The following is a 72,089-nucleotide window of genomic DNA, read 5'->3' on the forward strand; positions in this document are numbered from 1 at the left end:
CGTCGCTTCGCCTCGCTTTTCGTTGTGTCCGGCGTCCCCGATGCGTCCCCTGTGGGGCGGGATGGGCTCGGGCGCCGGACGTCGTGTCGGGGCGCGCCGGACAAAAAAACGGATTTGGGGAACGCGGCTGAAAGCCTTTTTTTGTCCAGCGCGCCCTAAATAGATTTGGAGGACGCTTTAGGGACGCGACTGGAGGTGCTCTAAACTTTCGGTGCCACCACATCCCTGGATCTATGGGAAGATCTTTGGATGTTGGTTGATCGTACTCCACCGTACCCTAGGCTCCCGATTAGGCTAGTAGGTCCGATCACCTCACTCACTGTCTGAAAAATTTGGAATGAGCACAATGCCAAGCTTTTCAGAATGACCTCGCTCATGCCTCCCCACATTGTCATGGACATAAAGAAAGAGGTAAGGCTTTGGATAATTGTCAATGCTAAATGCTTGGCGGTTTTCATCCTGGGAGTAGCTCTTTTTGTTCATTTGGTCTGCGTGAGCTATTTTAGCGGAGTTTTTTTTACCTCGGGCCTTGTGCTGAACCATTGCTCTCTATCCTTAATTAATAAAATGATAAGTCTTTTGCTTGTTCTTTTAAAGGATTCTAAATAGATTTACTTTTTGAAACGGAGGAAGTACGTAGTCTTTGCATCGAAAAGATGCATACGCCTTCTTTTATCGATTTTGTTATGGATGTGATGTATACATACAATGGACTTGATGTATAGGACGAATCAGAAGAAGGCAAGGAACAACTTGTTACATCATCGCGCCGCTGCGCACACGCTACCACTATATATGTACGTGCCATGTTTGACCGGTCTGCTCTTGCTCTGACGCACAGGCACATGCATGTGTTTTGCTTTTCGGCATGGCAGTTTGACAGGGGAGGCCACTTGTAAAGCTGCGCCCTTTTGCAAGTTTGCATACACAGCTGAACTGCATGATCAGGTCATCAAAGAATATGTGCGGCGGGCCACGAGTATCAACCAGTCAAGCTACCCCACCTTGTACATATCCAGATTCATTGTGGGTTTGCAAATAATACAGTAAAAATAAACATGTGTAGCCGTTTATATGGTTTGCTGCTGCTGCTGGTAGTGCTCTTGATATAGCTGACGCTAATTATTACTACCTCCGTCCCAAGGAATAAGGCGCACGCGTATTCTAAGATGAACTTTGACCATAAAAATTGAGCAACAAAATCTTGGTTATATTATATGTAATTAGTATCGTTGGATTCGTATTAAAAACACTTTCTAATGATATTAATTTTATACAAATAATTTTTATATATTTGAAATAATACTTAGTCAAACGAAAAACACGTAAAACGAGGGCGCCTTATTACTTGAATCGGAGGTAGTACAGCGAAAGAAATACTCCTATGTGAGGAACAGTGTGATGCGGGTTCCTGAGGGCATCTCCAACCGCGCGACCCAAACGGACGCGCTGGGCCGTCCGTTTTGGGCCGTTTGGGTGGCCGAACGGACAGCGGCCCGCGTCCGCGTGTCCGTTTGGGTCGCACGCTGCGCCCAACGCGCGGACGCACCGCATATGTAATTAAAATAACAAAAATAAAAATAAAAAAGGAAAACAACCAAAAATAACATTGAAGTAGTGGTTAATTAAACTTAGCCCTATTTTGGGCAATTTTTACACAAACGAAAGCCCTATATGGGCTTTAAACTAAAAAAAAACTAGACGAGGGTTTGCGAGCACGGTGGCCGCCGGCGATACTACTCCCGGTAGTACTCGTCATCGTCGGCGTTGATGACGACGACGCCCCGGCGGCGACGCGGCTGTTCCGGCTCGACACGCCGGAGGGCACCGGGACTCCGGCCGGGGCTCCCACTGCGCCCTTTCCCGGGCGGACTGCGGGTTCGGCGGGCTCGCCGGCTCGCGCAACCGTGCCCTCCGCGCGGACTCTCGCCGGAGCTGCCTGCTCCGCTGCGGCCTGCAGCTCCGCCTCGTAGCCGGAGCGTGGCCGAGCGCTCCTCCTCCGCCGGGCGCGCGGCCCGGCGCTCCTCCTCCCGGAGCGCCGCCCGACGCGTAGCCTCCTCCCGACGGCGCGCCGGCTCGAGGAAGGCCCACGCCTCCGCCCGGGCGTCCTCCACGGGCCTTCCTGGCCGCCTCCTCCGCGGCGCGGAGGCGCGCGGCGTCTCGGCGAGGTGCGGCCATTTGGCCGGCTCGTCGAGGTCGCCCCGCTCGCGGGACGCCGCGAGCGCCGCCTGCAGCTCCGGGTCGTCCTCCTCCTCCACGGGGCCGGGGCTGCGGGCGTGGCTGCGGCTGTGGGCCGGGGCCGGGGCGCGGGCTCGTTGATGTAGAGGCCGGCCGGGCGGCGGCCGGCCCGCCTAGCGGGTGTGCGCGGCGCGCGCGCGAGGCCGCGCCATCGCGGATGTGAAGCACGTGCGCCGGCGCGCATCGTGCTCCACCTCGAACCACAAGTCCCGGTTGGGACTTGCGTCGCCGTACGCGGGGTCTCGCTGGAGGTCCGCCGGCGGCGAGCGCGGCGCCTCCGGATCTCGACGTAGCGGTCGCGGCCGGAGCCGGGATGGGCGGCACCGGAACCCGATCCGGGCTCGGGTGCCGGCCGTGGGGAGGTGCACGTCCCCCACGGCATTGGGACGCCGGCGTCCCGGAACATCTGCGCCACCGCTACGGTGACGTAGATCCGGTCGCGTTCGGGCGTCGCCGCGGCCCCATGGCGAACGGCGCCGGCGCGGCTGGCCGGCTGCTGCCGGCCTCGTGGTCGTTGGCGGATGGCGAGAACTCGTGCTCCGGGGCCATGGCGGCGCGGAAGCTTCGAGCTCGCGCGTGCGGCCGGAGTGGAAAGTGGGGACTGGATAGGGACGGTCCCCTTCCCCAGTCCACATTTAATAGGACTGGGGCACCGACAGGTGGGCCAGCCACGCAGACAGGCGGACACGCGAGGACGCCGCGTGCCATCCGTGGCCACGCAAACCCGGCCAAGATTTGAGCTGGGTTTGCGTCGTTCCGGACACCGTGGCCGTCCGCTTTTGCGGTGCGTCCCCTCGTTGGGCCGGGTTTTTGTCCGGCTGGACCCATCCGGACGCGGGATGGGTCGCCCGGTTGGAGATGCTCTGACTCTCTCAAGTCTCAACCATTTGGCATGACATGTGAGATGATGAACTGTGTGTGAAGTGGGTTGTGAATCAGGCATTCAGTCACAGCCAATATAGATCAGGGAGCAGTTGCAGGACTGCAGTGCAGGGGCCATGTGTATGAGGTAAGCGCGAACGTGCTTGTGCAGCGTGTTCTCCGATCTCCGAGCATATCACTCCGATCGACATCGTTTCAAGAAAGGCTGGGCCCAGGAACTGAGGTCCAGTGGATAGGAGCGTTGGACGTAAACATTTTCTCGGTTCTGGTGTGCGCAAGATACCAGCGCTATATCTAGAGAGGAGACATGGGCTCATACGATTCCATCCCAGCAAGTTGGCAACAACTGTCCAATGATTTTTAAACTTTATCCTAAAATAACTGTCGCCGTTCCATCACAAGGTGGTGAGTGGCAAAACTGACAAGCGGCCCGCGCAAGGGCCAGATGCTGCCGCCGGCGACATAGTCCTCTCTCGGCGGTGTTGAAGCGGGTGTCACTGACCCAAATCTCGGTGGCGTGGCAACGAGTGAGGGGCTAGTTCCAGTGACGCGATATCTTTGCGGCGGCACGGCGTGAGGCTTGCACCCTCTTTTTGTTGCCCTTCCACCCTGCCGCTGCCACAAGAGACCGTTGATGGGGCTACCTCCAATAAAGGGATGGCCTAATATGATTTGCCTCCATCACGTCTATCCTCAACCAGTGGCGTTGAACTGTGGGTGACCTTGGTGCAGTCGTCATGCACCTCTTACCAAAACTTCCTGGCGCCAATTGGTTGACATCAGGCCCTTGCGACCTACTCTGGTCGGAGAAAGCGCACATTAAGTCGCCCACGAGGCGTTTGTGCGTGGCTAGATCTTCATGTGGCAGAGACTTCTGTGGTTGGAAGCGCGTTGGGCTCTTCGCCTGCTTTGTCCCCACCACGGGAGTGCGGCTTGACGTGAAGATCGTTTTCCTATATGGCCACTCGCGACCTCCAGCTGTTGGATATGTGCCCTAGAGGTAAATAATAAAGATGTTTTATTGTCATATCTCTAATGTTTATAATGAGTTTTATGACATGCTATAACTGTATTACGCGAAAACATTAGTACACGTGTGGTATGTAAACAAATCAAGTGCCTAGTCAACTAGTCCATTGGTTAACAGATGATCGAGGTTTTCTGATCATGGACATTTATGTCGATTAACAATGGAGTCATGTCATTTGATGATTGATATGATGGACACACAGCCAACATAAGTATTGCAATGAGATACCGAAGATCAGATCTCGGAAAAATCAAGTATCATGAGACAAAGGTAATAGGACTCGACGTTTAAGGTTCAATCAATAAGATTATTTTTCGTGAAAAGCATAGGGATCATCATGGGTTTCTAGATCCCGATGTTGGTCATTGATCGGAGAGATGTCTTGATCATGTTTACGCATTCCCGAACCATAAGGTGGCACGCTTATGGGTTTTCGACACTTAGGGATTGATTCGGGATCATCGAAAAAATAAGAGAGAACTCTAAAATTATTCCGGGGAGGTATCAAAAAAGTCCCAGAGTCGATGAATTGTTCGGAGACTTAAATAACATGTTTTAGTATTTAATTAAATGAATTATATATTAAAAAATAAATTTAAATTAGGCTAACTCCTAATGGGTCACCTTCCGGCGGCCCATGCAGGTACCACCTCCACCAAACCCTAGGTGGGGCAGCAGCCCAAGGGGGCGCATGTGGTGGATGCGCCACCTCCCACAAGGCCTATATAAGGAGCGGAGCCCCCTCTCCTCATTCATCTTCTTGGATTTTGCCTTAACTCCCTTTGTCTTCTTCACGCATGGTTCCGAAATATTGGAACGTGCATACGGAGTTTGAGATTTTCACCATACGCATGCCATCGTGCTGCCGGATCCTTGGTCCGGGTCTTTCTTCTTCCGCTGCTTCGATAGATTGGAGCCCGAGGGACGTCGTCTACACCTTATGTGTGTAGAACAACATAAGTGGTGCTAGTTGTAGCACTCCACCGCTTGTATGTCTGCATGATCTTTTGGTTGGCGTCGCTGTATGGCTACATCAACAACGTTCATGAGAACATAATGCTTTCAGTCTTCAAGGGTATGAACACCAAAACTCCTTCGTTACCTTATATATGCATAGTATAGATCTTGGCTATTTCGTTCTCGTTGGTAGGAATATTTTTGTTTTCTGTTATGAAACCCTTCACCATTTACCTCCGGCCAGCCTTGGCATCTCCATTGTCGCGATTAGATATCTAAGTGTTGACGAGGGGATCATGACGGTCGTTTTTAAAGAAGACCAGATAGGTTGTAGAGGTTCCATCTCTCATGCTCCTGTTGAGTGAAGAAGACTCCAGGGAGTACTTGCAACGGATGTGGAGAAGTATGTGTGTCGGATGATTAGTGTTTTGCAGCCGTATTCTCAACGAGTGGGGTGGTGGCATCGGCAGATTTTGTTCTTGGTGGTTGTCATAGTTTCCAGGGTGAAAATCCTAGGCCTGATCCTCGGTGGCTCCGTAGTCATTTCCTTGTTGAAGGAATTGCCTAGAGATCAGACCTTCTCAAGTGTGAAACCCCTGATCTGACTGGTTAGACCGGATGGGACGCTGTGGTGCATTGTTACCTTCTATTTTTTTTTACTGCTGCTACGAGCCTCGAATTATATCGATGGGATATTTGTTTTTTCTTCTTCTATTTTTGGTTGTGTGCTTACTTGATGTCTAGACGTGCTCTACACATTCGTATTTTTGTTACTGCGGAGTCAAGAATTATAATCAACGCCTCATTATCATAATTGATGATTTATAGCAATGTTCTGGGGGAACTTATGATGATACTAAGATAAAATTTATGTTTGGTAACATCAGACACTTCTTGTCTTGTGGGAACTTCTAAGTCAAGCTAGATGAAAATAAGCGAGTCAAGCCTGTAAAACCAAATGCAATTTTTAAATGAACACTCATTTGGGTACCAACTACATAAACTAGATTTTGTTACAATGGATTGCACTAGCATTTTTTTTAGTTTGGACTTTTGATTGTGTTGGCTAGTGAGTGAAGCTTGATATGATAGCAGATACAGTTAATGTCTCGAGTTCGAGTACTGTGTGGGGCAATTTATTTAAAACAAACTCCTGGTAGCCCCCTTCGTGTCACGTATAGGTTTGCTTGACAGATTCAAATTTTGACTCACTCTTTTAATCCAGATTGCTTAACATAAAATAGTTTCTATATCGGTCTTGGTGGCAAGAAGCATATTGTTTTGTTTGCTCAGTAACTTGAGATCCTTCTAGTTTCATGCTCCACGCCACTTGGTTAGTTACTGTTTATAAGAAAACTTCTTACGAGTTATTAAACATAACTTGTAGTTTTTGTTGAATATATTAGCAATTTTCTCCATGATTTAATTAAATAAAATAGTAGATAAAACATGACTAAAAAGTTTGAGATTAAACTAGTCATGTAAATCACCATAGAGTAAAGGAGAAACATGTCTAAACTGATTGAGAAGAGCAATATGTTTGCTGACAATGAGCCTGAACTTGTTGCTAGGAGAAGAAAGAGGGTAATGATCTCACAAAAGGAAGGCAAGAACACATACGGTCCAGAAGAGGAACCAGCATTGACGTTGTCGCTGTTGAGAGCCATGTCGCTGAAGAGGTTGCTGATGTCGGGGAAGAAGTCGTCGTTGGGGAAGTAGTCGTCGGCCTCCGTGTCGATGTTGAAGCCAGCAATCGCGGTAGAACGCTCCCCAAAAACCTTATCGCCTCTCTCCCGTACAGGATCACAAGAGACGGGGTTCCGGAGGCCTGCTGTCCCGTCCAGCGGTGCACGCCGATAGACGGGATGGAGAAGTCTTGAGCGGCGGCGCAAAGCTCTGGAACCGAGTGGTAGGCGCATATGGTGTTGTGTCTCGTCGTGTGTCTCTGGAGAGGAGCGACCTCTTTTATAGACACAGAGAGACGAGCCGAACAGGTCACGCGAGGAGATGAAATGAAGGGTTAGGGAGGTGAACCGAACAGGAAGCAGTCGAAGCAGAACAACCTACGTATTCAAAACCCACTGAAAAACGTTTCAATTTCCAGCGTCTGTTCATATACCCGTTCATGAGTGGCAAAAAGAAAGAGAGAGAGGCTCTCGACCCGAGGCATTCCCGCAAACCGCGGCGCGACGTGTCGTGTCATGTCGTGGTGAGGCGAGCGAGCGGCGGCGTCGGAGGAGGAGGAGCGCGCGTGTGGTCAGCTCCTATTTCCTCCTATTATTTCTCTCTTACAAAAGGTATGAAGAGCTCCCCTTATAAGCTGCTCCAACTCTTCTTCAACTAGCAATGTGGGACTAAACATTTGTCCCACCCCTGCCATGCATGAATGGGCCATGTGGGCCTCTAGGATTTATTAGGAATTTCTGGAATATTTATTGTGTTGGTCCAATATGTGCCAAAATTCCAACAATCCCCCACCAGATCCTAGAGGCACATAGAATTTGCCTTTGGTTCCAAAACATTGTTTTATATACCGATACTATAGCGAGGACTGTTAAGTTGAACTTTCACCAGAACTCTATGCTACACTAGACTGCTATTTGAACAGTGGACTAAGCCTTGAACTGCAAGTTTTCTGCTAATCTAGCTTCACAAAGAGCCTTGACCGGTACTAGGCCGTCGCAGGGCTTCCCCGCGGGTGGAGCTTATGCGTCATACTCCATGGCCTTTCATGAGTTTATTAGAAAGCACCCAACTCTCATAGGTTGCGACGTTTTAACAACCAAACTCATATAGGTGTGTTCTTCAACGGATGTTCTGCAGGACAACATCTGTGCTTAAATAAGCAACTTAGAACACATTAAGATAAATCAGCCTACCGTGCAGATTAGGAAAGTATTGCATCTTTTACGGAGTGGTATCATACAAGGAGTAAGGATACTTTCCTCTCAGTTGACATACAGCTTGTCTCCCAGTTCTAATTCACGGGATCTCCGATCACATAGAATGGGTTACCACTGTGGACAACTTAAATGGTGGGTCTCATACCCATCTCCTTTGATGCATTATCTATCACGTTACGTGATAGACCCTTTGTGAAGGGGTACTGCGATTTCTACACGTATGGATATAATCCAATGCAATAACTCCGGAGTTTCTCATTTTTCTGACAGATTTTAATCTCCTCTTCACATGCCTTGATGACTTCATATTATCCTTAGAACTGTTAACCTTGATGATGACAGTTTGATTATCACAGTTCATTGGGATAGCGGGTATTGGTTTCTCAACCACGGGTAAGTTCATCAAGAGTTCACGGAGCCACTCTGCTTCAACAGTGGCCGTGTCTAATGCTGTGAGTTCTGCTTCCATTGTTGACCTCGTTAAGATGGTCTGCTTGCAAGACTTCCAAGAAACAGCGCCACCACCAAGTGTAAATACATATCCACTAGTGGCCTTAATCTCATCGACATCAGAAATCCAGTTTGAGTCACTATAGCCCTCTAGTACCCTCGGATACCCAGTATAGTGAATGCCATAACTCGCAGTGCCTTTTAGATAGTGCATCACTCTTTCAAGAGCATGCCAGAGGATCATCGACATGATTTGATACAAATCGACTAAGTTTGCTCACAACAAAGGCGATGTCAGGCCTCGTAGCGCTAGCCAAATACATAAGTGAGCCAATAATCTGAGAATATCTCAGTTGATCTCTAGCAGTCACTTTATTCTTTCTAAGCAGCACACTAGGATCATAAGGCGTTGGACAGGACTTGCAATCGCTATACCCAAAAAGACTCAAGATCTTTTCCACATAGTGAGATTGAAGCAGTGTAATCCCACCATTTTCATCCTTCAACAGCTTGATGTTTAAGATTACATCAGCTACCCCAAGATTCTTCATCTCAAAGCAGCGAGATAAGAAATCCTTGGTCTTCTTGATGATATTCAGGTTGGTTCCGAAAATCAGTATATCATCGACGTACAAGCAAAGAATGACTCCTTCGCTCCCACCATGGCGATAGTACACACATTTATCAACTTCATTTACAACAAAGCCTTCAACAGTTAAAGTTCTTTCGAACTTCTCATGCCACTGCTTAGGTGCTTGCTTAAGACCATATAGAGACTTCAACAATTTGCACACCTTTCCTTCTTGACCATTTACTACAAATCCATCTGGCTGGTCCATGTAAATTTCCTCATCCAACTCTCCATTTAGGAAAGTTGTCTTAACATCCATTTGATGAATGAGAAGACCGTATGAGGGAGCCAGTGATAGTAGTACTCTAATGGTAGTCAATCTAGCTACATGTGAGTAAGTATCAAAGAAGTCTTCACCTTCCTTTTGTGTATAACCCTTGGCCACAAGCCGTGCCTTGTACTTTTCAATTGTACCATCAGGCCTAAGCTTCTTCTTAAACACCCATTTACATCCTACGGGTTTACACCCATAAGGACGATCAGTAATCTCCCAAGTTCCATTAGCCAAAATGGAGTCCATATCACTTCGGACAACTTCCTTCCAGTAGTCATCATCTGGAGATGCATAGGCTTCTGAAATAGAAGTGGGAGTGTCATCCACGAGATACACAATGAAATCATTACCAAAGAACTTCGCAGTCCTCTGTCTCTTACTCCTTTTAGGAGCTTCATTGTTATCCTCCTCCAGATTCTCAAGGTGTTCTATCGGAATGGTGGATTCGGGAATTGTAGCGAATTCCTCGATAGATGTACTAGGCATCCCCTGATCCGATGAGCTAGGCATATCCTTCATGGGAAATATATCCTCAAAGAAAGTCGCATCATTCGACTCCATGATTGTACCAACATGCATGTCGGATACCTCATACTTTACTATCAAGAATCTATAGCCAATGCTATGAAAAGCATAGCCCAGAAAAACACAATCAACAGTTTTTAGTCCAAGCTTTCGCTTCTTGGGAATTGGCACATTGACTTTGGCCAAACATCCCCAAGTCCGTAGGTAAGAGAGTTTCAATCTTTTCTTCTCCCATTCCTCGAATGGAGTTATCTCCTTATTCTTTGTGGGAACTCGGTTTATAACATAACACATAATTAATATTGCCTCCCCCACCATGCCTTGGAGAGACCTGGTGTCTCTAACATGGTGTTAACCAAATTAGTTAGAGTACGATTCTTCCTTTCGGCTACCCCATTTGGCTGGGGTGAGTAGGGAGGCGTCCTCTCATGGATTATACCATGCTCCGCACAAAATGAGTCAAACTCATTGGAGAAATACTCTCCACCACGATCAGACCTAAGTCGCTTGATCTTTCGTTCAACTTGATTTTCTGTTTCAGCTTTATAGATTTTGAAGAAACTTAACGCTTCATCCTTCGATTTCAGAAGATACACATAACAATATCTAGTTGAGTCATCAATCAACGTCACGAAGTATTTCTTTCCACCTTTTGTCAACACACCATTCATCTCGCAAATATCTGAATGTATGAGTTCTAGAGGTGCCAAATTTCTTACCTCCGCAGTCGTATGCGACTTGCGAGGTTGCTTAGCTTGAACACACACTTGACACTTAGAACCCTTTACATTAGTGAAACTTGGGATTAAATTCAGTTTAGCTAGCCGCGTCATACAACCAAAATTAACATGACAAAGACGTGAATGCCAAACATTTGTCTCAATGTTGGTGCAAATATGATTAACAATTTTATTACAAACGTCTAACAGGGATAGGCGGAACAAACCTCTGCACTCATAGCCTTTACCAACAAAGGTTCCAAATTTTGACACAACAAATTTATTGGACTCAAACACAATCTTGTAGCCATCACGACACAGAAGCGATCCGCTAACAAGATTTATATTGATAGAAGGGACATGATGCACGTTCACGATCTTCCCCGAAGTGAACTTCAGATCGACCGTACCAACACCACGAACAGTAGCATGCGAGCCATTGCCCATCAACACGAAGGAAGTCCCTGCGACCTGATAAGAAGAAAACATGGAGATATCAACACAAACGTGTACATTGGCACCTGTGTCAATCCACCATTCAGGAGAATGACATATTGAAAGGACAGTAGGAAATATACCATACCCAGCATCCTTCATCGCAGTGTCTCCAATGACAACATTGGTTGTCTTGCCGCTCTTTCCTTGCTGACGCTTGTCAAAGCGGTTTGGGCAATTGGGAGCCCAATGATCAGGATCACCACAGACGTGGCATACTCCTTTCTTCTTATCGGTCTTCCTTTTGAAATTGGTAGACTGTGAGGCCTTGTTCTTCCCATCAAATTTTCCTTTGCCATCATACTTGTTCTTGTTCTTGGACTTGTAGGATTGGAAGTTCTTCTTCTGTACCAAGTTGGCACTAGAACCTCCCTCAACACCTCGAGCACGTGTGTCTTTTGCCCTTGCATTTTCTTCCACGTCAAGAGACCCAATGAGATCCGTAGTGGAGAACTCTTGTCTCTTGTGCTTCAGAGAAGTAGCAAAACTCCTCCATGAAGGAGGAAGCTTGGCAATGATACCTCCGGCAATAAACTTGTCCGGCAACACACAAGTGAACTGCTCAAGTTCCTTAGCAATGGATCGTATCTCATGAGCCTGCTCAACGATGGAGCGCTCATTAGTCATCTTGAAGTCATAAAATTGTTCCATGACATACAGTTCACTGCCCACATCCGAGACCCCAAACTTGGCCTCGATTGCGTCCCACATATCCTTGCCCGTAGAGATGGACAAATACGAGTCAACAATATTCTCGCCAAGAACGCTGATGATAGCACCCCTCAGAAGGGTGTCGGCATCCTCAAAGGCTTTCTCCTCGAGGGGAGTAAGCTCTCCTTCAGGCTTGCCCTTAGTGGCGTCAAAGCATCTCATGGTTGTAAGCCAGAGAATAGCTCTCGCACGCCACCTCTTGTAATTCACGCCCTCGAAAAGAGGAGGCTTAAGAGATGAAGCAAAGCTAACCGGGGAATAATGCCTATAAGGTTTTTGAATTGTTGAATATATTAGCAATTTTCCCCATGATTTAATCAAATAAAACAGTAGATAAAACATGACTAAAAAGTTTGAGATTAAACTAGTCATGCAAATCACCATAGAGTAAAGGAGAAACATGTCTAAACTGATTGAGAAGAGCAATATGTTTGCTGACAATGAGCCTGAACTTGTTGCTAGGAGAAAGGCAAGAACACATACGGTCCAGAAGAGGAACCAGCGTTGACGTTGTCGCTGTTGAGAGCCATGTCGCTGAAGAGGTTGCTGATGTCGGGGAAGAAGTCGTCGTTGGAGAAGTAGTCGTCGGCCTCCGTGTCGATGTTGAAGCCAGCAGTCGCGGTAGAACGCTCCCCAAAAACCTTATCGCCTCTCTCCCGTACAGGATCACAAGAGACGGGGTTCCGGAGGCCTGCTGTCCCGTCCAGCGGTGCACGCCGATAGGCGGGATGGAGAAGTCTTGAGCGGCGGCGCAAAGCTCTGAAACCGAGTGGTAGGCGCATATGGTGTTGTGTCTCGTCGTGTGTCTCTAGAGAGGAGCGACCTCTTTTATAGACACAGAGAGAGGAGCCGAACAGGTCACGCGAGGAGATGAAATGAAGGGTCAGGGAGGTGAACCGAACATGCAGCAGTCGAAGCTGAACAGCCTACGTATTCAAAACCCACTGAAAAACGTTTCAGTTTCCAGCGTCTGTTCATATACCCGTTCATGAGAGGCTCTCGGCTCGAGGCATTCCCGCAAACCGCGGCGCGGCGTGGCGAGGCAAGCGGCGGCGTCGTCGGAGGAGGAGCGCGCGTGTGGTCAGCTCCTATTTCCTCCTATTATTTCTCTCTTACAAAAGGTATGAAGAGCTCCCCTTATAAGCTGCTCCAACTCTTCTTCAACTAGCAATGTGGGACTAAACATTTGTCCCACCCCTGCCATGCATTAATGGGCCATGTGGACCTCTAGGATTTATTAGGAATTTCTGGAATATTTATTGTGTTGGTCCAATATGGGCCAAAATTCCAACAGTTTTTTCTTTCTGTAATTAATTTCTTAATAAATTTAATTTGTGTGCTTGGTTTGACAGAGAATTTTTTAAATGCCTAATATTATAGTCTCTCTGTTGCAGTGAGTGGTAGTTAAGATTCCAATCTTATTTGTAATGGGGATAGCAACAACCCTTTATGCACTAAGGAACATGCTATCAACAGAAGCTCTTCAACAATTAGATCCCTGTCAGCTCACCATGGGGCCTCCCTCTGATAAAATGAAAGCACTTGTTGAGGCCATCATTGTTGAACCATGTGCAGGTTTCTGCATAAGTCACGAAGTTAGGGTCTTCCTCAGAAATTATATTTCAGACACAATGGGACAATAACAACTTTTATTAATGCTCTCAAGATTAGTGTTTCACTTAAGCTGTATTCAACTTGGAAAAATCATTGGATAGGTTTTGTCCATTTTTCATGGAAAGACTGATCAAATTTTACATAGCTTGCATGCAGTAAGCACTTCTCTGAACCTTTAAGCTTCTTGTGCATTGGAATGCTTGACGAGGATTGCGAGGTTGATGTTATAGTACGCTTTAGTTTCCCATGAATTTTAATTTTTTATATAATATATCTGTATTTGAGTTGCTTTTGATGCCTCAAGCAATGCAGAAACAAGTTTGTTTTTACCCTCATGCACAAGGTATATGACTTGTCGACAATGATTTCTCCCATAACATAGTTTTAAAGCTTTATATGGCAGGGAAAGTAACTTGATCAAGACTGGCAATAATTTGGCAGAAGGATTGTCTGAGCTGATGAAGTTGCAAAGGGATTGGAATTCTGTTCTCTCGGTAGGCTCGTGGTGCTACCCAAAATTGGCTGTTTCTTAGGCAACAACGCATTTCCATCCTTCTATAAAAATGAAATATGTGCTAAACGCTTCAGATTTTGCAGGTTTACATGTCTAACTTCATGTGAAGGATGCTTAAAAGCTAATGAAAATCCTTAATTACTGTGTATATTTTATGATATAAAAAACATCTGCCCAGTTTGAAATTACAAAAGCGTATTTAGTTGCTCAATTGGAAATGTACTAGGTCCATAATACTTAATATGTATCTTCTACAACAATATGATTATCCAGTGCTTGTATGAAGCTATAAGACATGGCAAAGTGCAACTTCTAGATATTTTCTGTGAGAAAATCGTCCCAGATCTGTTTACTCGGAAGTATTCAAATATTGAACTGCTTATGCCTAAAATGACAAGTTGGAATCTGTCTAGTGGAAACTCGGGTACTGGCAGAACATTTATAGCTCAGGCATTGGATACAGTATGGTATGGTGATAGAAATTGCTTTCAGAATTTTGGATGGACAAAGTCTCTATTTCATTACAATTTATGGGAGCTTCAGAATACCTATTGGAATTACTACTAGGTCATGGTTATTGTATTGTGATACAGACAATTTTTTTGTGGCAGTTAGCAGTACAGGTTTCGTTTCATTGCATTGCCCTTTTCTGTAGCTTTTTATTACCTAAAATGTCTTCATATTTGGAAAAAACGAGCGTATAAATTATTGAACTTGATCTTTTGGATCAGATACATGCCGATGGAAACATTACTTCGTGTTCTTGAAGTTTGGAGCATCCATTTAGAAGGAATGAATGAGGTATTGTCACTGCTGATTCTGTGATGGCAAAGAGTTTGGTGAAAGAATTACAAGTCATGAACGCCAAAAAAAGAATTACAAGTCATGTACCGAAAAATTATACTGTGTCTCATCAACTCACTTTGGTCAGGTTTATTTACTTTCTAAATATTGGGTTCCAGATCACCAGTTTTCATTTTCTTGGTTGTTTGTATGGAATCAGAATAAATACTCTGAAAATGGGACATGTTATTTGGTTCGCTTATCAATGCTTTTTGTGATTAAATTAGCGGAAAGTCCTTTTGACTCCCAAGCTCCAGTGCTCCCTACATATTTAAAAATTCGAAAATGCTTGACATTGCTGATGATTGTTTTTTGACAAACTAAAGTAGAAATTCGTCAGATTTACAACCTAGGCTTGTAGAAGACAATTAAATACAATAAATGTAATATTTGTATTGACTGCACTAGGTGGTAGTTATGAATTTTTGTCTCATTATTTTATAGGTTAATGACAAGGTGAAAGAGCTCCAGTCAGCTACAACCAGTGAGGATTGCGTGAGGAGCATAAAGGAAAAGTGGCCTAGGTTCAAGCCTGCTTTAGTACATCTGTCATGTGAAATCCATTGATCAAACAAATATTAAAAACGCGAAATAACCATGCAGTTATTGTTGTTTATAAATTATAATTAATGGTTATACAAGACTTGTGATACCAAATCATGAACACGATCTTAGAGCATCTTCAACAGAGGCTCTAAAATTTGGCGCTATAAAAGTCGTTTGCAGCGCGCTTGAGCTGGATACAGCGCGCAGCACCGACGCAAGCTTTATCAGAGGCTCTATTTTACAGCGCAATCAAGAAGCTAAAAATAAGCCTTCACCAGAGCTGTAAAATAGAGCTCCATAAACAAGTTTTTTTAACATACATACAACAAACAAGATCAAACACCCATAAATAAATCTGAAAAAATTAACTAAATTACTGTGCATCATCCAAGTAGCTAGAAATTGATCTAGCTAGCAAGCTAGCAATCGAATCCCCATGCGCGGCCGGCCGAAATCAGTTCGTGCGTGCATGCGCGGCCACAGCAATCGAGTCCGCGCGCGGCCGAACCGAGTCTAGCTAGCCACAGCAATCGAAATCGAGTCCGTGCCTGCGTGCGCGGCCGGCGGAGCTCGCAGCACGGCGGCTGATGGAGCTCGCAGCGCGGTGGCCGGCGGAGCTCGCAGCACGGTGGTCGACGGAGCTTGCAGGGCGGCGGCCGGCGGAGCTCGCAGGGAGGCGGCCGGCGAAGCTCGCAGGGCGGCCGACGGAGCTCGCAGCACGGCGGCCGGTGGAGCTCGCAGGGAGGCGGCCGACGGAGCTCGCGGGGTGGCGGCCGGCGGAGCTCGCAGGGAGGCAGCCGGCGAAGCTCGCAGCACCGCGGCCGGTGGAGCTCGCGATGCGGCGGCCGGCAGAGCAGAGCAGTTTCTTTTTCGCGTGAGCTGTCCCAGCTTACAGCGCGCGCTAGCCGGGGCAGCAGATATACCGTTTTCGATAGCGCAAGCACCGCGCACACTAAAATATTTGCAGCGCGGTCTATTTACAGCATATGCTGGAGGACGAAAAATGCATCTGACAATGTATATTAACGGTTATTTTAGGGCAACGCTATTTTAGAACCTATGTTGGAGATGCTCTTAATACAGAATCTTCATTAGCAGGGATGTTTCATTCTGACACACGACACACACATGCTCTGCAGTAATTTTATTTCAATGCTGCAGTGGCAACTGGCAAGATAGGACTGAGTTTCTTACGGTTCAAACTTTAATACAAAAATAACAGTTTTTACTATAGCTTCTCAAACTGGCTGACCATCACTTCATGATGTATCAGGGAGTCAACAAATAGTACTACCTTCATACTGGATTAATGGCAATTACGCACTTCGAGAATAAATTTGACTATTAATTTGGTCAATAAAATATAAGATATATATCACAAAAATTATATTATTGAAAATATTTTTTGAATACAAATCCAATGGTATAATTTTTGTGGCATATATCTCATATTTTGTTGACCAAATTAGTAGTCAAACTTATTTCTCGAAATGCGTAATTGCCCATTAATCCGGTATGGAGGTAGTATTGAAAATGGAGCAGTACCATTAAATGATAAAGCTACCATGCATTGGGATGATATTACAAGGTAAAAGTTATAATGGGATATCTTTGGCAAAACAGATTAATGTCAGATAACAATTTTGTTATCCAGTGTTTGTTCCCTCACATTTCATCTCAGTTTGGAATATGGCTGTTGGACCAAATGCCCCAATTTTTATTAATAAGTGGCTGGACTATGAATTAACGATAATCCACCACAGTACCAGATGGGCCTAATGTACTATACATAAGACCTCTTAGGAATAAGTGTGATACACAATGAGATTCAGTAATTTCCTGATACGACAGATTGTTAAGTAAATGCTGTGAACTGATAAATCATCTATTTTCTCTATCTATTGTACACTTTTTTGTTTGTTTTTTAGTCACTTAAAGTTTCAGTATCTAATGTCTAGATATTCAACGGGAAATTGTTGGTGCCGGTTGAGTGTTTACCTTTTCATGAAATTATTGGCTTAAAGAATGCTGGTGTTCTTCATTCTGTAAGTGAACTGTTCTTGTTGGTCTAAGTCTAACACATATCCTAAAGTGGAACCGTCGCAGGCTAGGGTTAGCGATGCTCTTGATAATTTGGCAAGGCTAGAGAGACCCAATGGACCTGAAGCTGTTCTTCAGGCGCTAGACCTTGATCGACTTGTAACTCTTCATGTTGAATAAAGTTTCTTTTTACCTGCAAAAAAAATATCTGATTTCCCTTGCATTTCAATCTAGCCACTTATTGGAAACCCAAGAAGAATGGTTCAGCTTGATCTGCTCAAGTCACAGAGCCGTCTTAAATGCTCCTGCTGCAGTAGAAATGGAATCGCTGTGTCAGCATCCTTGCACGACACACCATTATGTAAGTCGATGCCTTAACATACGGATATTCTTACTGATATATAAGTAGATGTTATGCTTGGAGTCAGAATGCCACTATCACAATATGGGGGTAAATTTATCTAGGACCGGTATAGGCGGATCCAACCGTCCCTAAGAGCATCTCCACTCGTTTGCCCTCCCCACGCCGAAATCCGGGGAAATTTACGTCTGGATTGGACGTAAATTTGGTGTAGGGAGGACTAGTTTCCCAGCCGCGATCTCAGGCGAAGACGCAGATCAAAATTTGAAAAACGGAAACTTGATAAAATACGGCAAAAAACGATTGAATTTAGACTAACTTTAATGATATTTACTATAAAGAGGGCGAAGTTCATACATAGGGGCCGAATTCGACTATATTTCGAATTCGGCCAGCGGAATACAACTCTAAATATTAAAACACGGCGTTCTACATGCTGAAATGGCGGTAGAACACCGTGTAGTCGCCATCGCCGCCATCGCCATCATCGTCGGAGCCGTCGTCGTCGAACTGCGGCGGCGCCGCCTGGCTGCTGCCTTGGCCGGCGTCTCCCCACCGGCCACTGGTGCGAGGCGGAGACGGCGATGGCTTGTACCAGTCGTCGTCGGACGCCTCGAGGTCGATGAAGGGGACGACGACTCCGGATGGAGGAGTCGCAGGCCGGCGGTAGCGAGCGACATCCTCGAGGAGCCTCGCCTGTCGCTCCGCCTCCTCCTTCTCCCACTGCTCCCTCGACCAGGCGTAGGCCTGGTCGAGGGGCATGGCGTTCTCGGCGGGGACGAGGTCCTGGAGGGACCTCGCCATGACGGCCTCGAGGATGGCGGCGTCCTCAGCGCTTTCGGCCTCCTCCACCTTCACCTTCGTCGGCTTGCGCTTCCGCTCGCCGGAGGTGTCGGGTTCACGCTTGAGGCGGAGCCTTCCTTGCGCCGTCGAGGGCTCGCGGATGACGATCCCGCCGCTGCCGCGCGCGCGGGTGCTCAGCGGGGAAGACGGTTCCTTTTTCACCGGCGCCCATGATGGCGCTGACCTGGAGATCGACCTCGACGCCGAACCTGACGACGAGGAACTGGCAGCCATGCGCCGTGGCTGCCAGCTACTTACCCGGCGGCGGCTGGCCGATGCCCACGATAGCGGCGGCTGGCCGATGCCCACGATAGCGGCGGCATCGTCAGCAGGGGGAAGTTGCCGCCCTCGATGTGCTCGAGGACGGCCTCGAGCGTCCGGCCCGGCACGCTCCACCACCGCTTGCGTCCGGCGGTGTTGTTGCGCGGAGGCGGAGGCGGCGGGCCGTCGTACGCGGCGAGCTCCTGCTCCCACCGGCGGAGGAAGTAGGAGTTCCACGCCGTCAGGTTGTCGGGGTGGTAGCGTGGCTCGGCGCGGTCCTGGTCCGACAATGTTAGTCGGACCTCCTCGATGGCGGCTTCGAGGGCGCTTCCTTGGGGCGACAGCGGGATTGGCACGCTGCCCGCACTTAGCCGCCACCCGCCGCCGGGAGGCCTCGTGTCCGGCGGGCAGGGGTACCCCGCCTGGTGGAGGAGGTGCCCCTCCCACGCGTGGAGCGACCGGCGGGGGAAGCCGTTGTTGGTCGCGCCGTCTTCGTCGTTGAACACCATGGATGGATCTCGTCGAGGGTCGAGGGAAGAGAGAGGAAGAGGAAGAGGAATGGTGCGACGCGTCGCGGCGAGCGGGGTATTTAGGCGGGGCTGGAGCCGGCGAGTTAATGCCGCGTGGATGCTACGCGTCCGCGGCGAGCTGACCTGCGGCAGCCTTTATTCCGCGCGGAAGACGATGCGTCTGTCGGCCGACCGGCCGGGTCCATCTCTCGCACGGAAGCCGAAGCGAAAGCGCGGGAGAGAAATCTCGGCGTTTCGCGCGCTTTCGCTTCGTCCGGAGTCCCCGAGCGCGCCTCGGGGGACCGGGGATGGCGTGGGCTCGCCGGATGTATTTAGGCCCAAATCCGGAGAAAAACGAGGAATCGGGGGCGCGACTGGGCCGAATTTCGCCGTCCGGATGAGAAAAACGGCGCTGCGGGGCCAAGTCGGGGAGACGAGTGGAGATGCTCTAAGCCCGGGCACGCGCCCAAACTTCCGGCCGGCGGCGCAGCCTATTTTGATGAAAATTTTATGAAAAATTTGATGAAAATTTGGCCAGACTTACAGTGCGCCCAGGCTTGATGAAAATCTTGGGTCCGCCACTGGACCGTCCGGTGGGCTGGGCTTTTAGAGCATCTCCACCGGCGCCCCCGATAGCGGCCCCGATAGCATTTTGGGGGCCGGCAGCGAAAATGGGCTCGCACCGGCGCACCCCAAACGGCGCCGGCCAATTTTGGAGCCCAATAGAGTCGCCGGCAACCCCGTGCCGGCCCCTTCGCCAAGAGCGCGAATCGAGCACGCCGGCACCTCGGGGCACGTCTGAAAACGAGTGTGGGCTCCGCCTGGAAGCCAGACACACCGTTTTCCCACCTCCTACACACGCCCGAGCCAACTCCCACCCCTCTAGATCGCCACCGTCGCCGCCGTGCCCACCCTGCTTGCAATAGACACCGCCGACCGTCTAGGAACCGCCGTCCATCGACACGACCGCCACCCCCTCGACCGGCGGCCGCTGTTTCACCCGAACGAGCTCGCCGCCACCGCGATAGTATCGCCCCACCCGCAAGATGTTCGTCCGATTGCCGCGATGGACAACGACGACGAGATGATGGTGCGGTTGTTCACGGAGGAGCGAACGTTGAAGCCGTTCGGCGGCAACAGTGCGGCTGATTCCCGACGAACATGCTGCGCGTTCGCCACCCTTTTTTCGTCGTGCCTCGGCGCGGCGGCTCCAAGCAAGGAAAGAGGAGGAACATCAACAGGCATTGTGAACCCAGCGCAATGCTACTTGACGCTGACTACTTCAACGACGACGCGACTCATTAGCCGAAGGAATTTCGGCGCCGGTTTAGGATGAACAAGGACCTGTTCTTGAAGATTGTCCACGGCGTCAGGGAGTACGACACGTACTTCATGGCCAAGAGAGACTGCACAGGTTTGTGGGGTTTCACCTCAATTCATAAGTGCACTGCTGCAATGCGCTGTCTTGCATACGGAGCTCCTCCAGATACGACCAATGACTATCTACGGATGGGCGAGTCGACATGCACGGAGAGTCTCTACGGATTCGCAGAGCCGTCATTGCGGTGTTTGCCAAAGACTATTTGAGAGCACCAAGAGCGGATGATACGGCTCGGATCTGCGGAAGAATGCGGCAAGAGGGTTTCTGGGATGCTCGGAAGCATTGATTGTATGCATTGGGGCTGGAAGAATTGCCCTTTTGCTTGGCAGGGGATCTACAAGGGCCATACCGGTGAGTGCGGTGTCATTCTTCGAGCGGTGGCGGACCAGGAGCTTTGGATTTGGCATGCATTTTTTGGCATGACGAGGAACAAACAATGATATCAACGTCTTTGCGGCGCTCTCGATGTTTGCCGGCTAGGCCGAGGGACAAGCTCCTGCCGTGAACTTTGAGGTAAACGGCCACGCATACAACAAGGGGTACTATCTAGGCGATGGTATCTACCCGACGTATGCTACATTTGTGAAGACAATTCCCTATCCATCAAACGAGATGGAAGCCTATTTTGCAACAAGCCGGAAGCGAGCACACAAGAATGTTGAGCGTGCTTTTGGGGTGCTTCGACGGCGTTTCGCCATTGTCAGGTGCCCTGCTCTCACTTGGTCCGAGGCACAGATGTGGGAGGTGATGAACGCATGTGTGATCATGCACAACATGATCATTGAGAACGAGCGCGGCGCACCTCTGCAGGATGATCATCCATTTGATTATCAAGGGCCACTAGGCCGAGGTAGAGCATGTGCCCCAAGAATTCGCTGCTTTTCTTCATATGCACAATGAAATTCGAGATGCGGGTGTCCATGCACAGTCGAAGGCGGATTTAGTTGCGCATTTGTGGGCGAGGAGAGGAGCAGCCAACAATGCATGATTTTATTTCTATTTGTTTGCCTGGATGAATAATTTAAGTACTATTTGTTTGTTGAGTTGTATGAATAATTTAAGTACTATTTGTTTGTTGGGTTGTATGAATAATTTAAGTACTATTTGTTTCATTGATTGTATGAATAATTTAATTCTATTTGTGTGATTGTATGAATAAAATATGATCGATATATTGTTTCAAAATATTGTAAAAAGAAAAAAAAATTGGGTGCCTCCGTTTAGGAGGCGTCGGTGTGGAAGCTGCTTCCCCAAATGGAGGATGCGGTGTCGGCGCCCCCAAACGGAGGTGCCGGCGCCCCTGCCGGCGCCTATTTGGGGGCTACCGGTGGAGATGCTCTTAGCAGAACCTTGGCAAACATTTTGGCTAGCCTGTGATTTGAAGAACAGACCCATAAATCTCCAAGTATTTATTCAGCTTTAATTGGGCCGCGCTTGGCGTCGGTCGCCCGATATTTGACTAAAAATCGGTCGTCCTAGGACCGTTGGATGCTATCTGAAACGTCCCTTTCAGCTCTGCCCAGAACGACTCTTTCAGCTGTCCCCGCGCAGACGTCCCTATCCTGAGCTGTCCTCTCTGTCCCCAATCATATCGGCTCTCTTACTTTTCTACTACGTATTATTGTGCCAAAATTATCTTTACAACAAATCGCTGATAAATTTACAACAATGAATTAACAGCAAAGCCTACATTTTTTATTTGGGTGTTCACAAAAGTTCTTATACCGAAAATTATTTACAACAAATCGAGAATATATTTACAACATTAATTAACAACAAAAACAATAACTAATTTTGGTGTTTACAACAATAGCCATCAACAATTTTAACAAGAAAACAACAATTCACGTGCTACAAAAATTATTTACAACAAATAGACAATATATTTACAACATTAATTAACAATAAAAACAACAACTAATTTAGATGTTTACAACAATAGCCAAGAACAATTTTAACAAAAGAAAAGTTCTCATGCCAAAAATATATATTTACAACAAGTAGACAATATATTTACAACAATAATTAGGAAAAAAGGCTACAAAAAAAAAAACTACCTACCCCTGCCCGAAACGGGCCATCTCCACCAGTACCTGCGGCGCCCGGGGGAGGGGCAGGAGGCTCTCGCCGGAGGAGGAGTACGGGCTGTGCGCATCGCCGGAGGAGGCGCAGGGGCAGCGACGCGCTCGTCGGGCCACATGCTCGCCTAGGGAGGAGCTGGGGCGGCGACGTGCTCTCCGGCGGAGGTGCAGGGCGGCGCGGTGCTCTCCGGCGGAGGAGCAGGGCGGCGAAGTGCTCGCCTGTGGAGGAGCATGGCGACGCGCTCGCCGGAGGAGGCGCTGGGGCGGCGACGTGCTCGCCTGGCGAGCATCTAGGGCAGCGCGCTCGCCGGGCCACAAGCTCGCTGGGGCGAGGAGCTGGGGCGGCGAGGGGAGGACGAGGGCAGCGACGTGCTCGCCGGGGGACTGGGGGAGGAGCAGGGCGGTGCGCTCGCTTGGCAGAAACTACAGCGAGATGGGATTTGGATAATGAGAAGAGGAAGAAGAGTTTGCGTGGCCAGCCTTAAAATAAGGAACGGTGGGCCCATCCACTGTGCGGGTCGGAGGGGCGACCGATTTTCCTCCGATGATCGGTCGGCTGATCTGCAGCCTTTTCCTAATTTGAATCCCTCCTGCTAAACTTTGTACTAGATTTGATTACATTTCATACGGCGTCATGTAAGGTATCTTTTTGCTTGACAAGAGTCCACGTCACTGACTAACACAGATTTTAAGCTGACGTGAGTCCCCTTACTTTGCAGGTGCAACCTAGCCCAAGAATATGGTGACGTAATTAACCTCCAAGACTGGTACCTGTCTTTTGATGGTAGTATCAACAACACAAATTCAAAAGGGGAAAAAACTGCTTGGTTCTCCCTCAAAAAAAGCTACACCTCAAGCTAGTGAAGCTATGATCCGGTATCCTTGACCGCAGATTTAACAAAATGATCTCATATTTTTCATTTATCAAATGCTAGTCCATAATTTTGTGCTCACATTTTAGTCAAGGTAATCCTTGACACTTTTTTTTCCCAGAGCAAGGTTCTGCAGAGCTGTAACTGAGCTCGAAATTACTGTACTTCTTCCAATGCCATGCAAGAGAAGGCTAGATCTGGTTCAGAGAGTTGCATTCGGTCCTTGAGGCCTTTATTTTGCGCAGAATTCATGCTAAGGTTTAGTTTGGATTGAAGCAACCCAGTTCATAAGACCTTAATATTGGTGATTTGTCTCCTATGATCAGTAATTCAGTATCAGACTTGTTTCTCTTTGCAGCTTTCTGCTGCTGATGGCCATGAAAATTTATGACACTATTATGAGATGTCCACAATTATTCAGAACTCAGTGAGAAGCTGTGCACTATTCAGCACCGCCACAAGCCAATGAAATGAAAGAGAGGATCATCTCTAGTACTAGTATGTAGCATGTATGGTTAGTCTTTTGATTCGTTGTATGTTGAGCTGCCTTGACTCAATGGAACCTTTGGATGCTTGTCCTGTGTGAATTTATTTGAGCATTTGCATTACTAGATTATGAATAAAGTGGAGGCACAACCACAAAAACATAATGCTGCTTTAATAATGTTGGCCATCAAAGTAAAGTTCATAAAAGGTTTGCACAAAATGCCAACTTTAATAAAGTTCAAAACCTCATATGACTTCTACTTAGTAATCATGTAGGAGTAATAAAATAATATGTATTATACTTCAAAAAAAATGTATTATGATTTTACCAGATAGATGCAGCTTACAATCAATAGAACACAAACTACAGCTGAACAAAATAAAGGCGCGAAATCAAACAAAACCATCTGAAGGACAAGCGGCAGCAATGCAACGAAATACAAGTAGCAAAACACAATTTCTTAACAGCAAAATAAGCTTGGATAAGCGAGAATATCCCATGAATCCAGTTGGAATTAAACTGTTCTAGATAAATTTCTAGAATTCCAAACAGACTGTAAACTGAACCTGGAGAAACATAACATCCACTCAATTGTATGATGCAATCAGGAATTAATTCCGATGACTGACAGTCAAGACAAGTCCAAAGTGGTCACTGGGTAAGACAGGTAGATCCATCTTACGAAACTCTTTGCCTACAATCTTATCCTTGTGATACGAGGCACCTGGTATCATATCCTGCCCAATCATCTCGATGTCATTGATCTTAAAATCAACCAACTTGCACACGAACCGGTCCAACCGCTTCTGCTGGTTACGGTTGCCAGACAGCATGGCATTGGCTTCTGTGTCGTAGGTCCAGCCATTTTCACCAGGCTTGAGCTCAACCCATGCATCAATCCAGCCGTCCGGGAGAGGGAATGGCCCATCCCCCTTGTCGTCCCAGTTCATGTCACCGCAGAAGATCACGTTGCTGTAGGCTCCCAGCATTTTCAGAGCTTCTTTTGCCTGCAATACTCTCTCCCTTCTGTACATCTGATCCCACCCCGGAGGTGCAGGGCAGGGGCTCTCTAGGTGGCTTGTGGCCAACATCAGGTTGATATGCTGTCCAGTGTCAACATCTACTTTGCATAGCTCCCTTGCCATTGTTGAGTTAGAGAATGGGATACCGCCATTAAATTTCACAGGGAATCTACTCAGCTGCATTTGTTGGCAAGTGAATTGCATTAGTAAAAATAAGAGAACTACAGAAGAAAGGGTTTCACTACCATAAACAGAAGGTGTATAATTAAAGCTACATTAGAACTGCAATAAACTACTTCACTAAGTTATATCATGATATATGTATGTGTTTGGATTGTCCATTTTATGGAAATGACATAGTTTTTTTTGTCAAGTTGCTTTTATTAGCTTTACTTACACATTTACTGTTGGTATACAAATCGATGGTAAAAAATGGAAATAGGATGTCAAGTGGGATTCTGCCTATATCCCACTTCTAGTTCATTTTATAATTTTTTATTCCATTTTTTCTCAAATTTTGAAATAAGAAATGCCTAAATGAACTAGAAGCAGGATATAAACCCGCTTGCATCCCTAGATGGAAATGTTAACCTTTTTTGATGTATGGTATATCGTACAAGCGCCATGTATGACGTCTAGCACCAACGCACACTAGGAGGGTGCAGCTCAGGAGGGCTCCCAGGGAGCTCAGTCCATGTGGTGTTCTTATTGATAGGGGAAAGAATTAGAAAGATACCCTTCTCTGCCCTCACATGTGGTGTTCTTATTGATAGGGGAAATAGTTAGTTATTTGTTTCGTGTTATGTAGAGCAGCGCCTACTGCTTCAAGCCATGTCACCCAAGCGACCAACCTGGATTAAATCCTTCCCTGTAGACTATGCTCCATAAGCCTAGCATAATATCTTCATTACTTATCTTGTAACACAGAGAGAGAAGCATAAATGTTGGACTTCATAGGACCTACAAATCAACATTTCTGCATGCTTGAAGCCTTGACTTCGTAGGGATTACCTGCATGCAGTAATAATGTCTCCGCATTGACTCCTCAGAAGACAACGAGCATTTGTAATCTTGCCACCAGTTAGAACTTTGCAGAAGTTGATATATGTATGGTGTAACCTCCTGCAGTTCTACATATGAGGCACATTGAGACAGAGAAAACAAGATGGTGCAAGCTCGAATTCTGGACCTGGAGGCATATAAGGTCTGGACTGTGGTACTGAATAAGACCTCCAAGAGCATCCATCCTTCTGCGTAGTTCTATATCCTCTCGGAACCAGACATTGTATGTCATGATTTTAAAGGTCTTCTTATCTGAACAAGTTTCATACGAGTTCAGTTTATACGAACACAGTAGCATAAAAAGGCATCTTGAAAGATTATAGTAACTTATAACTTGCATAAGGTAGCTGACTATTTTACCATCACAAGGGGGGGGGGGGGGGGGGTAAACATTTGTTTTGTAGATCAGTCGACTGTTTACAAAAAAAAAAAAACTTCAAATAAAAAAATGGCAACCAAGTACAGTAATATATCTAAGATAACTGTCTCTCGGATGTGTACTGCCATTAATATGTATAAGAGTCATGAGTAATAGCCTAATAGGATAAGCCCAGGGTATCATATTTTAATCAATCAATAAACACAGCAGCGTAAATAGAAAAGCATCATTTGTGATCAATGAGCACCGTCGTCATTACAATCCACATATTGTTAGTATGTAATAATGTTAAATTTAATAACCGCTTAAAGTAAAAAACTAACGACAAATTAATTCTGAATGTTGTTAGCCTTGTATAGTTTTTTTTGGCTTTCTCTTTCTCTTTCTTTCCCTTTTACACCTTCTTATTTTCGTTTGTAGCTTTGCTACATGGCTGTACTCTACAAGCTTTCTTTGTGGTTTCCTTCTAATATACAAAGGCACACACTTTGGTGTGTGTTCCAGAAAAACAAAGGGAGCGTATAAAACGGCACTGCAATGCAATCAGTTGCTAGATATATTAATGAATGGTATAAAATCATTATTCCAGAGGTAGATTAATTCTGAATGCTGTTACCTAAAAGGAGCAGATAAAATGCCTGTCAAATACAATCAGTTGATACATCATCTACATGTATTAAGGTGTGATACAAAAGGCAATATTTCAGAGGTAGACTGGAAGTGACCAACTGATCTAACTCCATTAATGCTGTTCTGTGAGTATAAGACAACGACATGCTAATTGAAAGATGCACCCCAGAACTCCCAGGTGAAAAAACAATACATGTTAAATGGAAAAAAAAAAATGAAAAGTTACACATGTTCATGTTAGAGCCTTTAAGGTGTCCGTAAACTTTATTGAAAAGGAGAGCAGTGTGCCATATGGTAAAGGAACCATGTTTAGGCCTTTCGAATTGCTTTTTACTGGATGCAAAAAATGTTTATTTTTTCCAGGAAAATTAACCATCATATACAAGACTTGAATAGGTACATGTGTAAACAAATTCAGATGACACGTTTAAATATTTCTTGAGAACTTTGTTATTTGTTCAACCGGGGAGCATAGGAGCTATTTCACCATGTCCGGGTAATTCAAGTAGTATATGTATCTTACATATGAAATGATATGCGGATGATCCAAACATGCCCAGTGAAAGGTTTTTGTGACTTAAAAATAAAGTAATTAAACAAATAGGGTTGGAGCTCGAAGGTAAGAAAAATGCATGAACGAGGCCATTTATTACAAGATAAATGGGAACACATGTACAGCCTAGTCGGGGCTAGGCAGCGACCCTAGACAGTCTAGACCACTGCATATTACAACACCGGTAACTTGTATCAAGAAAACTAGCGTGTTCAGTCCAGAATTAGAAACGATGGTGACACCTTTACAAAATTGTCACACCACAAATTAGAACGATGTATATTGCACAGCCTACATCCATTTTATTGATCAGTTTTGATACACAACACTCCAATGTTTTTGCTGATTGCAGTCGATGTGCCTCATCTAGGGCACCAACACCTTCATCATCGTCTTTGGCAGTGCTCAGTGAGTGATATGAAATTGCAGCTAACTTGAAGTAGAGTGATTTTAGTGTTACCTTATACCACAATGACTCGCCATCCATAACTTGTACTTATCGTCACATAATTTAATTCCGACTCAATGTTATCACAGTGCCTAATTTGATTTTGTCACTCCAACAAAACATTATGAGGAATCAGGCATGTTCAATAGGACAACCCCCTCTTCCATTATCATAAATTCTATACAATTTACCCTGTAGTATGACGGGTCGCCATGGATTGTGTTTGGTGGTCTGGCATATCCCACAAACTAAGCAATAGACCTCACGTGCAAATGATTTACACCTGTACAGACAAGCCTTTGCCACCAACATGACATTGCAAAATACGGTATCTAATGATAACAAAACAAAAGTCTAGCAAACCAAATCAAGAACTAAAGAAACCCTAAATAAACAAGGTTAAAAACTGATGAAATGTTTAAAGACGACTAGAAAAGATTAACCCCGATGCTCTGATCCGCACCCAAAAACAAACCTCTATTGGCAGCAGCAGCCCTATTATCCCCTCCGTGGGCGGCATCGCCATCGTCGGCGCACACCTCCACGACGTCCGGTGACGCCGCGCGCTCCCTCTTCATCCTCTCGGACCGCCGGGGCGGGGGTATCCCTGGTGAGTCCGCGTCTATCTCCACGGGGCGCGCGGTCTGGCATGCGGCGCAGGCGTCGACATTGCCGGGGTTGGAAGACGGGCACCTGGCGCAGATCCACAGCGGCGCGGTGTGGCGGCAAGGACGGGAGGACTCGGGCTTGTTAGCGCCGTCGCGGTACCCCGACGAGCCTGGAGGCATTGAGATTTGAGAGGAGGGTTTTGGGTTTCAGGCGCCGGAAATTAGGAAAAGAGGAAAGGGCGGAAGGAAAGAGCCTCTAGGCATTCGGCCATCCGGGTTTGAATTGGGGACAGAATGGGTGGACTCAAACTTTTCTAATTCTACATAGAGTCAATGATGTACCTACCAGCATGCTAATTTTAAACAAGATAAATTTGGAGTTTTGAAAATAAGCACTTACAGTCAAATCTATACACTTTTCATTTATGTGTTTTTACATTTTCTAAAACTTGTAAAATGATTTTTTATTTTATAATAAAGGGAGAACTATAGCTCGAGAGACTAAAATCCCAACTCATATGTACGATAAATCTTCTCTTATCCAAATGCTCCGCACCAAAGAACAAGCACGGTATGGTAAGTTTCATGCTACCCTCTAGCATGAATATTTCATGGCATCATACCAGAAGCGGCGTGAAATCATCCCCCCGCCCCCTAGATAGGTTACGATTTCGTCCTCTGTCACTTCACATGAACAATGATGCTTGTTAATTTCTTGCATGTGCATGATCCTTTAGGAGGGGAGGCCAAGTACATGGGTGTGAGCAGGTGCCATATTGAATGATCGAGACGGATAACCTAAAGGGCAGGTGTCATGATTTTGTCCTGACATCAACCATTAGGGGTGGCTAAGAATGATAAAAGTGTGAGGCACATTGCAAGGAGTATCCAAGGATGAGATGGCACAGCGATGTACCCAGAGTTTGGGCCCTCTTGGTGAGGTAAATTATACTCCTACTTGTCTGATCTTGTATTGAGGGGGATTATAGAAGTGCTTGTATGAGCATAGATGTGTGTGAGCGTCTTCAATTGCCTACCACTAGAGGGCTCCCGACCGTGCTTTATATAGGAAAACAAAAAATAGGTTACATTTAATGTTAGTGGAGCACCAGAGTTAACTACATTATAAATCCCTCTATGATGGTCTAGTGGCACATATGGTAAACCTCTCAATGAATGTGGCGTAATCCCAGTAATGATCATTAATTGCCTTGAATGTCAGAGCCTAGTGCATGGGTGTCTATTTGAGAGCAGGACACTCGGGTGTCATTTGGTGAGTCGGTCTTGTCCACCACGTGGAGGAGTCAGTTGTATCATCTTCTGTCTTGCTATCGTGGGCCGCCTCGGGCTTCCTAATCCTTTCTTCTACCCATGGGCCTACCACATGAGTTATATCTTCGTCATTAACCCCCAAGTCCATGAGGGTGTTGCAGGTGATACCGACTTGAGAGTCAGGAGGAAATCATGGCTAGACCATCAATTGGATAAGCATTGAGGGACTCCAAATTTGAGCATTGTAGACGACCCACTCCTTACTTAAGCGTGTAGGCTTCTTATCTTGAAGGGTTGGCTTCTCGTCTCGCGATCGGTATGGTACTCAAATAGCTTTTATGTTCAATATGGATGAAATAGAAAACTTTATTCTTTGTTATTATATTGGTTGACTTTTCCTCAAAACCTCTAATGTGGCCTAAGCTTTGAGGGGTATCCTTATCTCACAGATTGACCAAGGGAAAGGAGGGGTGAGGGATGAACACGAAGAACGAACAACAACACGATTGTAGTGACCCTGCATACCACTGCATGTTGTAGTATGCTAGCCGTGGATATAACATGTGCGAAGTACCAATACGCAAATATCACATCCCTCAGAGTGGTACAACAGAAACATAGCTGGTCCATACTTACTCACTTAATATTATTACAATCCAGAAATGTACATCATAAGGGAGCTCCTCTTGGGTCCGCGAGAGGATAACTCGGGAGTTCCGGTCGAACTCTACTAAGCCTACGAACGATAGGTAGGACTAGACTTAGAACCATGACTACTCGAGCAGCTTATTCTATATTGTTCGGTGTTGCTCGACTACTACTACTACTAGTAACCTACTAACTTATGCCTCCTCCTCAATCTCTTCGGCTCCAAACTCGATCAAGTAGTCCACTCCTTTGACGCCTCCCGAGAGATCTGGCTTCTCGTAGTAGACGTCCTCCGCATAGTCTGCCTCCTCGGGATTCCCCTCAGTTCTGTTCTAGCAATCTAAGCATGGGATTTAAAGAGGGATGAGTACGAGCGTGCTCAACAAGTTCATTATAGGAAAGATGTGTTTTATGCACTAGCTACGACCATGAACCAGAAATTTCAAGGCAATGCAAGTTTTTCTAAACATTTCTTCAAAAGGTTGCTTTTATTCTGAAGAGCTATGTCCGTCAGCCTTCACCGGTTGCTAGAACTTCATGGAGTTCCTTTCCAGCAGCATTCGCAATTCCAATCTCGAAATAGGGAGTTACAAGCCAAAATTTGATACACTCTGTAGAGGTGTGTTACTGTACCCATAAGAGAACTTAAACTTGTTACTAGCCGAGTCTAGTTCTCGTTCACACTTTCTTGGTGTGAGGCCAGGTATAAGTCATAGCCAATCACTGGGCCTTCCCACGACCCCGCATACCCACCCTTTTGTAATCCACTGGCCTCGACCAACTCATATGATCGACCCCTGGGCCAGCCCGTTACAATCCATCATAGGTACAACCTGCAGTAGAAGCAATGGGCTGATATGTGAGAGGGAAAAGAACAGCTGACTACTCCGTCCCACTCCAGATCTTATGGTAAACTCCCTGCCTAAACATATCCCAGCTGGCCACCTGCAGTCGTACCCGTTGATATGTGAGAGGGAAAAGAACAGCTGACTACTCTGTCCCACTCCAGATCTTATGGTAAACATGGTTATTACGGTGCAAGAACCACTGAACGACATTTGTTGTTAATCCCTATGTGAATATAAACCCATTGCAATGGAACCTCCACCGGACTCATACCATGGTTCCATTGCCAACCACATAGTCATATTCATAGTTATGAAAATAATGCTTTTCTTTTGATGCAAGAGTGATAAGTATAGTACTTGGCAAGTAATTTGATAAAAATACTCAAATGACATGAACAAGCGATGAACTTGCCTGAAGACTGCAAGGTATTGCAGTTGGATGGTGTGGACTGACCCTTGACATTGGTTTCTGAAAGATAGCATCATTGTTCGATAAGGGCAATGGTTAAAGATCCAATTGATGCATGCTTTTGGTGTTTTTAAGTTGTCCCCCCTAGCTGGTGTTTTAATTCAATTCTCAGAGTTTTGGAATAAGAAATATTTGATTTTTCTCCTTAAGAGTAAAAATATTGTCTTGGAGTGTTTCCAAGAAAAGGTTAAGTCCAATGTTATTTATGGACTTGGTTAATTGTTAAAAACATGAGGTCTATTTTAATTTCCTTTATTATTGCATTATTCTTTGGATAAATAGTTATAATTTTTTACTTTGGTTCAAATTTTCAAACACGTATTTGTTTGGAATAGATAATAATTTTTAAAGTGTTTTTCATATTTTATTATATTTTTTAGAGGTATCTATGATTTTTGTATTTATGGCAAAGTTTCAAATAAAAAGGGGTGGTGAAATTACCCTTTTGCCCCTGGGCCCCCTCGTCGAGCCGACTCACGGGGTTAGGTCTGGACCAGCCCACCAGTCCGGCCCAACCGGCCTCATTCGACCCCTTCTCTCCCGCACGGTCAAAACCCTAACCCTAACGCTCTCGCGATCTCTGTGTCGCCTCTGCCGTCTCCAGTCGATTTCGGCCAGCTCCAGCCGCCTCGCCCCTCGCCATGGGGCGCGTTCGATGCATCTCACGACGGCGCGATGTTCTGTCTGTGTCGATCTAGAAGAATCGTCGCCTCTCGCTCGTCCTCGACTCATGCGACATCTAGGGTTACGGTTGCCTCCGTCGATGCACGTCGGCAGGTGCTCCAGGCTATCCTGGTGCTGCTCGGCGGCGTGCTGGTGACGTGATGGGCGATGTTGCGCTCGTCGTGGCCTAGCCTGGCCGTGGCTTGACGCTGTCGTGGCCTGGCCCGTGCCGCCGTGGCCGCCATGGCTGCGTCTGCAAGCTGCTTCGCCCAGGTACGTGCTCCTCCTTCCTCTCTCACTTACTCCACATCGTCTTCTTCCGCTGGATGCACTAGCATCCATCACCTTGGTGTACTGGGCTTGCCAGTATACCAGCATTTGCACTCCTGCTGCTGTGATGTGCTCCTGGCTAATCTATGCCATGGCTAGAGTTGCTTCGTCGTTGCTAGCCATGCCCTCCTCTTGCTACTCTAGTTGTTGTTGTTGTGCTCATGCTCATGCTTGTGCTATCCTAGGCTGGTGCTATTGTGGTCTGTGTTAATCTACTGTGACATGTTGTTCTCATCGCTTCGCTATAATTATGCTTATGTCTGTGCTGCTGATGTTGATGTGATGCTCATGGCCTTGCCATGCTGCTCTAGCTGCTGCCATTCTATTGTCTATCTTGTTCATCTATATGTGATGTCACTGGCTAATTGCTGTGAGAAATTCTTGCTTGTGAAAGTGCCAATGATGCATGCCATGCTTTGTTGTGCTCCTTGTGTTGCCTAATGCAGCAGTACATCAATTCTTCTTTGATGTGCTTCGGAAACAATTATAAATGGTGATATACATGTTGTATTGTCTCGTTGTCTGTTAATTGCGATTACTATCGCTTGTGTTTGTGGTTGGATGATCATGTGATCATCCATTGCTTACTGTATTCATATACACTTGTTTATATGATGCTTTTGCTTATCTCTGAAGCTTCTCACCAAGTGATGATGGTTGCTATTGCTTGTAAAAGCATTATTGTGGCTTGGTGCTCTATCTGATGCCTCACGGTATCAGTTCGTGTAAGATGTTGTTGATGCTTTTGCTTGTCGGTGAAGCTTTGCTTCCTAATTACGACAAAAGGAATGAAGCTAGTCGGATGCAGTGATGATTTCCTATTTATTTGTACAAGTTTGGATGGAAACCAACCATAGTTGGTACCTTCACTTGCTATTGAACTCCCTGGAGTGATGATATTTCTATTTGGCTTGCTTGTGTGTGTGGCTAGGCAGTTGTTGTGACCCTAGTAGTGGATTTCTGCTAGACATGGTTGCTCCTGCCACTTGGATGCTTTATGTGCAATGATACTGGTGATCAATCATTTGATTCCAGTACCACTTGATGTTGAAATCAAATAGACATATAATTGTCTATTTTTCTGATGGTTTATCTAGGCTTGTCTTTGCTAGGTGATTCGGTTAGGCTTTGCGGTTGATTAAGTCTAAATTGAATGCTGCTTGGTTATGCTACTTGTGGTTATTCATTTGGGCATTCCCAGGGTTCTCTATGGCTTGTGTCTCTGGCCTTTCCATCTTTGCCATCATCACATGGTCTAGGACCAAGTGATGATCAACTAGGGAAATCTTACCCTATGGCTTGGTGTGTTAGTGCATGTTGTGCAAGTATGAACAAAACCAATTGCTTTCTCATGGATTTTTGGTATACCTCACTCCAGCTCCTAGATAATTGTTGTTGTACTGCTGGTGATGTGCTTGTCCTTCTCCTCCCTGGCTTGTGATCCGTTATGAGCTTAATTCTCCATTTCACGCTCAACAGTGGCCTTTTCTTGGTGGAATAGCCACTGGATGGTCTATGCTACTTGCTGTTCTTCACCTTCTGGTGCTTGTGTCGACGAACACTAGGGTTTGGGAGCTGAAAAGCTTTTATACCCCTCTGTGTTATGTTCCCTGGTCGACAACAAGGCCATGCATTTTGGTGACTAGCCAAAATGGTTGTGTGTTGGCGTCCATGCACTTCTCCTTGTGAGTTGTGTGCTTGCTTTGGCTTGGGACTTGTTCCCTGGTGTGGATCAGCTCGGTTGCATCCAAGCTTATCTTCCTATTTGCTTTATTTACTAACAGCCAAGTGGCTTTGCCACTTGGTTCAATGTGGTACTTTTGTGTTTCTTTGTTTGCAGGTTTTGGAGAAGATCAAAATCATCAAGAGATTCTTCATGATCAAGATGCTGAATTGTAGTTAGGGTTTTTGTTATAGATACTTGTAATTTTCTCTTTTTCATTTCTTTTCCTTTTATTTGATTTGTTGTACTATTCATAAGAATATTGTAATTGACAATGTAATATGTGTGGCGATTAATAAAGCTCAAGGTTTATCTAAATTGAGCTTTATATTATATATTTATCTTTATCTTTTATTGTTATTTGAATTACTCAATATTATGATTATATGATACTTAATTCTATTTGAATTGTTCGAGTTTGAATTTGAATTCAAACTCACTTCCTTTTCATGTTTAAATTTCACAAGTTGATTAACAGCTCATAAGCAACCTAAATGCAAAGAGATCATGTCAAAGTTTATCGCACTCTCGAAACCCTAAACCCTAAGTGGTGTCGAGAGAGAAACTTGATCCCTCTTGATGTATTATGCAATTAAGCGCGAAATTTCCCAGATTTTGTGATGCAATGCACATCCCTTCCTAAATCTACCCCGCAATTGTCTGGAATCATGGGATGTTATAGCCTTCCCCCTTAATGAAAACTTCGTCCCGAAGTTGGGGTTAATATACCTGAATAGCTCTAGGTATGCTTTCATCAGGTCTTCCTCTTTTCCCCAAGTAGTTTCCCTCTCGGGATGGTGCTTCCACTGTACTTTGCAATACTTTATTGCCCTGTTCCGAAGTTGTTTCCAATTCTCTTCCAGAATCTTGGCTGGTATTTCCACATAAGTTAAATCTGATTGAAGATCCAACTCTTCATGTGAAACAGGTTCATCTGGTGCTTTCAGACATTGTCGAAGCTGTGAAACATGGAAGACATTGTGTACTAAGGCCAACCTATCGGGTAATTCCAATTCAAACGCTAACCCTCGATTCTTGCTTAGGATCTTGAAAGGTCCAATATATCTCGGACTTAACTTTCCTTTTACTCCAAAGCGTTGCAGTCCTTTCATTGGGCTTACTTTCAAATAAACCATATCTCCTACCTTTGGTTCCCAAGTCCTTCTCTTTTGATCGGCGTAGCTCTTTTGTCGGCTCTGAGCTATCTTGAGCCTATCTCTGATGACATCGATTACTTGTTGCTTCTCATTAACATAGTCAAGGTTGAATTCTTTGCTTGATCCTGGTTCATACCAACAGATGGGTGATCTACATTTCCTTCCATATAAAGCTTCAAATGGTGCCATCTTGATACTACTCTGATAGTTGTTGTTATATGAGAATTCTGCCAAAGGCAGATGTTATTCCCATGATCCCCCGAAATCTAATGCACAGGCTCTAAGCATATCTTCAAGAATTTGATTAGTTCTCTCCGTCTGTCCTCCTATTTGAGGGTGATATGTAGTGTTGTAATCTAACTTGGATCCTAAAGCTCCATGTAGCTGTTTCCAAAAGGCAGATGTGAACAAAGATCCTTGATCTGATACTATCCTCTTTGGAACTCCATGTTTGCTCACGATCTCCTTGATATAAATGTCGATGAGTTTCTCCCCCTTATCCATCTGATTTACGGCTATGAAATGGGCACTCTTGGTCAATCGATCCACTGTTATGTAGATCATATCTTTCTTCTTGTTGGTCATGGGCAATCCTGTGATGAAATCCATTCCGATCTCTTCCCATTTCCACTCCGGAATCTTTAATGGTTGCGAAGGACCAGCAGGACTCTGATGTTCTTCTTTTACTCTTTGGCAAGTATAGCATTCCGGCACATACTTAGCAATTTCTCTTTTCATGTTGTTCCACCAAAAAAAAACTACTTCAAATCCATGTACATCTTTGTACTTCCAGGGTGGATTGAGTATGGTGTTTCATGTGCTTCTCATAGTATTAATTCCTTAATTTCTGCGACATCTGGCACATAAGTCCTTTTCTGAAACCATGAGGATCTAGATTCTCCTAAGTGGAACTCTGATGGTCTTCCTTCATCTATCCTTCTTACTTCCTCCATGATAAATGGGTCATCCAATTGACTCATTATTATCTCATTCTTGAGATGCATATCCAATTCTCCCGCATTTTGTAATGCAGATAACCCTTCACGAGCTTCCTTCTCCCAAAGTTTGATCTGTGTTTGGCTTATTTCCTTCTTCAATTCCATTGGGAGTTCTTGTTCTACTCCCCCGATGCTCTTTCGACTTAAAGCATCGGCTACTACATTGGCCTTCCCAGGAGTATAGTTGATAGTCAAGTCATAGTCCTTGATCAATTCCAGCCATCTCTTCGTCTCATGTTCAACTCCTTTGATTGAAGAAGTACTTAAGACTTTTATGATCCGTGTACAATTCATACTTGGCTCCATATAGAAAATGTCTCCAACTTTTCAATGCAAAGACCACTTCGTTGCTAACTCTAAATCATGGGTTGGGTAGTTGACTTCATGTGGTCTTAACTATCTAGATCCATAAGCTATTACCTTGCGTTCTTGCACCAATACACATCCTAATCCATGTTTAGATGCGTCACAATACACCGTGTAGTCCTTTCCTACTTCCAGGATAGCTAACACCGGTGTTGTGGTTAACTTCTCCTTCAAGGTTTGGAAACTCCGCTCACACTCGTCCGACCATACAAAAGGTGTATTCTTCCTTAACAACTTGGTCATTGGTCCGGCTATTTGGAGAATCCTTCTATGAATCTCCGATAATATACTGCCATTCCTAAGAATCCTCTTATTTCCTTGACATTCTTAGGTGCTTCCCACTTCAGAACTGCCTCAACTTTACTTGGGTTCACAGCTATTCCATCCTTGCTGATCACATGCCCAAGAAATTATACTTGGTCCAACCAAAATTCACACTTGCTGAATTTGGCATACAATTGATGTTCTTTAAGGACTTGCAAAACTATTCTCAAATGCTCGGCATGATCTGACTTGTTCTTAGAATATATCAGAATATCATCGATAAACACGATGACAAACTTATCCAAATAGGGCATAAAAATTGTATTCATGAGATTCATGAATATTGCAGGAGCATTGGTTAATCCAAAAGGTACCACTAGATACTCATGATATCCATATCTAGAGACAAATGTTGTCTTAGGCACATCTTCCTTCTTAATTTTAATCTGATGGTACCCTGACCTAAGATCTATCTTGGAGAATACTCCAGCTCCACTAACTTGATCAAAAAAATCTTGAATCCTTGGTAGTGGGTATTTGTTCTTTATTGTCACATTGTTTAGGTTCCTATAATCCCCACACATCCTGCGGCCTCCATCTTTCTTGTCAACAAAGATTACGGGTGTATGATGGCGTGTAACTCACACGTTCGTTGGGAACCCCAAGAGGAAGGTATGATGCGCACAGCAGCAAGTTTTCCCTCAGAAAGAAACCAAGGTTTATCGAACCAGGAGGAGCCAAGAAGCACGTTGAAGGTTGATGGCGGCGGGATGTAGTGCGGCGCAACACCGGGGATTCCGGCGCCAACGTGGAACCTGCACAACACAACCAAAGTACTTTGCCCCAACGAAACGAGTGAGGTTGTCAATCTCACCGGCTTGCTGTAACAAAGGATTAACCGTATTGTGTGGAAGATGATTGTTTGCAGAGAAAACGGTAAAAACAAGTATTGCAGCAGATTTGTATTTCAGTATTAAAGAATGGACCGGGGTCCACGAGTTCACTAGAGGTGTCTCTCCCATAAGATAAAAGCATGTTGGGTGAACAAATTACGGTCGGGCAATTGACAAATAGAGAGGGCATAACAATGCACATACATGTCATGATAAGTATAGTGAGATTTAATTGGGCATTACGACAAAGTACATAGACCGCCATCCAACTGCATCTATGCCTAAAAAGTCCACCTTCGAGGTTATCGTCCGAACCCCTCCAGGTATTAAGTTGCAAAGCAACGAGACAATTGCATTAAGTATGGTGCGTAATGTAATCAACAACTACATCCTCGGACATAGCGCCAATGTTTTATCCCTAGTGGCAACGAGCACAACACAACCTTAGAACTTTCCGTCACTGTCCCGGTGTCAATGCGGGCATGAACCCACTATCGAGCATAAATACTCCCTCTTGGAGTTAAGAGCAAAAACTTGGCCAGAGCCTCTACTAGTAACGGAGAGCATGCAAGATCATAAACAACACATATGTAATAACTTGATAATTAACATAACATGGTATTCTCTATCCATCGGATCCCGACAAACACAACATAGAGTATTACGAGATAGATGATCTTGATCATGTTAGGCAGCTCACAAGATCCAACAATGAAGCACAATGAGGAGAAGACAACCATCTAGCTACTGCTATGGACCCATAGTCCAGGGGTGAACTACTCACTCATCACTCCGGAGGCGACCATGGCGGTGTAGAGTCCTCCGGGAGATGAATCCCCTCTCCGGCAGGGTGCGGAGGAGATCTCCGAGAATCCCCGAGATGGGATTGGCGGCGGCGGCGTCTCTGGAAGGTTTTCCGTATCGTGGTTTTTCGCATCAGGGGTTTCACGACGGAGGCTTTAAGTAGGCGGAAGGGCGAAGTCGGAGGGCTGACGAGGGGCCCACACCATAGGGCGGCGCGGGCCCCCCTTGGCCGCGCGGCCCTATGGTGGCGGCGCCTCGTCGCCCCACTTCGTATCCCTTTCGGTCTTCTGGAAGGTTCGTGGCAAAATAGGACCCTGGGTCTTTGTTTCGTCCAATTCCGAGAATATTTCGTTACTAGGATTTCGAAACCAAAAACAGCGAGAAAACGACAAGCTGGCACTTCGGCATCTTGTTAATAGGTTAGTTCCGGAAAATGCACGAATATGACATAAAGTGTGCATAAAACATGTAGGTATCATCAATAATATGGCATGGAACATAAGAAATTATCGATACGTCGGAGACGTATCAAGCATCCCCAAGCTTAGTTCTGCTCGTCCCGAGCGAGGTAAAACGATAACAAAGATAATTTCTGAAGTGACATGCCATCATAACCTTGATCATACTATTTGTAAACATATGTAGTGAATGCAGCGATCAAAACAATGGTAATGACATGAGTAAACAAGTGAATCATAAAGCAAAGACTTTTCATGAATAGTACTTCAAGACAAGCATCAATAAGTCTTGCATAAGAGTTAACTCATAAAGCAATAAATCAAAGTAAAGGCATTGAAGCAACACAAAGGAAGATTAAGTTTCAGCGGTTGCTTTCAACTTGTAACATGTATATCTCATGGATAATTGTCAACATAGAGTAATATAACAAGTGCAATATGCAAGTATGTAGGAATCAATGCACAGTTCACACAAGTGTTTGCTTCTTGAGGTGGAGAGAGATAGGTGAACCGACTCAACATAAAAGTAAAAAGAATGGTCCTTCAAAGAGGAAAGCATCGATTGCTATATTTGTGCTAGAGCTTTTATTTTGAAAACATGAAACAATTTTGTCAACGGTAGTAATAAAGCATATGAGTTATGAAAATTATATCTTACAAGTTGCAAGCCTCATGCATAGTATACTAATAGTGCCCGCACCTTGTCCTAATTAGCTTGGACTACCGGATCATCGCAATACACATGTTTTAACCAAGTGTCACAAAGGGGTACCTCCATGCCGCCTGTACAAAGGTCTAAGGAGAAAGCTCGCATTTTGGATTTCTCGCTTTTGATTATTCTCAACTTAGACATCCATACTCAGGGACAACATGGACAACAGATAATGGACTCCTCTTTAATGCATAAGCATGTGGCAACAATTATTATTCTCATATGAGATTGAGGATATGTGTCCAAAACTGAAACTTCCATCATGAATCATGGATTTAGTTAGCGGCCCAATGTTCTTCTCTAACAATATGCATGCTCCAACCATAAAGGTGGTAGATCTCTCTTACTTCAGACAAGACGGACATGCATAGCAACTCACATGATATTCAACAAAGAGTAGTTGATGGCGTCCCCGAAGCATGGTTATCGCACAACAAGCAACTTAATAAGAGATAAAGTGCATAAGTACATATTCAATACCACAATAGTTTTTAAGCTATTTGTCCCATGAGCTATATATTGCAAAGGTGAATGATGGAATTTTAAAGGTAGCACTCAAGCAATTTACTTTGGAATGGCGGATAAATACCATGTAGTAGGTAGGTATGGTGGACACAAATGGCATAGTGGTTGGCTCAAGGATTTTGGATGCATGAGAAGTATTCCCTCTCGATACAAGGTTTAGGATAGCAAGGCTATTTGAAACAAACACAAGGATGAACCGGTGCAGCAAAACTCACATAAAAGACATATTGTAAACATTATAAGACTCTACACCGTCTTCCTTGTTGTTCAAAACTCAATACTAGATGTTATCTAGACTCTAGAGAAACCAAATATGCAAACCAAATTAGCAAGCTCTAAGTGTTTCTTCATTAATAGGTGCAAAGTATATGATGCAAGAGCTTAAACATGAGCACAACAATTGCCAAGTATCAAATTATCCAAGACATTTTAGAGTTACTACATGTAGCATTTTCCAATTCCAACCATATAACAATTTAACGAAGAAGAAACTTCGCCATGAATACTGTGAGTAAAGCCTAAGGACATACTTGTCCATATGCTACAGCGGAGCGTGTCTCTCTCCCACAAAGTGAATGCTAGGATCCATTTTATTCAAACAAAACAAAAAACAAAAACAAACCGACGCTCCAAGCAAAGTGCATAAGATGTGACGGAATAAAAATATAGTTTCGGGGAGGAACCTGATAATGTTGTCGATGAAGAAGGGGATGCCTTGGGCATCCCCAAGCTTAGACAGCTTGAGTATTCTTAGAATATGCAGGGGTGAACCACCGGGGCATCCCCAAGCTTAGAGCTTTCACTCTCCTTGATCATATTGTATCATCCTCCTCTCTTGATTCTTGAAAACTTCCTCCACACCAAACTCGAAACAACTCATTAGAGGGTTAGTGCACAATAAAAATTCACATGTTCAGAGGTGACACAATCATTCTTAACACTTCTGGACATTGCATAAAGCTACTGGACATTAATGGATCAAAGAAATTCATCCAACATAGCGAAAGAGGCAATGCGAAATAAAAAGGCAGAATCTGTCAAAACAGAACAGTCCGTAAAGATGGATTTTATTAGGCCACCAGACTTGCTCAAATGAAAATGCCCAAATTGAATGAAATTTGCGTACATATCTGAGGATCATTCACGTAAATTGGCTTAATTTTCTGAGCTACCTACAGGGAGGTAGACCCAGATTCGTGACAGCAAAGAAATATGGAACTGCGCGAGTAATCCAAATCTAGTACTTACTTTACTATCAAAGACTTTACTTGGCACAACAAAACTCAAAACTAAGATAAGGAGAGGTTGCTACAGTAGTAAACAACTTCCAAGACTCAAATATAAAACAAAAATACTGTAGTAAAAACATGAGTTGTCTCCCATAAGCGCTTTTCTTTAACGCCTTTCAGCTAGGCGCGAAAGTGTATATCAAGTAACATCAAGAGACGAAGCATCAACATCATAATTTGTTCTAATAATAGAATCATAAGGTAACTTCATTCTCTTTCTAGGGAAGTGTTCCATACCTTTCTTGAGAGGAAATTGATATTTAATATTACCTTCCTTCATATCAATAGTAGCACCAACGGTTCGAAGAAAAGGTCTTCCCAATATAATGGGGCAAGATGCATTGCATTCAATATCCAAGACAACAAAATCAACGGGGACAAGGTTATTATTAACCATAATATGAACATTATCAACTTTCCTCAAAGGTTTCTTTTTAGCATTATCAGCGAGATTAACATCCAGATAACAGTTTTTCAATGTTGGCAAGTCAAGCATATCATAGACTTTCTTAGGCATAACAGAAATACTTGCACCAAGATCACATAAAGCATTACAATCAAAATCTTTGACTCTCATTTTAATGATGGGCTCCCAACCATCCTCTAGCTTTCTAGGAATAGAAGTTTCAAGTTTTAGTTTCTCTTCTCTAGCTTTTATGAGAGCATTTGTAATATGTTTTGTGAAAGCCAAGTTTACAGCGCTAGCATTAGGACTTTTAGCAAGTTTTTGTAAGAACTTTATAACTTCAGAGATGTGGCAATCATCAAAATCTAAATCATTACAATCTAAAGCAATGGGATTATCATCCCCAAGGTTGGAAAAAATTTCAGCGGTTTTATCACGAGCGGTTTCAGCGGTTTTAGCGGTTTCGGGTAATTTTGCGCGCTTTGCACTAGGAGTAGAAGCATTGCCAACACCAATTATTTTACCATTAATAGTAGGAGGTGTAGCAACATGTGAATCATTAGCATTGCTAGTGGTGGTAATAGTCCAAACTTTAGCTACATTTTTCTCTTTAGCTAGTTTTTCATTTTCTTCTCTATCCCACCTAGCTCGCAGTTCAGCCATTAATCTTATATTCTCATTAATTCTAACTTGGATGGCATTTGCTGTAGTAACAATTTTATTTTCAATATCCCTATTTGGCATAACTTTCGATTTCAAAAGATCAACATCAGAGGCAAGACTATCAACTCTAGAAGCAAGAATATCAATTTTATTGAGCTTTTCCTCAACATATTTGTTAAAGGCAGTTTGTGTACTAATAAATTCTTTAAGCATAGCTTCAAGTCCAGGGGGTGTATTCCTATTATTGTTGTAAGAATTCCCATAAGATCTAGCATAACCGTTACCATTATTATAAGGATATGGCCTATAGTTATTACTAGAATTGTTACGATAAGCATTGTTGTTGAAATTATTATTTTTAATGAAGTTTACATCAACATGTTCTTCTTGGGCAACCAATGAAGCTAACGGAACATTATTAGGATCAACATTAGTCCTATCATTCACAAGCATAGACATAATAGCATCAACCTTATCATTCAAGGAAGAGGATTCTTCAACGGAATTTACCTTCTTACCTTGTGGAGCTCTTTCCGTGTGCCATTCGGAGTAATTAACCATCATATTATCAAGAAGCTTTGTTGCTTCACCAAGAGTGATGGACATAAAGGTACCTCCAGCAGCTGAATCCAATAAGTTCCGCGAAGAAAAATTTAGTCCTGCATAGAAGGTTTGGATGATCATCCAAGTAGTCGAGTCCATGGGTTGGGCAATTTTTAACCGAGAGATTTCATTCTTTCCCAAGCTTGAGCAACATGTTCATTTCCAATTGTTTAAAATTCATTATGCTACTCCTCAAAGATATAATTTTAGCGGGGGATAATATCTACCAATAAAAGCATCCTTGCATTTAGTCCAGGAATCAATACTATTCTTAGGCGAGAGATAGCAACCAATCTTTAGCTCTTCCTCTTAATGAGAAAGGAAACAATTTTAATTTTATAATGTCACCATCTACATCTTTATACTTTTGCATTTCACATAGTTCAACAAAATTATTGAGATGGGCAGCAGCATCATCGGAACTAACACCGAGAAAATTGCTCTCGCATCACAAGATTTAGTAAAGCGAGGTTTAATTTCAAAGAATTCCACTTGTAGTAGCGGGTGGAGCAATAGGTGTGCATAGGAAATCATTATTATTTGTGCTAGTGAAGTCACACAACTTAGTATTTTCAGGGGTGGCCATTTTAGCAGTAGTAAATAAAGCAAACTAGATAAAGTAAATGCAAGTAAACTAATTTTTTTGTGTTTTCGATATAGCAAACAAGACGAGTAAATAAAGTAAAACTAGCAACTAATTTTTTTGTGTTTCGATATAATGCAGCAAACAAAGTAGTAAATAAAATAAAGCAAGACAAAAACAAAGTAAAGAGATTGAGAAGTGGAGACTCCCCTTGCGGCGTGTCTTGATCTCCCCGGCAACGGCGCCGGAAAAAGAGCTTGATGGCGTGTAACTCACACGTTCGTTGGGAACCCCAAGAGGAAGGTATGATGCGCACGACGGCAAGTTTTACCTCGGAAAGAAACCAAGGTTTATCGAACCGGGAGGAGCCAAGAAGCACGTTGAAGGTTGATGGCGGCGGGATGTAGTGTGGCGCAACACCGGGGATTCGGCGCCAACGTGGAACCTGCACAACACAACCAAAGTACTTTGCCCCAACGAAACGAGTGAGGTTGTCAATCTCACCGGCTTGCTGTAACAAAGGATTAACCGTATTGTGTGGAAGATGATTGTTTGCAGAGAAAACGAGTAAAAACAAGTATTGCGGCAGATTTGTATTTCGAGTATTAAAGAATGGACCGGGGTCCACAGTTCACTAGAGGTGTCTCTCCCATAAGATAAAAGCATGTTGGGTGAACAAATTACAGTCGGGCAATTGACAAATAGAGAGGGCATAACAATGCACATACATGTCATGATAAGTATAGTGAGATTTAATTGGGCATTACGACAAAGTACATAGACCGCCATCCAAGTGCATCTATGCCTAAAAAGTCCACCTTCGGGTTATCGTCCGAACCCCCTCCAGTATTAAGTTGCAAAGCAACAGACAATTGCATTAAGTATGGTGCGTAATGTAATCAACAACTACATCCTCGGACATAGCGCCAATGTTTTATCCCTAGTGGCAACGAGCACAACACAACCTTAGAACTTTCGTCACCTGTCCCGGGTGTCAATGCGAGGCATGAACCCACTATCGAGCATAAATACTCCCTCTTGGAGTTAAGAGCAAAAACTTGGCCGAGCCTCTACTAGTAACGGAGAGCATGCAAGATCATAAACAACACATATGTAATAACTTGATAATTAACATAACATGGTATTTTCTATCCATCGGATCCCGACAAACACAACATAGAGTATTACGGATAGATGATCTTGATCATGTTAGGCAGCTCACAAGATCCAACAATGAAGCACAATGAGGAGAAGACAACCATCTAGCTACTGCTATGGACCCATAGTCCGAGGGTGAACTACTCACTCATCACTCCGGAGGCGACCATGGCGGTGTAGAGTCCTCCGGGAGATGAATCCCCTCTCCGGCGAGGTGCCGGAGGAGATCTCAGAATCCCCGAGATGGGATTGGCGGCGGCGGCGTCTCTGGAAGGTTTTCCGTATCGTGGTTTTTCGCATCAGGGGTTTCGCGACGGAGGCTTTAAGTAGGCGGAAGGGCGAAGTCGGAGGGCTGACGAGGGGCCCACACCATAGGGCAACGCGGGCCCCCCCTTGGCCGCGCGGCCCTATGGTGGCGGCGCCTCGTCGCCCCACTTCGTATCCCTTTCGGTCTTCTGGAAGGTTCGTGGCAAAATAGGACCCTGGGTCTTTGTTTCGTCCAATTCCGAGAATATTTCGTTACTAGGATTTCTGAAACCAAAAACAGCAGAAAACAGCAACTGGCACTTCGGCATCTTGTTAATAGGTTAGTTCCAGAAAATGCACGAATATGACATAAAGTGTGCATAAAACATGTAGGTATCATCAATAATATGGCATGGAACATAAGAAATTATCGATACGTCGGAGACGTATCAGTGTCCCTAAGGTGATATACTTTCTTGGATGAATCCTTTATTTTCCAACTCATCCAGTTGTTTCTTCAAGTCTTTCAACTCCTTTGGTCCCATCTTGTATGGTGCTTGAGCAATAGGTGTTGTTCCTGGTATCAAGTCTATGGTAAACTCGATTTCTCTATCCGGTGGCATACCGGGTAATTCCTTGGGAAAGACATCCTGGAATTCATTCACTACCGGGATATCTTCTATCTTTACATCCTTCAGACTATTAAGTTGCAGCTCTACTTCTATCTGAGTGTGCTTATCCCCTTGATAAATTATCCTTCCTCCATTTGGACTCTTAAGGGATATTGTCTTATCGGTGCAGTGTATCTGTCACAACCTATTTTTCACAACATGCATGTTTTCAAGTCTTGAAAAATTAGAGCCAACAAAAACTTTTAATTCTTGTGACTATGTGTGTGCTTAGGATAGATTCTTGCATATGGTTTTGTGTAGAATTCTTTTTGGGTGTAAATTATTTTTAAAACTCTAGCACCCAAGTTTGACACCACTTTGAACCATTAGGGTTTTCCCTCCCACTTGATAACCCTCCCACTCAACCTTGTTTCTCTAAATCAAACCCTAGTAATTCCTAACCCTAAACCCCAAAAGTTCTCCAAGATAAGAGGGAACACTCCCCTCTCTTATTTTGGTGGAGACACCAACACCAAGTGGAACACCATCACCACCACCATCTCACCACCCTTTTTTTCTTCTCTCTTACTCTCCAACCCTTGTGCTTTGCACTTCTCCAAGATTGGACACATGCAACTCATGGCATTGCCCTCTCTCTTTCACCCCTGCATCTCCACTTGTCTCTCTCTTTTTTCTCTCTTTTCCAGGGTGAGAAGCATGAGAGGGGACACTTCCCCCTCTCATTTTTCTTCTCTTCCCTCCCCCTCTTTTCCCCTCTGGTTTGGGCCAAGGCCAACACCACCTCCCCTCTACCCTGGCCCAACCCCCAGCACCCCCTCCCCTCTCCCTTTCGCGGCCCAACACGGCCATAGCTTCTCCCGCCTAAACCCTAGCACGCGCGCACACGCTGGCCACGCTCACGCGCCATCATGGCGTCAAACACCTCACGCGCTGCGCTCGTCGCCTCGACTCCACCCCGCCACCTCGTCTTCACGCGTCAGCGCGTTGGACACCACACCCGTCGCCTCATCTACCCCGCCATCTCCTCGTCTGCCACGCGTGGATGCCCGCATCGCGCGTTGGCCACGGGAGATATCCCTGTCCCCCTCCCCTGCCTATAAAAGGGGCCCCAACGCCATCGCCGCCCCCTTTCAGCACTCCCCCACACCCACGCCACCCTCACCGTCCCGCTGCAGCGCTGCTCGAGCTGCCGCTCAAGCTGCTGCTGCTCGTTGTCATTGACGTCGTGGTCACCGCGAGCGTGCCGCGCAGGTGGACGCCGCCACTGCTCCCTCTCCTTTTTCCCTTGTTTCCCATGCTCTTGCTACTCCTAACCCTGCCCATCCCTTGCCCAGATCCGCCGCAGAACGGCGACGCCATCGACACGCCGTCCGTGAAGGAGACGACGTCGAGCGAGGAGGAGCAGCAGTGACTGGACACCGTTGATCCATCCACGCACAACGTTGCCACTCCACCACCACCTCTACACGTTGCCAAGCCACCGCCAATAGCCGGTAAGCCGCGCAGCCCCGCCGTTCTCCCTCTGCCGTCGTGCACCGCACGCACGTTAAGGAGACGAGGGCCTCTGGCCGTCGGATCTGGATCCCGTGGCTGCATGGGCCATGCACACCACGGTGGCCATTCAGGCCTGGCCCGCCACAGGCCCCGGCCTTTTTTCTTTTTCTTTTCCTTCTTTTTCTTCCCGCGCCAGATGGAAAATCCCCTGGGCAAGCCCATCTCTGCGTAGTTGGCACGGCCCAAATCCCTTCCCGCCCAAACAAATCTTTTGAAAATTTAAACTTTCTGTTAAAAATTGAAATGTATCTGCGAGCTTTTTTCTAAATAACTTGAGTTTGGCACATCCGTTTGGAGTAAAACCAATTGCGTTAGAACCAGTGTGAAATTATCATTCAGATGCCACTGACCTAGTATATTTAGGATTTTTGTATGATTTTTGGCATATTAAACTTTTTCCATGTGTCTTCATAGACTCCTACTAATTCCTAAAATTGTAGAATTAGTATTTTTTGAGTGAATCCAATTGAGTTAGTCTTGTTTTAGTATTGGCTATCTAGATAAATTAGTGTTAGTCTCTGTTCATGCATATTTGTCACTGCTAGTAAGTGTGTGTGTGTGTCACATGCAATGTTGAAATTAAATCTCTTTTGTTTTTATTCAAACTCTTGTCACCACTTTGTTTAACAATGGCCAACCCATGTTTTGATACTGCCAAGCAAACACCCCCCTGCATATTTTGTCTTGTTTTATTTAAACACTTGGTTCTTGAGCTATGTGTTGACTTTATTTATTACTTATATTTGCGACGATATATACGAACGAGGGTGAAGTTGAAGGAGAGGATTTTGGAGAAGGTTTTGAAGAAGACCAGGGACAAGCCAACCAAGGAAAGCCGTCTTTTGATCTCTGAACATTGTGTTACTTGTTGTTGCTATCTATTTGTCGTCTTTGTCTCTTGATCTATCTTGTGTTAGTTATTTTGGAGTTGTCAATGCATGCTTCTCTTAAGCATGTTGATCCTCTTTGTCACACCACAATACACCCCTTAGTGAAGTGATGGGAAGCATTATGATCATGGCTATGCCATTCTACCTTGAAGTCGATACATGCTTACCTTAAGCATGTTGCCCCTATTTGACACCTCACATACACTCCCTTTAGTGACATTGTGGTTATTATCATGATCTTGGTGTACCTTGTTTTTGTGATGGGTAGGCCTACTTACCTAGAGTATGTCGGATTATTGACCACCACTACCCCTCTTGGTGTTTTGTTGGTCAACATCATGTCCTTGTGGTATTCTTACTCTTATATTGAAAACTTACACGCTTACCTTAAGAAAGTATGACCCCATGACTCTACATTTATCACCTTTTTGGTGGTATGATCCATCGTGCCCCCTTGTTGTAAGCCTAGCTCTACACAATAAGGCCTTAGGTTGGGGAAAACCCTATGTTTATGTTTTTGGAAAAAAAAACTTTGAAAACTTGGTGAAGATGTAGTCTTTCCCAAGTGTTGTTTCAAATGGAAAGCCCTGTTGTTTCGGAAAGTGATATGTGGTTAGTCATGGGAAACCAAAGAAGTGTGAGTAAGAGTTTTATAAAGGAGCACTGCGTATAAGTGTTCGCCATCCCAACGTTTTGTAGCGCAACCACATTACCCTGAGGTGGCACGGGGCTTAGCTTGTAGTTTGTTCTTCTTGACATGGGACACCACACAAATATACAAGGGTAAGATTACCCCCGAGCTCGGATTGTCGTTGGTGAAGGCAATTGTTGTGGGTATACTTCATGGGTGTACCATCGACAGTGCCTAGATCCGGCAAGCCCGGGTGGCCCACAGATGGTGATGAGGCATGTGGCCCATCGGGCGGACCAGTTGTTGTTGATCGTGAAGGATGAAGTCCAGCCTAGGATCAGGGAGCCGAATCCGAACCGACCTACAAAGGAGGCCGGATCCGTGAAGGCCCATGAGGAACTGATACGTCTCCAACGTACCTATAATTTCTGATGTTCCATGCTTGTTTTATGACAATACTTACATGTTTTGCTTGCACTTTATAATGTTTTTATGCATTTTCCGGAACTAACCTATTAACGAGATGCCGAAGGGCCAGTTGCTGTTTTCTGTTGTTTTTGGTTCTAGAATGGCTGTTCGGGCAATATTCTCGGAATTCGACGAAACGAAGACCCAACACCTTATTTTTCCCGGAACCTTCCAGAAAGTCAAAGGGGGACCAGAGGGGTGCCCTGGGGGCCCCACGCGTGTGGGCCGCGCGGGCTCCACCCTGGCCGCGCCGGCCTAGTGTGAGGAGCCCCCGTGGCCCCTCCGACTCCGCCTCTTCGCCTATTTAAGCCGTCTCGACCTAAAAACGCAACACCAATTTGACGAAACTCCAGAAAGACTCCAGGGGCGCCGCCACCATCGCGAAACTCCATTTCGGGGGACAGAAGTCTCTGTTCCGGCACCCTGCCGGGACGGGGAAGTGCCCCCGGAAGCCATCTCCATCAACGCCATCGCCTCCATCATGCTCCGTGAGTAGTTCCCCCATGGACTACGGGTTCTAGCTGTAGCTAGTTGGTATTCTCTCCCCCATGTACTTCAATACAATGATCTCATGAGCTGCCTTACATGATTGAGATTCATCCGATGTAATCGGTGTTGTGTTTGTCGGGATCCGATGGATTGTTACATTATGATTATCTATCTACAAAGTTTATGAAGTTATTGTTGCTTGCAATCTTGTTATGCTTAATGCTTGTCACTAGGGCCCGAGTGGCATGATCTTAGATTTAAGCTCTATACTTATTGCTTAGATTGTATCTACAAGTTGTATGCACATGTCTATGTCCGGAACCAAAGGCCCCAAAGTGACAGAAATTGGGATAAGCTGGAGGGGAAGGCTTAGATATGAGGATCACATGTTTTCACGGAGTGTTAATGCTTTGCTCTCGGTGCTCTATTAAAAGGAGTGCCTTAATTTCCGATAGATTCCCTAGAGGCCCGGCTGCCTACCGGCTGGTAGGACAAAATATGTTGTACAAGTTTCTCATTGCGAGCACGTATGACTATATATGGAAAACATGCCTACATGATTAATGATCTTGATGTTCTGTCTTAATGCTATTTCAATCCTATCAATTGCCCAATCGTAATTTGTTCACCCAACACTTGTTATTGGAGAGTTACCACTAGTGTAGATAGCAGGGAACCCCGGTCCATCTTTCATCATCATATACTCGTTCTACATGTCATTGGAAGTAGTATCAACTATTTTCCGGTGCCATTGCTCTCATATTACTATTACTGTCTGCTGTATTCTCTGTTACTATTGCTCTCATATCACTTGCTACTTTCACATCACCCACTGTTGCTAGTGCTTTTCCGGGTGCAGCTGAATTGACAACTCGGTTGTTAAGGCTTATAAGTATTCTTTACCTCCCCTTGTGTCGAATCAATAAATTTGGGTTTTACTTCCCTCGAAGACTGTTGCGATCCCCTATACTTGTGGGTTATCAAGACTATTTTTAAGGCGCCGTTGCTGGGAGGCATAGCTCTACTCATAAGTTCACCTGGGAGTACACTCTACCTATCTCTCTGTTTTATTTTATTTTGTTTTGCTTAGTTTATTTCTGTCTAGTATTATTTTGCTTAGTTTACTTTTGTCTAGTTTCTTTTTGTCTTGTTTTATTTTCTCTATATACCGAAAATCCATAAAAATTTGAAAAATCGAAAAATTAAAAACTGCTATTATGGGAGAACCTACAACCTATTTGGAGCTTATTGAATTATATAAGAACTATAGAGAATCAAGAACGGGTAAAGTTATGAGTGCCGTGATAGAAAAATTAAATATGATTGCTAAAATCTTGCTTAAACGCCATGATATAAACTGTTGCTCTAAACAGGATACTAAACATCTTAAATTTCAATGTGGCTTTAGTGAGGAAATTTTAATTAAGAACTATAATTGGAATAGCTATATTCATTTTGGGTTCGTAGAGGTAGAACAATTTGTCTTATTTATGGGAGCCTACGAGATTGAATCCTTCATTGCTAAAAATTATGAAACTTGTGTTGTTTGTAAGGACCTTAAAGATTATGTCTCTTCTATCCTTAATTTTTGCATAGAAAGCTACAGTGATAATCCTTATATCATTGATTATAAAGAGAGACTCATTAATGCACAAGAATGCACTCACAATTTGCAGGAACCAGTGGAAGAAGAAATTGATGAACCCGAAAGCTCATTGGATGAATAAGAGGAGGAAATTGATGAACCTGAAAGCTCATTGGATGAAAAAGAAGAGGAGAGTGATGAACAAAAGGAGGAAGAATGGATTAGCTACCCATGCCAACCTTCTAATGAGAGTAACTCTTTATCTCTTACACTATTTGATTGTCCTCCATGCTTACCAAAGGCGGATGAATGTTATGTTCCTGTGGATTCTCTTGAAATAGTACCTATGAGTAAAACTTGTGAGAATAATTATGCTACTGATATTCATGATAATCCATGCTATTTTGATAAATTTTATGATAATGATTTGTTTGTGCCTGATGTCGAAATGCATGGTACTAAAGAGTTTTGCTTGGCAAATGTTTATGATAAATCTCTAGATGATGGTCCTATGATACTTGATAATATTAATTGTACTACTAATGAAAATGAGATTGGAGAGTTCTTGACTTTATCTATGAGTCCCATATCTTTTAAGATTTATCAATCATCTTGTTACATTATTGATAAAAGTGGGTCTGAAAGTTTTAATCCTATTATTTCTGAGCCTGATAAAAATTATGTGTTTGTGAATCATGAAAAGCATGCTGTATGTGATAGCTATGTTGTTGAGTTTGTTCATGAAGCTACTGAAAATTATTATGAGAGAGGAAAATATGGTTGTAGAAATTTGCATGGTAGTAAAACACCTCTCTATATGCTTAAAATTTTGAAGTTACTCTTGTTTTATCTTCTTCTGCTTGTCACTTTGTTCTTCGTGAATTTATTTGTGTACAAGATTCCTATGCATAGGAAGTGGGTTAGACTTAAATGTGTTTTGAATTTGCTTTTTGATGCTCTCTTTTGCTTCAACTCTTATTTCTTGCGAGTGCATCATTAAAGCTATCTGAGCCCATCTTAATGGCTATAAAGAAAGCACTTCTTGGGAGATAACCCATGTCTTTATTTTGCTATTGTTTTGTTGTGTTTTGGAAGTTGTTACTACTGTAGCAACCTCTCCTTATCTTTATTTTATTGCAATGTTGTGCCAAGTGAAGTCTCTAATAGAAGGGTGATGCTAGATTTGGATTTCTGCGCAGAAACAGATTTCTTGCTGTCACGAATCTGGGTATGATTCTCTGTAGGTAACTCAGAAAAATCTGCCAATTTACGTGAGTGATCCCCAGATATGTACGCAACTTTCATTAGTTTTGAGTTTTCTGATTTGAGCAACGGAAGTACCTCTTTAAAATTAATGTTTACTGGCTGTTCTGTTTTGACAGATTCTGTCTCTGTTTTTTGCATTGTCTCTTGTGGACTTTAAGCGAGGTTTTCTAGACGTGGAGAGCTGTAGCTAATGTTTTATTGAGTTCTTGCAATGTGTCACTACAGGGCTAAAGTGGATTACAGTTTTTTGAGTACTAACCCCTCTAATGAAGTTTATGAGAAGTTTGGTGTGAAGGAAGGTTTCAAGGGTCAAGAGAGGAGGATGATATATGATCAAGAAGAGTGAAAAGTCTAAGCTTGGGGATGCCCCCGTGGTTCATCCCTGCATATTTCAATAAGACTCAAGTGTCTAAGCTTGGGGATGCCCAAGGCATCCCCTTCTTCATCAACTTATCAGGTTTCTTCTATTGAAACTATATTTTTATTCGGTCACATCTTATGTGCTTTACTTGGAGCGTCTGTGTTTTTATTTTATTTTTGTTTATGTTTGAATAAATTCGGATCCTAGCAATCCTTGTGTGGGAGAGAGACACGCTCCGCTTTTTCATATGAACACTTGTGTTCTTCGTTTTACTTTTAATGTTCAATGAAAAAAGTTGGAAGCTATTGCACTTATGATTATTTGGTTGGAAATAGAAAATGCTTCATATTGTCTTGGATAATTTGATACTTGGCAATTGTTTTGAGCTCTCAAGTAGATCATGTTTCTCTTACATCATGTAGTTTAAACCTATTAGTGGAGAAATACCGTAGAGCTTGTTGAAATTGGTTTGCATGATTGGTCTCTCTAAGGTCTAGATATTTTCTAGTAGAAGTGTTTGAGCAACAAGGAAGACAGTGTAGGGTTTTATAATGCTTGCAATATGTTCTTATGTAAGTTTTGCTGTACCGGTTCATACATGTGTTTGCTTCAAACAACCTTGCTAGCCAAAGCCTTGTACTGAGAGGAAATGCTTCTCGTGCATCCAAAACCTTGAGCCGAAATCTATGCCATTTGTGTCCACCATACCTACCTACTATGTGGTATTTCCTGCCATTCCAAGTAAATACTTCATGTGCTACCTTTAAACAATTCAAAATTTTATTACTCCTTATTTGTGTCAATGTTTTATAGCTCATGAGGAAGTATGTGGTGTTTTATCTTTCAATCTTGTTGGGCAGCTTTCACCAATGGACTAGTGGCTTCATCCGCTTATCCAATAATTTTGCAAAAAGAGCTGGCGCGGGGTTCCCGACCCCAATTAATCAACCTTCATTAATAATTCTCTTCACATGTTTTGCTCTGATTCATCAGTAAGCAACTTAATTTTGCAAATAGACACTCCTTCATGGTAAGTGAATGTTGGAAGGCACCCGAGGATTCGGTTAGCCATGGCTTGTGTAAGCAAAAGGTTGGGAGGAGTGTCAACCATAAAAGTAAAACTAAAATACATGTGTAAACAAAAGAGAAGAGGGATGATCTACCTTGTTGGTAGAGATGACGTCCTTCATGGGAGCCGCTCTTTGAAAGTCTGTTTGATGAGGTAGTTAGAGTGCCCACTACCATTCGTTGACAACAACAAACACCTCTCAAAACTTTACTTTTATGCTCTCTATATGATTTCAAAACTTAAAAGCTCTAGCACATGATTTTATCCCTGCTTCCCTCTGCGAAGGGCCTTTCTTTTACTTTATGTTGAGTAAGTTTACCTACTTCCTTCCATCTTAGAAGCAAACACTTGTGTCAACTGTGCATTGATTCTTACATACTTGCTTATTTGCATTCATCATATTACTTTGTGTTGACCATTATCCATGAGATATACATGTTGAAAGTTGAAAGCAATTGCTGAAACTTAATTCTTCATGTGTGTTGCTTCAATGCCTTTACTTTGAACTTATTGCTTTATGAGTTAACCCTTATGTCAGACTTTTTGATGTTTGTCTTGAAAGTACTATTCATGAAAAGTTTTGCTATATGTTATCTATTTGTTAGCAACTATAGATCATTGCCTTGAGTCATTGCATTCATCTCATATGCTTTATAATAGTATGATCAAGGTTATGTAAGTAGCATGTCACTACGGAAATTACTCTTTTTATCGTTTACCTACTCGAGGGCGAGCAGGAACTAAGCTTGGGGATGCGATACGTCTCCAACGTACCTATAATTTCTGATGTTCCATGCTTGTTTTATGACAATACTTACATGTTTTGCTTGCACTTTATAATGTTTTTATGCATTTTCCGGAACTAACCTATTAACGAGATGCCGAAGGGCCAGTTGTTGTTTTCTGTTGTTTTTGGTTCCAGAAAGGCTGTTCGGGCAATATTCTCGGAATTCGACGAAACGAAGACCCAACACCTTATTTTCCCGGAACCTTCCAGAAAGTCAAAGGGGGACCAGAGGGGTGCCCTGGGGGCCCCACACGTGTGGGCCGCGCGGGCTCCACCCTGGCCGCGCCGGCCTAGTGTGAGGAGCCCCCGTGGCCCCTCCGACTCCGCCTCTTCGCCTATTTAAGCCGTCTCGACCTAAAAACGCAACACCAATTTGACGAAACTCCAGAAAGACTCCAGGGGCGCCACCACCATCGCGAAACTCCGTTTCGGGGGACAGAAGTCTCTGTTCCGGCACCCTGCCGGGACGGGGAAGTGCCCCGGAAGCCATCTCCATCAACGCCATCGCCTCCATCATGCTCCGTGAGTAGTTCCCCCATGGACTACGGGTTCTAGCTGTAGCTAGTTGGTATTCTCTCCCCCATGTACTTCAATACAATGATCTCATGAGCTGCCTTACATGATTGAGATTCATCCGATGTAATCGGTGTTGTGTTTGTCGGGATCCGATGGATTGTTACATTATGATTGTCTATCTACAAAGTTTATGAAGTTATTGTTGCTGCAATCTTGTTATGCTTAATGCTTGTCACTAGGGCCCGAGTGGCATGATCTTAGATTTAAGCTCTATACTTATTGCTTAGATTGTATCTACAAGTTGTATGCACATGTCTATGTCCGGAACCAAAGGCCCCAAAGTGACAGAAATTGGGACAAGCTGGAGGGGAAGGCTTAGATATGAGGATCACATGTTTTCACGGAGTGTTAATGCTTTGCTCCGGTGCTCTATTAAAAGGAGTGCCTTAATTTCCGAGTAGATTCCCTAGAGGCCCGACTGCCACCAGCTGGTAGGACAAAAGATGTTGTACAAGTTTCTCATTGCGAGCACGTATGACTATATATGGAAAACATGCCTACATGATTAATGATCTTGATGTTCTGTCTTAATGCTATTTCAATCCTATCAATTGCCCAACTGTAATTTGTTCACCCAACACTTGTTATTGGAGAGTTACCACTAGTGTAGATAGCTGGGAACCCCGGTCCATCTTTCATCATCATATACTCGTTCTACATGTCATTGGAAGTAGTATCAACTATTTTCCGGTGCCATTGCTCTCATATTACTATTACTGCTGCTGCGTATTCATCGTTACTATTGCTCTCATATCACTGCTACTTTCACATCACCCTCGTTGCTAGTGCTTTTCCAAGTGCAGCTGAATTGACAACTCAGTTGTTAAGGCTTATAAGTATTCTTTACCTCCCCTTGTGTCGAATCAATAAATTTGGGTTTTACTTCCCTCGAAGACTGTTGCGATCCCCTATACTTGTGGGTTATCAGGAACCCGGATCCAGTTCGACGTAGATGGAAGGCGGATCCTTGACGTACACGGCAAGACATTGTACCATAGTTAGGCAACCTATAATCCGGCCAGGACTCTCCATGTAAACCCTAGATTCGTGCGACTTTATAAGCCGGATCCTGGGAGCCCTAGAGGCACAACCACAACTCATTGTAACAACGCGAAAGCGCCCAGATAATTCCAGACAAGCAGCAGTAGGCCCTGTCTTCGAGCAGGTGTTCCGAAGCTGGGTAAATCACATACCACAGTCCCAAGGACTCTCCGCCTCGAGGTTGCGGAGTTCGGTCTCCGTGGTGGTGCAAGGCCACCACTTTCCCTTGGCTTCGCTATCTCGCGCGCGAGCCTTGGATTTCTTGGCGGCTGCATCCTCCGCTTTCTTTTCAGCCCCCGCGGTTTCTTCCGGGTTGGCTGATCCCTCGATGTTCTTACCGGAATCCTTTGAAGAATCCAGCTGAACTGGGACGAAGGGAGGAGGGGCGGAAGAGATTGGCGTCGCCATGATTGGCTCGAGATGTGGGAGGTGGAGTTGAAGAAGACATGTACAAAGAAAATGCGAGTTGACAACTTAGCCGGATCCAACGATTAACACCCTAGTCATCCCTACCAAGTACGGCCAGAAGACGAAGCTCGAAGGACTTACCGGAATGGAGTCCACGATGGTCGGAGTCGTCGGCGGCAAAGTTTTTGCTGCGGTGGCTCGCCGGACTTAAGAACACGAAGAACAGCTCACGGCGGCGCTAGAACTCCGGTGAACTTCCGGCGGGTTCCGGCGCGGCGGAGGAGGAGCTCGGAGGCGGCGCTGGAGAGAGAGGTGAAAAGGGGTGCAAATGAAGGGCTAGGGTGGACGGTGAGATATTTATAGGCCGCAGGAGGAGATTCGTGCTCCGCATCCTGTGGTCGGAACGCAAGCGTCGCGCCGTTGGATGGCTGACACGTGTCGAAAACCCTAAGCGGTGAAAATGGCTATGGATAAGTTACCGCTCGAATCGCCCGAAAATGGCGCCAAGATTGGCGGAACCGTTTGAACTTTTCAAGGTTCCGGGTAAAAGTTTTAAAAAAACTGTCAATCGTTATCTCAGCAGGGGAGTAATCCGGAGACGTGTTGTAACAATGATGTCGATGGATGAAGTCCCGCGGGATAAAGATATTTTCCGACTAAAGGTTGGGAAAGAAGAAAAAGTGAAGTTGGAGTTCTTCAAGTTTCCCCATGTTGTCGAGATTGTCGAAAGCCATGAAGCTTTAGCAAGGCGGAAACAAGAGGTGAATCTTGGAGAACTCTGGGGGCTACTTTTGTGGGTATACTTCATGGGTGTACCATCGACAGTGCCTAGATCCGGCAAGCCCGGATGGCCCACAGATGGTGATGAGGCATGTGGCCCATTGGGCGGCCTAGTTGCTGTTGATCGTGAAGGATGAAGTCCAGCCCAGGATCAGGGAGCCGGATCCTAACTGACCTACAAAGGAGGCCGGATCCGTGAAGGCCAATGAGGAACCCGGATCCAGTTCGACGTAGATGGAAGGCGGATCCTTGACGTACATGGCAAGACATTGTACCATAGTTAGGCAACCTGTAATCCGGCTAGGACTCTCCATGTAAACCCTAGATTCGTGCGCCTTTATAAGTCGGATCCTGGGAGCCCTAGAGGCACAACCACAACTCATTGTAACAACGCGAAAGCGCCTAGATAATTCCAGACAAGCAGCAGTAGGCCCTGTCTTCGAGCAGGTGTTCCGAAGCTGGGTAAATCGCGTACCACCGTCCCAAGGACTCTCCGCCCTATGGCCCCTACTTCTTCTTCTCCCCTCCATGAGGATCCCTCCTCTAGAGTACCGTCGAATAGGCAACGACAGCAATAGTTTAACAGGAAGCCTTCAGGGCTACCCGTCCGGAAGACACTCTGGGTCTCCCGACGTGGCAATGGAGTCACGCTCAAGATGAGGTGAGCTGCCATGGTTTGCCGGGGAGGTACATACTCCATAGGGTAGGATCATGTGCTAAGATGAATAAGTGAAAGGCTTTGATGGATTATCCGAGACTCGCATACCCTTGTATGAAGAACCAGGGATAATCCCGGCGGATTTATCGGTTCTTGTGGGGAAAGTGCGCAAACTCTGCAGAGTACCAATATATTCGAATAGCCGCGTCCGCCGTCATGGACGAGTTGAAATGGCCATACTTAACCGGGGCTATTTTTTGTTTTTAGAAATGATTTACAAAAGGAGCAAAGAGAATGTTGTTCTTGGAGTACCGGAAGGGTACGGGAAATGATGACAACCATATGGAGATGGTCGGAAAAGAAATAAAAAGGGTTACCCCCATCCTAGCGGTTTTATGTCGTAGTACTCTTTTGAAGTATCTTCTTCAACAAAGATATAGAGATGTCATAGGATATCTTTTGAAGTATCTTCTTCCAAAAAGATATAGAGATGTCATAGGATATCTTTTGAAGTATCTTCTTCAACAAAGATATAGAGATGTCATAGGATAACTTTTGAAGTATCTTTTTCAACAAAGATATAGAGATGTCATAGAAAACCCTTTTGTGTCCCATTCAACTGCGATGTTGGGATGCTATATCCACAAGAGAAACTGATTCTCTTCCACATGCTATATCCACAAGAGAAACTGATTCTCTTCCACATGCTATATCCACAAGAGAAACTGGTCTTCCTCTCTTGTATCTTTAGTTAGCATTGTGTTAGCACCTTCTTGATGGTTTGCGAGTACAATTCCAATGTACTCTTGTCCCTGGCTATTAATTTGGCCAGACTTTGAGGAGGAATTCAAAGATGACGGAGGTTACCAAGATGACTATGCGACCTAGGATGATCTCCCAGTCAGCCGCCTGTAGGTCTAAGGCATGACTTGGGCCCGACGCCGTTGATGTGTCTCCGCTGCACTGTTGTGATGAACTTGCCCGAAGTGGCGTTTATGTAAGAATGGGTCATGTGACCCGTTTATTGTAAGGCTCATTTATTCGGTACTATGTAATGGATGATGTAAATCTGCTTTATCAGTTCGGTTATGTGCTCACGGAGCACTGATCATGGGATCATGAGTTGAATGCATAACGGGTATTTCGGACAGCTAGTCTGGGGTCCCCACAGTATCAAAGTTCTGTTTTCTTCTAACCAATTCATTCCCAGAATTTCTGCTATGTTTTTCATAGGTAAGACGAACAAGTCGGCATAATATGCACATCCGTGTATCATTATGACTTTCTCTTGCTTAACATGGGTTACTAGGATAATTCCCCCCGCGGATAAAATGGTAATGGGGTATTCTAACTGAGTGCATCTAATTCCATATTGATCAGTGAATTGCTTGGAAATGAATGATGTAGTTGCACCAGTATCAAAAGAACTTTGCCAGGATGGGTAAGGATCTGAAGCGTACCTATTACGGCCTTATCTGACATGATCACTTCCTCCAAGCTGGTACAATTCAGCTTCCCATATGGCTTCTTTGTTTTCCGACCACTCGCTGGAATTTCCACTCCTGTTGGATGTACCTCCTCCAGGTCATTGATTAGGACAATCCCTCTTCATGTGTCCTTCCTTGCGACATCCAAAGCATATGATCTTTGGCTTCCTACAGTCAGCGGTAGTATGTCCACGGAATCCACAGTTCTTGCAGATGATGTTGCTGAAGTTGTTGCCGGATCCCTGTTGTGGTCTATTACCTCCAGGTGTAAACCTGGGTTTGAAGCTAAGGTTGGTGTTGAGTTTGGTGTTGAAGAACTTCTTAGGTTCAAACTTGGCTCTCTTGCGCCTTTCCTCCTTCACTTGCTTGAAGTCATCCTCCATGGTTATTATTGCATCCACTAACTCTTGAAACTCAGTGGCCCTCAACATCCTCAACTGCATCCTAAGATACGGATGCACACCTCTCAGAAACCTCTTCTTCCTCTTTTCATCTGTATTACTTCATCTCCAGCATATCGAGACAGTGCTGAAAAGTCTCGAACATACTTCATAATGGTATTCTCTCTTTGCTCCAAGTTCTCAAATTCTCTCCTTTTCAGTTCCATGATACTCTCTGGAACTTGTGCATCTCTAAACTTATTCTTAAACTCAGCTCATGTGAACACTCTACCGACGAGGTGCATCGCCACTATGTTTTCCCACCAGGATGCAGCGGGTCCACATAACAGATGTGTGGCATATCTAATCTTCTCCTCGTCATTACACCCTACGGTGTTCAGCTTCCTCTTAGTGTCCAGGAGCCAATCCTCGGCATCCATAGGTTTAGGTGCGGATGCAAAAGGAACTGGTTTGGTGTTCTGGAAGTCAGTTAAAGTGACTCCTTGGTTCTCTGGTCTCTCCACCCTATTCTGTTGCAGAAGTTCTTGAAAGAACTTGTTCTGCTGCTCCAGCGTAATGCGCTGCCTTTCTTCCAGCATTTGCATGTATTGCATGAAGTTCTGCTGCGTCATTGGAGGTGGTGGTGCTGGAAACTGTGCTCCTGAAGCTGCGTCGGCATCCTCCTTCTGTTTTGCTTCACGCTCGAGGTGCTGAGCCTCACTCTCCTCTCCGCTCGGTCCCGACATTTTCCCCTAGCACTGTTACACAAAGCGAAACTCATAGTTAATCCATGCGCAAGTTTTATGAGCTCAACTTTATGCACAGAACTAGTCACACAATGGAAATCAAGAAGCAAATCCAAATCACACAAAACATATACCTTGTTTATACAAAAACAAGTAATATTACAATACCCTTAAGCTATGTGAGTATACAAATCACTTATTGAATGTAACGTACAATCTTACTTAACTAATATACAATATCATACATATGGTACATAGTATGTCACTTTCGCCTCTGGTGGTGGTCCACTATGCATAGTCTTGTTCCTGATACATTCCTAGCATCCATCCGATCGAACGAGTTGTTCTCCTTATGCTATCCGGAACATATGGCCTTCCAGTCGGCTGTTAGTCAGAGTCTGAAGAATATCCCAGGGAGAAATCTATCATCATGAAATAATTATTCAACGATGCATATGTATCCCCCATGGGATACTCCTCTTCATCAACAGACACATTTCTAGTGTATTCGGAGGTGTTCATATCGAAAGATCCTCGCTTCATCCACTTCCGAAACCTCCCTCCCTTTTCACCTTACATGCCTTCCCCTCTTCGGGGTCTGACTCAATAAATATGGGATTCTCTTCATAGTCTCCCACTCCATACTGAAAGTTTCTATATTGGTTTATGGCATCTTCATCCATCTCAGGATCACATCGAACTGGATCAGTTTGAGCACCCATGAATGGTTCAAAACGCCACCCAGTAGAGTTTTCTATTGGAGTGATGGAACGTCTTGTGTTTCCGGACTCTTCTCTAGGTTCATATCCTCCATAGGAACTACTAGGAACATATCTAGGTGTTGGTGGATAGGATGTTGGCTCACGGGGTTCTATGTTGATGTAATCACCGATAGAGTATACTGGTGTATGGGGTTCCTCCTCCATGGGTTCTTTACCCTTGGATTCCTCCTTAGGTTCAGTGAACTCCTCCAACATGGTATCAATTGCACCAACCAGATGGCGATGCATTTGAAAGAACAAGGTTAGAAGATACCTACAGTTATCCATATATTTGGTTGCTTCTGCAGGTTTCTTCCCAGTGAATTTGAAATGGTTGAGTGTAGAATCCTCATCCTCCTCCAAGTGTGGTATGTCGGAAAACTCGGAGCCAATAAGATCCTTTGTCTTATGCTCACGTATCTCGGTGACAAGGGATTAACTTATCAAAGCCTACAGATTGTAGACTATGGTTTTAGTCGGAAGTAGAGGGCAAGTAGATCTCGAAGGTTTCAGCCGAAAAGTGCTCGACGATAAAAAACTAGGGTTGCATGGAACCATGAATCGATCCTCTCTTTGTCCCTCGACTCCCCCTTATATCGGAGGCGGAGCCGAGGGATTCGTAATACACAGGTTACAGAGTCCGGGAGGGTTTCTAACCCGTCCCGTAAAATTACAAGTCTATATTTCCTAATACAACTCTAGCTTTCCTTAGTACTAACATGGGCTTTCGAATCTCCATATTCATCGAGTCGTGGGCCTTCAATAAACCCCGGGTACCATCTTCGGCAGGCCCATTGGGGATGCCTATGTCAGTAGCCCCCGAGATTTTGCTTGAAGCGAATAATCAGGGAAAATCTCCAGCTTTACATTCATCCAATAACTTTGTCGATTTTATTGCTTATCTTTAGATACGCAATTATATATTGTACAGGGATAATGGTAGTTGGGGCTAGTTCATCTGACGGATCAGGTACTAGTTAACTGCTCTAGTGGCAATCCGCAAAAACCTACTTCAAAATCACGTCCCTGGACATGATCTCGGGATACTGGTGTTAACTTCGACAAGTGCCGCTTAAGGTCTTACCATTCTGTCGAGTCCCAGTCATATTTTATCAGGTACCTAACGCGTCCGTTAGGATTTTTCTTCGTATCTGTTGATACCGAAAAAAGTAGCAAACCGACGTCAGAGACGGTGCCACGCCGCTCAGAACGGATCTGGGGTCTTACCTTCGCAAAGTTTTGCAGCATTCAGAGATTATTCGCGACTTTGGCGCTCTGTGAGAATATATTGTCGAGTGCTTTTTCGGCTGTTGGAATAGCACATTCTATTGAGTCAACAGATGACTTATCTTGCCTTCCCGATGGGAGTATATGCAGAGTTATTTGTATAACTCGAAATATGCTCACTTTTTTTTATAATTTCATCGGGCACGCGAACAGCGTTCCCGATGGGAGTAGCCCCCGAGGCTACAACCAAGGACTAGTGCTTGGTTGTAGGCTCAACACTTTAATGTCTCATGTCGCTATATTGTCATTCTTTCTTGAACTTTTCATATCTATCGGGTGCGCGACCAGCGCTCCCGATGGGAGTAGCCCCCGAGGCTATAAACAAATTCTTGCATTTGGTCATAGGCTCTCGCCATTCCTATTTTGTCATACTCGAATTTTTCTTTTTTCCAAAGTAGCCCCCGAGCATTTGAGCAAAAACTTGTATTTGATCAAAGGCTTCTCGAAATTAGCAATAATCTTTGTCTGCCGCCAATTTCATTAATCGTCATAGCCGAGATTTTTCCTTTTGGCAAGGTGACATCATTACTGATGATAGCCACGATCACTGTATCGGGAAGACGCGAGTACTGCTTTCTCTCTGCCTTGCGGGCCCAAAATCCTTATCAGGTTGACACGTCGTGCAAGTGGGGGACACACGTCTCCACTTTTCCTGGCGCACGCACTGTATCGCCTGTTCCTTTCCTTCATATTGAAATTACGTTGTTACCCCTTATCCACGTGTACATCATCCATCTCACAATTTCTCCATCCAACGGTGCGTCGATTCGCCGCACCCCTACTTAAGGTCATCGTCTTCCTCCGTTCGCACTTTCGCTCTCGCCGCTCCTCTGCTTTCCTCTGTCAAAATCCTCCACTGCGCCCCACACTTCTTGAGCTCAGCCACGCTCGCCTTTTCCTCCTACGCCATTGTTGATGCCACCGCGCGCACGGCTCACTAGGCACAACACCCCGGAGTCGAAGATGGCATCTGAAGATCTGGAATGGGAGAGATCTAAAATCTCCAACCAAGACATGAAACTGCTGAAGAAGCTCAGGTTCACGAAGAAAGAGAACGCGTTGCGCTTCCCCAAGGAGGAAAGCTATCCATCGCCTCCAATCGAATATCGGGTCAGTTTCGTTGACCACCTTATTCGCGGTCTTTCTCCCCCTATCCACGAGTTCCTCCGCGGCCTCCTTTTTGTTGATGGGCTGCAGCTGCATTAGTTGACGCCCAACTCCATCCTCCACGTCTCGATTTTCATCACCCTCTGTGAATGCTTCCTCGGAGTCCATCCTAATTGGGCTCTGTGGAAGCGCATCTTCTGCCTCCGCCGCAATGGCTCCCACAACGTCGCCTACAACATAGGCGGTGTTGTCATTTGCGTTCACCCTGATGTCGAGTACTTCGACGTCAAATTCCCCGACTCCGTCCAGAGGTGGCGCAAAAGGTGGCTCTATGTGCACGAAGAAAGCTCCGACTCGGTGGAGTACAACATTGCTCCTTTCGATGGAGGGGCCAAGATTATTCGCCGCTGATCCTGGGACGCTGAAGCCACCGAAGAAGAGAAATCGGCGACAGAGGCGCTGATGACTCGCATCCATGAGCTTCAGAACACCCGTGACAAGGAATTGTCGGGTATCCAAATCACAGCCTACTTCCTTAGGATTAGAGTGCAGCCTCTGCAAGCTCGCAAAAATCCCCTTTGGATGTATCTTCGGTGAAGAAGATGTCGAAAGGCTCTCCAAAGACCTTCCTGTGAAGGATTTGGAGAAACTGATCCGAAGAATTTCATCGCTTAGCAAGAAGGATACTATTCCATCCTCTTGCCGCGTTGAGCCATATAGTGGCACCAACGCCCTCCCCAAGGTAATTTTTCCCTTAACTACTATCTTGCCCTCTCGATTTTTTAGTATTTTTCGACTTCTATTTTGCTAGCGTCCTTTGTGTAACTTTTGTCGACACTCCTTGTTTTTGCAGAACCACCCAGTTCTAGATTCTCTTCCTCCTCTTCCTGAAGGTGGAGAAGTCGAAGAACGGACTGTTGTCACTGATGACAACCAGGGTACTTCTCGCCCTGAAAGTGAAGTCGCGGGTTCTCAGAAATCTGCGGCTTCCTCTGAAAAAGAAGTCGAATCTGAGGCTACCGCATCGACACACTCCCTTCCCTCCGCTGTTTCTCCAAGGAACAAGAGGAAAAGGGACGAATTTGATGATTCTGGTGCCTCCAAAGCCGGCGCATCTCATGCCGAAGAAGTTGATCCTTCTGAAAAAAGGACAACTTTCAACCCTTACGAAGATGCTCTTGTCGCCTCGTAAGTTTCTTGCTCGCTGTGTGTTGTTTGCTCCCAATATTTTGTCTATGTTGTTTCTTATATTGTCGCCTTTTTATTGTAGTGGTGACGAGGATGAGATTCCTCCTGTTGACGCGACCGCTCGGACGAGTACGTCGCGTACTTTAGTTGTTTCTGAGGCTCAACCTGATGGGGATGAAACCTCGCCTCCTCAGCAAGACGTCGAGCATCCAACTCCAGTTGCAAGCCCCCGTGCCTCTTCTCCAAAGAGGGCTAGGGTCGAGCCTGCCAAGGAGCCTACCTTGCTAACTGGTAGTTCCACGACTCCTTTAATGGATGATGTAAGTTTCATCTTCTTCTCTCTTCTTTTTTTATACTCCGAACATTTTCAGTGCTTTGGACTCCCCTCTGGTTTTTGCTTGGTACTGTCGAGCTTTCGCTTTCTATATTGATTTTTTTTTAGTTTTCTCCTCAGCCTTCGATGAAGGAATTTGTCCGCCTCGGTACCCAATTCATCGGGTACCGTGATTATGCCACCAAGCTTGAAGGTATTTTTGTTTTTTCCTACCTCTTCCACTGAATAGGTTCTTTCATAATTTTGTCATGATAGCTTATTGCCGTATATTTTGCCAGGAACCCTTGCAGAGGCTAACGAACGCGCTGACGCTCTTGCTATCAAGCTAGAACGACGCGAAAAAGCCCGCAAGAAAGCTGAGACAGATGCTGCCGCTGTCGAAGATCTTCGAAAAAGACTTCATGACGCGGAAACTTTTTTGAGCGACAACATAGCTCAACAGGCTGCTCGCGAAAAATAAATCCTTACTCGCTTGGAGTCGCAGAGTCGACGTTTTGTGAGTAAGTACTCATATCTCTTCTATTTCTTCGGATCATCAAACTCTTCTTGGCTCGCGTTTTTCTGACAAGCTTCTTTTGACTCACTTAGGGAAAACGCAGCAAGATTATGATTTGGAGAACCCTGAAGGTGATCGCCTTCTCGACGCTCTTTCCCTCCTTGAGATCCAGGGAGATGAGGCGCGTGAAGGTCTTGCCGATGCCAGATCAGGTCTATCGCGGCTTTTTCCTTACTTCTCCCCGAAGAAGGAAGAACCCACGCCTTTTGCTTCTCTCGCCAAATACTTCAATTCTCAAGAAGATCTTGGGCTCAAACTTCGCCAAGAAGGTTTGAAAGTTGGCGTTGAAGGCACTATCGCCTTGGTCGCCGACAGCCAGCAAGATGTCGACTGGACGAGAGTTGGCGACACGAAGGAGATGGAGACGAAGAGGTGGCAATCGTTGATTAAGGCTGCCAAGCCAAATTCAAAGAAAATCCTCGCCTACCTCGGATGCAAGCCAACTCCTGCTCCTAGTTCATCGAAGCCGGAGGTCAAGTAGACCACCTTGTCTTCTCTTTTGCGCTGTTTTCTCTTTTGAATCTGTCGCCATAGTAGCTTTGGCGACAACCGTCCCATTAGTTCATTAGGAACCATCCTTTTTGTAATAGCCATGTAAATACTTTGAACGTCAATGGAAATCTATTTTGCTTGATGATTGATGTCAAAACTTTTATTTCCAGTTGGTATTTGACAACTACACTTCAACTCCTCGTCCTGCCGATGCTTTTCCCACTTCATCCTACTCGAAGAAAGCGCATGTCAATGATGAATTTGTTGAAGATTCCTCGAGTAAGGGTTCAGCACAAGACTTGGGAGAACTCCGTCAACAGCTTCAGTCTTTGAAGAAGCAGGCACTTATAATAATGGAGCAGTCTCGAAAATCATTGGATAAGGAAAAGGTTGCGCTACAACAAGCTCAGGAAGCTATAGCTGCCAAAGAAACCGCTATGGCTGAAGCTGTGCAGGCTGCCTCTCGAGAAAACACCATGCTTGAGTTGATGACCGAAGCAAGCTTGGAGATGGCGGGTATGTTCCTTAGACTGATCTTTCCCCTTTTTTCTTTGCCTGTTTTCTGCCTCTAACTGGTATACTGTCGCCAAATAGGTCCCTTTTTGGATGCTGATGCCGAAGATCAAAGAGTTGACACAAGATCGAATTTCCTTATTAACGTGGGACTTGACCATGGCGTCCTTTTTTGGGCTACCCCAGAACGTACCCGACAAATTGTCAGATTCCAAGACCGCTTATGCCAAGTTCGGGAGTTCCTTGAGTTTTGTTCCAAAACTTTATCCATTATTTTCAATGCTATGTTTCCTCGGAATGTTCAACCGAAGTCTCTTCCTGAACTGATGGAGAAATTTAAGGACTCGCAAAAGATCCATGGCTTTGTAAGAGCTCAACTGGTAGCTAGCACTAGAGTTGCCCTTATTATGCTTCAAATCTACCACCCCAAACTTGATATGACAAAGTTGGTGGAAACTGTTCATGCTAAGCTGAGGCAACGGCGAAGAGGTGTCGATAAAATCAATGCAGTGGTTACCCCAGTAGCTGAAGAGATAATTGATGACCTTCTTCGGATGGATGCCAACTTTTTTGCAGATGGCCATTATGCCGATTTTCTGGGTGCCTCTGCCGAAGAAGATAGAGTAAATATTGACGACTTGTTGGGTCACAACTGAATTTATATAGCCTATGTTGTCAAAAGAGAACTATAACTCGCTGTATGTATATTGTCAGTTAGATTTTTTTTTCTTTCCTCTAGCCCCCGAGTGTTTCGATAGCTAGTTTCTTTATTGTTTTTGCGAGGTCAAACCAAGGCAAATAAATTGTACTGAGTATACTATATTTGCAGGTATTAGCCCCCGGGCCTTTTTTATTGATCACTATTTGTATCTTCATTTATTTTGCGAGGTGCTTTGTACCAAGGCGAATTTTTTTTTTGCAAGTTGTATTCGTCGGTAATGTATATATATATTGTAACTTCTGGGCACAAGCCCCCGAGCCTGTCCAAAAAGATGTATATCTCCACTATCTTTATTATATTCCAGCACCGCGAGCCCGCCTCATTAAAAACCTTTTTCAGCCCCACTCGGTGCCCTGAAAAAGGAAAAGAGTTCGTCTGAAAACTCGCGGACGTTTCAGTACATTGTATTTTTACAAGGAGGACTATATTTTCGATTCTAGGCGTAAAAACGCCTGAGTTGCGCCACGTTCCAAGGATTTGGCTCGACAACTCCTGACTTCTTGTCCTTTATTCTGTATGCTCCTCCTTCGATTACTTCGTAACGATGTAAGGGCCAAGCCACGGCGACTCGAGTTTTTCATGGCTTTTTTGATTGAGCCGTAGAACTAAGTCTCCAACCTGAAAGGATCTTGGTCGCAAATGTCGACTGTGGTAGTTTTTCAAGTCTTGCTGGTACTTATTGACCCGTGATAATACTTCGTCTCGAGCTTCGTCAAGTGCATCGACATCGTCTTCCAATGCTTTTCTGGAAGCTTCTTCATCGTATTCCGTGACTCTTGGAGAATCATGCTCTATTTCTATCGGCAGTACTGCCTCAGCTCCATGGACCAGAAAAAACGGAGTCTCATGTGTCGCTGTATTTGGTGTTGTTCGGATACTCCACAACACACTTGGCAACTCCTCTGCCCAAGTCTGTCGAGCTTTTTCCAATGGTCCTAACAAGCGCTTCTTAATACCGTTGCAGATGATACCATTGGCTTTCTCGACTTGACCGTTAGTCTGCGGGTGTGCAACTGACGCGAAGTGCAATTTGATGCCCACCTCTACACAATATGCCTTGAATTCCTTGGATGTGAAATTACTGCCATTGTCCGTGACGATGCTATGAGGTACTCCAAACCGAAAGACAATGCTTTTCACAAACTTGATTGCCGACGCTCCATCTGGTGAATTTATCAGCTTTGCTTCTATCCACTTGGTGAATTTGTCGACAGCGACGAGCATATACTCCTATCCTCCTGGCGAGGCCTTGTGTAATTTCCCCACCATGTCGATACCCCACTGAGCAAAGGGCCAAGACAACGGTATTGGCATCAACTCTGCTGCCGGAGAATGAGGTCTTGCGGCAAATCTCTGGCACGCGTCGCAAGTTCGCACTATCTCCTTCGCATCCTCGATTGCTGTTAACCAGTAAAATCCTGCTCTAAAAACCTTGGCCGCGATAACTCGACTGCTTGCATGATGACCACATATTCCTTCGTGTACGTCCTTCAGAATTATCCTTCCTTCTTCGGGTGTGACGCACCTTTGTAACACACCCGAAATACTTCGCTTGTACAACTCCCCTTTGACCACAGTAAAGGCTTTAGATCGTCTAATAACTCGCCTTTCTTCAACTGAGTCGTTGGGTATTTCCTTCCTTAGGATGTATGATATGTACGCTTGCATCCATGGAATCTGCACCATCATTACTAGGTCCTGTTCCTCTTCTTCTTCTAGTGCTTCTTTTGGAGCCCCCGAGGGTTTCTCGTCCTTCTTCTTCTTCTGTGCTTTCTTCGGCTTTGTAGATCTTTCGGCTATCTCTTCCCAGAACACGCCCGGTGGAACTGCGAGACACCTGCGACCCAATGTTTGCAAGAACATCGGCTTCATCATTACTTAACCTCGCCGATGTGATTTACCTCGCATCCATCAAAAAGCTTCTCCAGCTCGTTATACACTTCCTTGTATGCTATCATACTTTCATTGATCGCGTCACACTCGATTCATGACCTCGCTGAGCCACCAATTGTGAGTCGCCAAATATTTGTAGTCGGGTTGCACCACAAGCCTTTGCCATCTTCATCCCGTATATGAGAGCTTCGTATTCTGCCTCATTGTTAGACGCGTTTGGAAACGTCATCCGTAAGACATACTTCAATTTGTCGCCTTCAGGTGATATAAGTATCACGCCTGCTCCAGACTCCCTCTAATCTCTTGGACCCGTCGAAGTTCATAGTCCAGGTTCTCGACAAATCCGGGGGTCCCGTATTTTGTAACTCCATCCACTCGCGATGAAGTCCGGTAGAATTTGCGACTTTATTGCTTTTCTTTTTCGTACGTGATGTCCCGAGGAGAAAGTTCTATTCCCCAAAGGGAGACACGACCCGTAGCCTCTGGATTTTATAGTATATTGGATAAAGGCGCCTCGTTGACCACTATTATCGGATGTGCCGAAAAATAGTGCCGCAATTTTCTTGCGGTCGTAAACACTCCATATGCTAGCTTCTGGTAATGCGGATACCGCTGTTTTGAAGGCGATAAAACTTCACTGATCAAATATACAGGCCTCTGCACTCCATGGAGTTTTCCTTCCTCTTCTCTTTCGACGACAAGTGTCGTACCGACCACCCGAGGTGTGGCTGCAATGTATAACGGGAGGGGTTCCTTCTCTTTAGGCGCCACCAAGATTGGTGGTGTCGAAATTGTGCGCTTGAGATCCTCGAAAGCTCTATCTGCCTCTTCGTTCCACTGGAACTTCTCTCCTTGCTTGATCAAAGCGTAGAACGGTAACGCCTTTTCTCCTAGCCTGGCGATGAATCTGCTTAAAGCTGCGACTCGCCAGTTAACTGCTGTATTTCTTTTAACTTTGTTGGCTTCCTCATTGTCACGATAGCTTGAATTTTTTCTGGATTAGCCTCGATTCCTCTTGCTGAGACTAGGAACCCAAGAAGTTCTCATGCAGGGACGCCGAAAGAACACTTCGTCGGATTCAGTTTGAGGCAAAACTTGTCAAGGTTGTCGAAAGTTTCCTTTAGATCCTCGATCAAAGTTGTCCCCTTTTTTGATGTTATGACGACATCGTCAATGTATACTTGTACGTTTTTCCCAATCCGTGTTGCCAAGCAGTTCTGCATCATCCGCTGATACGTTGCTCCCGCGTTTTTCAGACCAAAAGGCATTGTTTTGTAGCAAAACACGCCATAAGGTGTTATGAACGCCGTCTTGACTTCATCATCTTCTTTTAATCTGATCTGGTTATAACCGTAATATGCGTCCAGGAAGGAAAGACGTTCACATCCTGCCGTGGAGTCGATGATTTGATCGATCCTTGGGAGGGGAAAGTGATCCTTTGGACAGTGTTTATTGAGACACGTAAAATCGACACACATGCGA

At 44.8% G+C, this 72,089-nt stretch overlaps 1 protein-coding gene and 1 pseudogene across 1 annotated transcript; one reads left to right on the forward strand and one right to left on the reverse strand.

The window, feature by feature from the left end:
- Nucleotides 1-12,255: 12,255 nt before the first annotated feature.
- LOC124663698 lies at nucleotides 12,256-23,907 on the forward strand (annotated as a pseudogene).
- Nucleotides 23,908-24,641: 734 nt separating this feature from the next.
- On the reverse strand, nucleotides 24,642-29,052 carry LOC124663699. Its single transcript, XM_047201374.1, has 4 exons — nucleotides 28,737-29,052; nucleotides 26,410-26,503; nucleotides 26,201-26,378; nucleotides 24,642-25,366 (listed from the first exon to the last, which is right to left on the reverse strand). Exons 1-4 carry the CDS (start codon nucleotides 29,047-29,049, stop codon nucleotides 24,779-24,781), a joined length of 1,173 nt encoding a protein of 390 aa, XP_047057330.1. The 5' UTR covers nucleotides 29,050-29,052; the 3' UTR covers nucleotides 24,642-24,778.
- Between the last annotated feature and the right edge of the window lie 43,037 nt (nucleotides 29,053-72,089).

This window comes from Lolium rigidum, chromosome 6 (assembly GCF_022539505.1).
Source record: "Lolium rigidum isolate FL_2022 chromosome 6, APGP_CSIRO_Lrig_0.1, whole genome shotgun sequence".
In the NCBI taxonomy this organism is placed as follows: domain Eukaryota; kingdom Viridiplantae; phylum Streptophyta; class Magnoliopsida; order Poales; family Poaceae; genus Lolium; species Lolium rigidum.

Bases quoted from the DNA above. Each gene is read 5' to 3' on its own strand.
- LOC124663699 (XM_047201374.1), bottom strand. From the start codon at position 29,049: ATGCCTCCAGGCTCGTCGGGGTACCGCGACGGCGCTAACAAGCCCGAG. The intron at 26,504-28,736 runs GTTTGTTTTTGG...AAACTTGTTCAG, and splicing joins GGCTGCTGCTGCCAATAGAG to ATAAGAAGACCTTTAAAATC. The intron at 25,367-26,200 runs GTAATCCCTACG...CAACAAATGCAG, and splicing joins GACATTATTACTGCATGCAG to CTGAGTAGATTCCCTGTGAA.